At 42.7% G+C, this 72,089-nt stretch overlaps 4 protein-coding genes across 4 annotated transcripts in view; 1 reads left to right on the forward strand and 3 right to left on the reverse strand.

Annotated features, from left to right (window-relative positions):
* Nucleotides 1–6,712, forward strand: part of LOC136837165 (probable protein phosphatase CG10417) — a 224,056-nt gene extending 217,344 nt beyond the window's left edge. Inside the window, exon 8 of the mRNA XM_067101836.1 lies at nt 5,652–6,712. Coding sequence (XP_066957937.1) covers nt 5,652–5,909 — 258 coding nt within the window. The 3' untranslated portion in view covers nt 5,910–6,712. The remainder of the gene's footprint in view (nt 1–5,651) is intronic.
* A 20,127-nt stretch (nt 6,713–26,839) lies between these two features.
* Nucleotides 26,840–27,757, reverse strand: LOC136837299 (uncharacterized). Its single transcript, XM_067102036.1, has one exon. It carries the CDS (start codon nt 27,755–27,757, stop codon nt 26,840–26,842), a length of 918 nt encoding a protein of 305 aa, XP_066958137.1.
* Nucleotides 27,758–27,825: 68 nt separating this feature from the next.
* LOC136837300 (uncharacterized) lies at nt 27,826–29,040 on the reverse strand. The gene has a single exon (XM_067102037.1). It carries the CDS (start codon nt 29,038–29,040, stop codon nt 27,826–27,828), a length of 1,215 nt encoding a protein of 404 aa, XP_066958138.1.
* A 28,741-nt stretch (nt 29,041–57,781) lies between these two features.
* Wwox (WW domain-containing oxidoreductase) overlaps nt 57,782–72,089 on the reverse strand; it is a 663,476-nt gene continuing 649,168 nt past the window's right edge. Inside the window, exon 8 of the mRNA XM_067102038.1 lies at nt 57,782–59,380. Coding sequence (XP_066958139.1) covers nt 59,168–59,380 — 213 coding nt within the window. The 3' untranslated portion in view covers nt 57,782–59,167. The remainder of the gene's footprint in view (nt 59,381–72,089) is intronic.

A 72,089-nucleotide genomic window follows, 5' to 3' on the forward strand; every position in this document is an offset into this window, starting at 1 on the left:
AGTACACTTATAAAGTGGTCTAAGCTCCAACATCATAAAGGTGTCATCACTCTGGGGAGATGCTTAGTGAGCAAGCCAAAACAACCTTGTTTAGGATCATTTACCCCTAATGTGCTATGCATAGCTAATATCAAAGCTTCATTTGTCCCCTAATTACCAGTGTCGGTATTAGCTGTTCTTTATTCTCAAAAGCCACAGGAAATTAAGTTTCTCCCATGAACTCTATTGCAGTTATGGATGTGAGTTACAGTAGCTGTTATAGAGAATTACCTGATTTTAAAAAAATAATTTCGGATTCCTAAAGGCAAGAATATAGATGATGGTGAGAGCACTTTTTTTCTTTTGCTTTGATGATTATTAATTATTTGTAGAAATATTAGATATGCCCTTATATTAGTGGATTAGAATTAGATTCATCTTATTTAGAGACTTTTACAATATTCCTCAAAAGGTCCAAACATTTGGTGACCTATATATAAAGTTAGCATCCATAAAAGATGCTGCCATAAACTGGAGCACCAATTTAAGAGAAAAGGGCTTCCCAAAGCAGGTCAATGATGAATAAACTTTAGTTGTTCCAACATGTATAAGAACTTAAGGTTCCATGTATGGAGTGACCTGCACTTACCTATCTTCAGCTGTTATTGAATCGTCTCTGAAAAACAACAATGCACTATGAGCTTCCCATTTTCTTCAATCACCACAGAGATAGAGAGAGAACACAGCTGTCCTAGCATTCACACGCTTTCTGATTTGTCTCATATTCATTCATACTGTTCTCCATTCTTTGTGATTGCGGTATGTACTCCCTGTGCCTAGTGATTGTCTGGCTGTATTTGCTGCACCTAGTTTTCACCTTTACGTCTATAGATTATATTGGTGTTTCTGTGCATTGTGCAATGGTTTTTGTCCCTTGGTGCAGGACAGAGTGATGTACTAGAACATGACCCATGTGCACCTTCCTCTCGGAGCAAAGAGAATAGTACGTAGAATACCTAGTGTTCATGTAGTCTCTCTATCTGTGTGGTGATTGAAGAAACTGGGAAGCCCATAGTGTGTCGTTGGGAAGGCAAAGGATAAGCCTTGCAGTAAATTCATGTCACCAATAGATGTAGATATCCATTCAGTTTTTATCTAGTGCAGGGGTTGGGAATGTTCCACGAGGTGCCGTAAGGAGAGTGCAGCATGGCTGTTGCCTTAGTGGGGGAAATATGAAAGAAAAGAGAACCTTCTCCATTCCTCCCCCCTTCCCCACCATCAGAGCCATCGCACACTACTTCTCTGTTCCCTGCAACTCCTGGTAAGGATTTTTTTCTTCCCGCTAAGCCCACAGGTAAGAAGCCTGAACAAGTATTGCAAGCTCTTTTGCAGTTTCAAAGGGAAGAGGTACAGGACATGGGCATGACAGAGCCGGGGGAGCTAAGCATGGGATAGGAAAAAGGGGCAGGTCGAAGTTGCCCTACAGCCCCTCCTAGCTGATCAAGTACTAGAGGGTGAAAGAGTGGACTTGCCGTTCATATAGCCAAGTGAGAGAGAGAGATCCCCCTCAGCAGAGTCAAACCTCTCCTCCAGACCCTCCATGTGCCGGGAGAGACATCGCCCAGGACTGGCATCCAGTGAACAAAGCTTTCTGCTGTGAAGGAGGACCAGGTCCTGCTACTCTGGAGGATCGGAATAGGAACACCGTCGCCATCTCAAGACCGATTCATTCCAGTATTCCTTCAGGGGGAGTTCCCAATCTCTCTTGAATCAGGAGCAGGATGGAGCAGAGTGACACCCCTCCCTGCACCGCTCCCAGCACTGCTCACTGAGATGGAATGCCCATGGTAAGTTGGGGAGATGTCACCTCTCTTGTTCGTGAGACAGGTCCCAGGAACAGCTCTACTCCAAGGAGGGCCACAACAGAGTGGGGTCCCATGCATCTCACTTTGTTCCAGACACCAGTCATCCAGTCATCATAACAAGACAGGCACGCCTCAGCCTCCCCACAATGGCCATTACTGGACAACCAACCAGTGGAATGGGACAGAGACCGGGACCTCACGGGACCCGCTACTCCGGAAGGTGCAGCAAGCCTGGAAGAAGGGATAGAGCCCTCCCTTTTGGGAACTTACAGACGAGGAGGGAAGTTTTACAGACTTTAACCTTAAGGTTCACAGGCAGTTGGAATCTGACGACGTGACACTTGAGAATTACCCCCGCGTCTCGTACCTGGAGCATATGTTAGACAGTCACCTAGAGGCCAAGCAGACAGTTCACCTTCCTTGGTCCCCATTGGTAGCACGTATCATGAAGGAGTTGGGCAGCCTGATAGTGGGAGAGGAGGGGTCCTTAGCCTCCTCCAGGTCCCAGAAGTTGCTTCCACTACTGTTTCCCCACCAGGCCAAGTATTATGTACCAGGAGAGCCCAGCACTCTTCTTAGAAATATGAATTCGTCAGTCTACCGGCTTTCGGGCAATGTCTCTCAGGATACCCTCCGACAACTTGGCACCAAGTTCACCAGTGGGGAAATAATGAACCAGGAGGTGATATTAGGAAGAGTGTTTAGAGATATCTCCTGGCTTGATAGGTGCCAAAGGGCGTGGATCAGGGACATGTAGGTTGTACCACCTGAAAAATGGCACTCCATGAAGGAGCACATGGACCCAGCAGGCAGGTGTGTGGCCCACACTTGGGCTAACGTAATCATGAAGAGGGATGCTTTTGTTGATAGCTCAGAGACACCTTTCGGTTAATAGTTGGCTCAGCCTGAGGATGAGCCAACTATTAACCGAAAGGTGTCTTTGAGCTATCAACAAAAGCATCCCTCTTCATGATTACGTTAGCCCAAGTGTGGGCCACACACCTGCCTGCCGGGTCCATGTGCTCCTTCATGGAGTGCCATTTCTCTCTCTCCTCGGTCTCACTTAGGTTGGTCCCGAGAGGGTGGTCGGTTGGTCCTGCAGCCTGGAGTTGCCTCCCACTCGCCGTAATACCATTGTTTCCTCCCCTATTTCGATAACAGAGCCACTCAGCCCCTCAAGGGAAAGCACTAGAAGAAGGAAGATGGGCCTTCTCTGCCACTCACCCCTCTGACTTGGAAATTAAAACAAGTCTGGGAAGAGAGGATTTTCTAGATGAGACTGTTCAAACCTAGGACCATAGACCTTTCAGTGTCATGGGAGCTGTCAGGCATGATCAGAAACTTTGAGAAGAGTTGCTCCCCTCAGGAATTAAGACCCCCAAAATGTAGTGTCACCCAAGGTCCTGGTTTCCCTAAGGAAATTGCCCTATGAACTGCTCAGAAGGGGTCAGACCAGGACGTGATCCTTAAAGCAGTTTTCCTGTTGGCTTTGGTGTTAAAGAAGAGGGTGGAGGAACTTCATGCCCTCTTACATGATGTTATACATACTCATGGGTGGACATTGATTGGCTTCACCTTCCTCCCAGAGTTCGTGGCGAAGACCCAGAACCCCTCCACACATGCACATGAACTAAAGTTCAAACCCCTCCAAACATGAACTAAAGTTCGATGGCTTTTCTGTCTCCTCATTAAAGGACTTCATAGGGAGTGAAAAGGGTGAAATGTTGCTATGCCCTGTCAGAGCACTGAGAGCCTCTTAAACGTACAGCCCCCACACACCGGCCTGTTGGAGACTTTTCTTGAGTACAGGTTGGGAGAAGCCAGAGATTTCAAGGAACTTCCTGCTGGCAAAGATCTGGGTCCAACCAGAGTCAGGGTTCATGACATCAGAGGGATAGGATAGTCGATGGCATTTAGGAAAAACCACTTGGTTAGTGGGGTCCTCCAGGCCGAAGTCTAGAAGAGGCAGACGACATTCACCTCTTTCTACCTCAAGTCCTCTTTCAGCACACAAGTCCTTAGATATCTTCACCTTGGGCCTGTTAGTGGCGGCACAGCAGGTCATGTAATGACGTGTAGCCCTAGGGGAGTTCTGTCTGGAGGGGAAGACATGACCAGCAAGATCATGAGGAACGGGGGTGAGTACAATACACACAGTACACCTCATGCATGCCCTTGGGGTATTGAGTAGACGCACACTGACATGTTTACCTGAGAGATCGTCCTCCCGCCTTTAGGTGAGGCTCCATATATGAAAGTGTAGGTTCAGATGCGTGTGGGAACAAATACCAAATTATAAGGAAATTTGTATTTTTCATAACACACGAACCTATGCTTTCATATAGGTAAAGTTACCCTCCTCATAGTGCCCCATGTAGTTTCAATTTCTCACTCCTCCTAAGAGGATGAGAGTAGCTGTGTTCAGGCTGACTCACACTAGAAGATGGTAGGTCGGTCCAGGTCACACCATGTGACCCAGGTGTAGTGTTAGGATTTTGTTTTTGAGACGATTCAATAACAGCCGAAGATATGTAAGCGCAGATTATTCCATATTTGAAAGCATAGGTTCGTATGTTAGGAAAAATACAAATTTCTTTTTAATTTGGCATTTCAAAAGAAATGGAAATAGTGTAAGTAGGAAAGTATTTACTTCCTTTGCAGTACTTGATCTTTGGTCTGCCTATTGATCACATTGTTTTTTTATTGTTGGTAAAATGCAGATGTGAGTATATCAGTAAAATGCTCATTGAGTTATACCTATCATTATTGCTGTGTAGTTAATTATTGAAAATTTAATATCCAAATTAACTTCATTTATGAAACAAAACTACTTTGAAATCTCAAAGATAAGTGATAATGTTTTGTAATAAAATTGGTAACTAAATCAGCATCGCTGTAGCATATTCGGGAGTTTTAAGCATGGTTCTATCTGCCTTTGAGAAGCCAGGTGTATACATGTAGAATTAGCATGTGATTACACAGGACTCAATTAGGGATCTTAAGGTTAATTCGTGTAGTCCAACAATGACCAGATCCCAAGGTTGCTGAATTAAAGAGCCCTTACCCGTATACCCTCTCTTACAGGAGAGAGTACAGTTAAGGCAAAGTGTGGATAGATGAGATATTACTGTATTGGTAAATCTTCTGTCCTGTAGTACTGCATCTGATATGGAAGCCAAATAAAAATTAATAGGGTTATTTAATTGGTCAAGACTTTGATTTATTAAATTTTTTATTATTGTATAGTTTATAGAATTATTTAGGCATTTGATATTACTACCCAGCATTGCAGTATTAATGTAACAAGTGTTAATGCAATACTTGATCTGTTTGAAATAAAACTGGTATATTTGAATGAATGTAGGCTAACTCCATTTTAAGTTAAGGAGCACCTGTAATTTTTATGGAGAAGTATTGCACCCTTGCATTAAACTACCATAGTAGAAGTAAGTGACCAAGCATCTACCTCTAGTAATAGTTAACTGAAGTTCTGTGAAAGTGAGCAACAGCTTAAGCCATTCTGACTTGAAAGCATCATTTGTACAAATTTATTATTAACATTAAATGGAAGAGTTACGCTATTGTTCTCTTTTTGTGCTGTTTTATATGAACATAAAATGGTTTCTATAAAAAACTGTAATAACTGCGAGGACTCTTATTTCCCAGGTATAATGATAGGAAAATAAAGTAGCTGGTTTTTGTGAAAAATTTTGTAGTCTGCAGGTAGTCATGGGTAAGGAAATTTATATACAATAATGACTTATTTTTTATATGCACAAAAATTACTTATTTCTTTCTTATTTTCAGCTATTTGATCATTGTCTAGCGCCAGATACCCTTGGTGATGGTACAGGCTGTGATAACATGACCTGTATCATTGTTAAATTCAAGGATATTGAGTCTTACGGAAGTGCAAAAAGAAAATCAGAAGTGGCCAAAAATGAAGACATCAGACAAGATGATATAAAAGGGGAGGCTGCTGGAGGTACAAAAAGAAAATCCGAAGAAGCAGACAATGAAGACTTCAGACAAAGTGATAAAAAATTGAAGCGTGAGGATAAATAATGAATATTTGAGTGTAGGCACTTTTTATTTATGAAATAGTTTTGAAAATCAAGGAATTTATTCATTCTTGGTTTAAAGAACCCTCGTTTATTCCCAGGAAATATCAGGAAGAGCATATGATGGAACACTCAGGAATAGTGATGGTGCAATGCCTGTCTGTACTGTATTCTAGAAAAGTCTGGTATTAGAAATTGAAACAAATCAGCTTTTACCTTGTCTGGTCAATACAGAATGCTAGTGTGGAACTAAAACTAAGTTTGGTACAGTATAGTGATTGCTCATGTGTGCTACCAGAGCAGTACTTTGCGATTTTGTTACTTTGCCAATGTTTAAGGCATTTGGTATGACTAGACTTAATACATGCCCAGCGGTCAGTGCCAGCTGTGGAATTTTCTGTTATATGTACACACAATCACAGGCAAAAATAAAATCTTTAAAATAAGTGAGTGATTAATAATAATTTTTTGAAGATATTCGTTCAGAACTGCTTAACTGTACTGTAGTTATCATTTAAACTTTAGCTTGAAAAGTTTGTTAGAGAATTTTGAAATATTTTTTTAAATGAAACATCTGTCAAATATTTAGTTATGTTGAAAGAAATTTTTTTCATTCATCTATCTTGACATTAGTTATTAAAAATGTTAATATTTTTAGTAATTTTAATTTTTTCAAGTGTTTCAGGAGGTCATATGCTTGTGATATTTGGACTGAATGCTTACACAGTATTTATATTTTGTACCTGCATCTGAAATAAACCATTGGTATTAATGATGATTTCAGTACCAGTGAAGATTTGAGCACAATAGGCCTTTTATTTTGTTTTTGTTCTTTTTCCAGTTAAGAGCAATGTTTTTGCTTTTAAGAGAATTGACAAGTATTCTGCAGTTTTTGCCCACACTTGAAAGTTCTGCATGCCATATTGGATAGACTATTTTGCTAATGATTTATTTAAAGGTAAGGTAGAGAATATAATTAAAATTTTACTTATTGCATTGTTGTACAGGTATTTGTCATGTGCTGAATGATTATTCTAATAAAAATGCTGCCTTTGGGCAATGTCAGATTACACTGTATGAGGATATGTGTCTTGTCTAGAATTCTGCGCAAGTAGGAGGTAACTGGTGGCATGTCCTATAAGTAGGTATTGCCTTTTTATTACCACAGATTGATAAAAAAGAAGATTACTAGTCTGCTGTGTATGGTCACAAACTGGAAACAGATGTGCTTTTCAGTCAGTCCTTCAGGATTAATAACTTTTGATTATAAATAAATGGCAGTTTTAGTGTCAGGTACTTGGAAACCATTCACTCAAAGAATTTCCTTTTAAGAAAAGCAGACTGCTACAGTTTGTGTTGATATGTGGCTCTTGTAGTTAGTTCACACAAGTACAAACAACCTCATAGATTTTGCGGAAGTTTTAACTTTTCACATAGCAATTTTTATAGATCCAATAACCTCAATGAGTTTCTTGGAAAAGGCAGCAGAACATCATATATACTCTTGTTCCTAAGATTTTGAAAGCTTCATAAATGCTGAAAGTTTTCCAGGCTCATTAATTTTACATATGAAAAATGGATTTAATGTTTAAGTAATAAATATATGCTATTTGTATAATGTTCTTTCACTAAAAATATCAACTTGCAGTAGTTAATTAGATACCTTGGGTTGTAGACACCTACTGTAGGACTTTCCATAGGATGTGGGCTGGTACCATTTTACATGCTGTTTATTACAGGAAAAACTCATGGTAAGTGGTATATTGTATATAATTAATAGGTATTCAGAATCTGATCTATGGCTTAGTCATATGAAAGATTTGTTAGCACTACAAATTGATATAAAGATCAGTGTTCATGGTTTTGTATATCTTCTCTAAATGTTTGACTAAGAGTAAAGAATTGCCACTGTGAGTGCAGGAATGTTAAAATGTTTGTGTATTTTAGTTACTTCAATTTGGTAAGTTCATCACAACCCCATTAACTATAAAAGGCCTTATTTCCTTGTAGAAATATCCCATTTGAACCAACTTGTTCTGACAGGCAAAAAGAGTGATTCTTTTGGGCATGCTTTTCCCCTCACTTGATCTGCACCTCATCTTCCCTTATACCCTCATGTGACTAAAGCATTCACAGCTGATCTCATCACTCTCTGAGATTACTTTCATGATGGTTATGGTCACTGTACCTGCCAACCTTTTTTCCTCAAGTTTTCTTCTCGTTAAATTTATCTTTCTATCGTATCTCATTTTTGTAATACAAATAATTTTTATATTTTTAGTAAGTAATATTTTTTAGTTTTGCATATGTGTGTGTGTGTGTTAATGGAGGGAACCAGTGCTCATTTTTATGTTTTATGGAGTTTTGAGTGATTACAGAAAATGCCAAAACGTGTGTGTATATAGAGGGAACCAACTTTGTCTGGCTACCCTTATGGCTTTACCATGAATTCAGAGATCCATAGGGCTTCAGTATATATAAAAAAGGTAATTTCCCCAGATTTCAACTTGGAAAAATGGAAATTCAGGTGAGCCATTACATAGGTAAGGCATTACATCTGACAATAACTCCTCTGCTTGCTGCCTGAGGGTTTAGCACTGACTACAGTGGCAGATGACTTTGTATACTGTATGTGAGTGAGAGCTTTGTTTAAATTATGTTATCGTAATGTCTTGCAAACAGAAGTTTCTAAGTCAGTATGTTGGGTCTAAGCATTTATGAATGTGCAAATAATGCTAGGGGAGATGCTAAAAATCATTAGAAATTATGAAGATGACATATCTTTGTCTATATAAACACCATTGTGAAAGAATGTGATTGTATCCAGGGAGCAATGTAAGAATCAATGGATCTTAATGCTATTATATAAATGTAATAATAACACTAAGAAAAGACAAGGCCCAGCTGCTGAAATGGATTAATTTCTCATATACTGGATGGAGTATTTCTTTCAAAAGAACACTTTTGTTGAGCCAGTTGTTTATTCATCAGCTGATTGTTCGACGTAAACTTGTATGCTAGCTGTGTGTATTCGTCTGTCATTGTGTGCACATATCCGCTTAATATTTGCTGTATTTTTTCCATTACAGTATGCATAAACACAAGTTTATAATTTAAGAAAATGCATAGTTTATGAGAAATGGTAAGAAATAAAATGATCACTCACATGCTTTTGCTGGTTTCAGACAACTTTCATGAAAATGTGTAAATAATATTGTTGCCATAATGTGTATTTGCTTTTGATAAGTTTTTAGTTTATATATTGCAGCACGGTAGGTTAAGAAAAGACCTTTATCAACACCAATCATTTTATTGGTACTGAAATTTAATACATGCATCAGAGAACTGAAGTTTTGTGCCATAAGCTTGAATGATGCAGTTGTTAGACCAGGATGATGATTAACTATTGCTTACTCTTTAGTACTGTCTAGGCTTAGCTGAAAAACTTTTGATGACCATTATTAGCATTTTATTTATACAGTATATACATAAATAAAACTGTGAAAGTTAACCATGTTTGTTCTAGATGTGTATTTTTTTCAAAATGGTACGAGTGGGTTCTAAAAGGCATTTTCTTACCAAAGTAAATTTTGAGTTTATGTCAAGGGTCGAGGAATGTAACCCCTACGTATGTAGAGGAGTCACTGTAGTCACATTTCAAGTGTGAATTTTGTGAAGTTTTCCCATTTTATTTCCTCATTTAATTTTAAAAATAAAGTGAAGGAAATTCATTTTAATTCTAAGTCTGTTGTAACTGATTTACCAAACTAGTTAGGCTTTATTTGAAATGAAATAGTTTCTTTGGCATTAGCAATGACTGTAGGTTTAAGGTGGAAGTTTTTGAGTCTTGTGGTTTACTTTTTAGTATCTTCATTTATGCAGTTTACGTTATGCTCATTTAGAATTGAGGTTGTGGGTATACTTAAGCATACAGCATTAAGGATTTAGCCATAAAATTGGTGTTCATGTGTTGTGACCTGTTTTTGACCAAGTCTCAGCCTACTGGTCAAGAGTTGCCAGGTAAAGCATGCAATTCTTTTGTCTTTCTTTGATAAAACCTACTGCACAGCACAGAAAATGCAGAAAGCATGTGAAAATTGGGATGTGGATGAATGGTTACTGTGTACACTGAAGTCTTAAGTAATGCCCCTAATATAGCAATGTACCCTCCACTGGATTTTGTCACCCAGTGTATGGTGTAAATATCATATTACAAATGAGGAACAGGTGGAGAGGTGTGGTGTCCTGAGGCAGGAAAATAGACATGTCTCAAGACTTTAGATGTCTGAACATGTGATGAGAAGGGATAAGGAACACTGATCTGGTCAGAAAAACAATAGCTATGGAAATAGCAGATCAAAGACCTTTAGGGAGTCTGAGAAAATTGTACAAAAGTGGATTGGGAAAGATCTAAACCAGAGACATTCAGGCAGAGGGAGTACAAGACAAGAAGTGCAGAGAACTCATTTCATGTCCAACCCTATGGAAGGACAAGCTGACACAAAAACCTTTATGATATGCTGACTTTGCAGGCCCATCAGTAAAAAGAAATCATATGACATGGTTGTGTGGGCAGTCATGCTCTCATTTCCTGAAGCAACCCCCAAGATGGAAATCAGATTATCCTTAGTCCTTTTCTGCTCATACTGTGTTGTTTGATGTCCCTTGTGTCACTTCTTCAGTTGCGACAATATTTGAGTCTGTTCTGTCTTCCCTGCTGTTTTCTGTAACACCTCTAAATATCACTCACATCACCAAGCATCACTTATGCATATTTTCCAGAAACTTCATCAATGTAGTCCCAGGCCTTGAACAGGTGACTGGTGTAGCTTCTTTAGCAACATATAGGATCAGCAGTAGAGTTATGGTCTGCTTTTACACTTTCTAGTTTCATTACTGACGTTGTAGACCAGTGTGTTACAATATGTGATATGCCAGCTCATGGTAGGAGTGACCTTTCATTTTTATATTACAGTTTGATAGAAACACTGTTAAAAAGATCAAATTTTGTACACTGTCTGCACAGGACAATTTCACTTTATACCAAACATATGATAACTCATGGAAGTGGTCTGGCAGAGGTTATGCTTACATTTTTATTCATTCTTTGTCTTGGAAACAAGTCCTCACTCTCAGCTGCTGCTAAAATAAATTCCTTAAATGGAGCTCTGTGTTCTTTTCTTCTTGAGATGATGGGAGGAATGTGAGGTAGGCTGATCTGCTGTCTGCCTGCTCACTCACTCTCTTAGCCACTATATTTATGGTTGCCCTCAATTCTCACTGGAACATTTGAGCCTAATCTCTGTGATATCACTAGGTAGAAGTTACATAATTCTGACCAGCGCAGGTAATTCAGAAACCTTTATTAAAAAAAAAAAAGATAAAATCTCTTATAGAATTGGACTAATGTGCTTTTAAGTGGAAATGAAAGCAATGGCATTTTACTAATGTCTATATAATTTAATATTTTTTCGAACTAAACTTGTGTACAAAATTAACTCGTACTTTGTTAATGAATCTACAGTGCATTAGAAAATTGCAGTTTCATATCTTTTTCAACTCTACACCGCAACAGCAAGCAGTGCCAGAGGAACTATGCAAGAGAACATTATTTTGTTGACAAAATGTGTTACAAAATCTTTACCCAATAATATCAAAATGAGGTCCCATGATTGTCTGAAGAATTTATAGAACTCCATGAGAAACAGCAACTACAAATTGGAAGGTAGCTGTGGAAGTAATGAAGGATCCTTCCATGGGTTTCTACATTCGAGTTTTCATGGTTAGGGAAGGCATTGGGTGCCTGGAGACCAGTTATAGATTTATCAAATCTGAATATTTTCATCAGGAAGACTCGTTTTAAAATGGAAACTCCCCTTACGGTTCTAGCTGCCATCAGACAATGACTTTATGTTGACAATAGATCGGAATGATGCCTACTCCAGATCCCAGTTCACCAGTCATCTTGCAAGTTCCTTCGATTCGTTCTGGGAGAGACGGTTTACCAGTTCAAAGTTCTCTGCTTCGGCTTCTCGACCGCCCCTCAGGTGTTCATGAGGGTGTTCACCCTGGTTTCGACTTGGGCTCATTCTCAAGGGATTTGCATTCTCACGTACCTTGACGATTGGCTGGTTCTAGCAAGTTCTCGAGTGAAGTTGATCCAAGACAGGGATCCTCCAATTCTAAACCTCTAGAACTCCTAGCAGCTCTATCCAGGGAATTCCCAACTTTTACTCTATCTCGTACTGTACAACTGGAGCATATTCACATTTAGGGCCTAAAACCCTAGGGGGCGTTGCATAATGTTGAGAATCTGAATTATCAATCTCATTCTTAGGGTGGAAGGAAGAGCTTTCTCTATACCCTTTGAATCCCCAAGAAGTAGAGGGAATTGGAGATGGAGGCCTAGATGTAAAAGAATCTAGAGGAGACGCAGGTTATGAACTTTACATGGCGAGTAATGTCGTGGAGAACGGCGTCGTGGCCGTATATGAGAGAAATTCTGTGGAGAGGAGCCATGTCCTCGAGGCTGGTGTGGCAAGTTCCCTGTTGCAGGTGAAGCACATCGTGGATGAACGGCCATATGTGCAGGAATGTCATGGCTGAGAGAACAAGGTTGAGAAGGAGCCCGCAGCTGTACAAGGCTTGATGTCTTGACAGGAGCCTTGTTGTCTTTTCTTCTTATGGTCAGTAGTATAGCAGCAACTTCTGTACGACTGGGAGAAGGAATAACAATTACCTCAGGCAAGGACTGATCTGCTGCTTTACAAAAATCCATAACTTAGCAGGGATCAGGAGAAGATACGGCCATGATCAAGTGGCCATGTTATTTCCTCATAGAAATGGCCATGGGGGTGCCTGTAACAACCGTGGATGGAATACTGAAACGGGAGAAGCAGAGTGGGAATCCAAATGGAGACTGTGAATCTTCTTACTTGGAGAAAGCCCGAAGTCCCTCTTCTTCCAATGTCTTCTCGGAACCACACAAATTGAGGAAGACGACGACTTTTGAGAGTCAGAAGATGGAGATATAAGGCGTCTCCTTCTAGGTACCTTAGAAACGGAGCGGCTGATCCCTTCGAGGACTACAGCCCTCTCCAATAAGGCCTGAAGAATAGACGCAGTAGACAATGAAGGACCAGTTGCATGAAGCTGGGACAGCGTGGCCATAAGGGGAACATCATATTGTGAGGGATACATGGCCAGAAGCAACGGCTGATGCACAGGCAGTTGTCACAGAGATATCTGCAGAAGTCATTCGCGAAGACGTCATCTATACAGCAGACGAAACATTCCCGGTAGCAGAAGTGGCGAGATGGGATGCCATCAAATGAGAAAGTAGTCCCCCCAGCCGAGGTTCTCTGGGAATGCCTAAGGTCGACCAATACTGACAGAGAGTAGAGCCATCTATGCCTGAATCTGGAATTACATCACAAACAGAATCTTGTCCCACATCTAAGGGGAGAGGGGTGTCCCTAACTCCCCACCCCCGAAGCAGGAAGAGAATCAACAATACAATCTCCCAAACCCTCCTCAGCAACATCTATTGATGAGACACCAGACGAATGTGAAGGGATAAATTCTTCCAAGGAATAAGCAACAGGAAGACGATTTGGGGAAGGAGAAAAGAAACAAGGAATGGCGTCATCAGTTGCCATCGAAGAGTTGAAACCCTCCCATGGCTGAGCAGTGCCCTTCCTCTTGTACTTCTTTTTGGACTCGAAATGCCTCCATTGCTCAGGAGAACAAGCATGACATTCAGAACAGGGGCTACTTACATTGCAAACGTGAAATCTACACTTGCTACAAGTTACTTGATCAGTTTCAAAAGAAGCTAGGTAACAGAAGCAAGGGTTATTGGCTACACCAGGGCATTTCCTTTGCTTCTTGGCACAAGGCTTTGGTAAATCAGGGTTTGCATGATGATGAAGCACACACATACACAAAAAGGCAAAAATATACACCACTCAAAACACAGAAAAAAAGAACCAATTGTAAATGAAATGGCAGGAAGAGGAAAACTGGCTATTGATAGGAGATGAGCAGTGCATATCTGCTTTAAAAGCCAGTTAAGAGAACACTGAGGCAGCACAGGATTCTCTGGGCCAAACAAGAGGAGACTTCTCCCACTAGCTGGCCCCATTGGATGATGCTATGTGTTACTCCGGCATACCGTGATCATATTACGTCGAATTTTTTATAACCAGTTTTCCAGCTGTGCAGGAGAATTTTCCCAATGTAAAGGCCGAAGGTTTTTTGATGAGGAAAAATACAAATTGATTAAAAATTTGTGATTTTAAAAGAGAAACTTTATAATTTTTTAAATTGTGCCCACTCAAAGATGGTAAAACAGAAAAATGATAAATTTTACTTATTTCAAAAGACCAAAGCTAACATATAACTGACAGTTAGCAAAATTTAGGAAGGTCATGTAGAAGGCTGTAGGTCTTAATAAATTTTTAACTATTTTTGAAGTGACGGTGGTAGTGAGGAGATGTGCTCGATTAGTGGTCCCAAATATGAAGCAGAATGGTTCAATCATTTCTTCTCGCGCTGAAATTGGTTATGTCATGTGAATGAACCAATTATAAGAAAATATGATTGCCAGTGTTAAGGCAGTATGGCTTCTAGAAAGGAAATGTTATCAGTTGCCAGTTTGATAAAGGAAAGGAAAAGGACTGGATAAGAGTGAGACCTGGTTTGGTGGCTCCTTCCCACTCCTACCCTGCTCCAAGTATCAAATGGTCGCCGTCAGTAGCACCAGTCACCTCATTGATAGGGTCATCAGGCCCCAGACTTCATGTCGGTGTAGAGACGGGTCTACCCCCAGGCCCAACTGGAGGAACAGATTGTCCCCCAGCACTGGAAGAGAGAAGAGAAGCTCAGCAGGGAGAAGCATGTCCTGCAACAGCATCAGGTCGATGGAGAGGAATCAACGTCAACAATAGCGTTTCTTCCAGGCGTTTTGCCGGGTTTTGTCACTGCTCCCACTCAAGAAGTGGGTCAGACAGAGATCAGAGTTCCTTTCAAGACCAATGAGACAGAGCAATGTCACACACTGCTTCCCATTGTTCCATGCGGTGCTCACCAGGACAGGACAGCAATGCCAGGAGATGTCTTCTTTCTCCACAAAAGGTTCTGCCAAAGAACCACCCAGCAGACTGGAGCAGGGACAAGGAATACTCTGGTTCAGCCTCCAGCAGGATACACTCCCCTTTGGTAAGACAAAACCTCCCATGTCTCGGACTCTGATCCCGCTCCCCTTCTACAGGAACAATTCACCAAAGGGAAGAGCCCTGGAATAAGAGATAACTGCCCCATGCTTCAGGAGGCGGCTATAGAAATAGTGCAGGATAACACCCTGGGTTTCTACGGCTGTCTCTTCCTTGTAGAGAAAACTCTCAAAAGGTTGGAGACGACCAGTGATAGATCTATCAACTTTCAACTTCTTACACCAGCAGGTGTTTACAATGGAGATGTCTTGGTCCTGGCATTGATTAGGAAAGGGGACTACATGGTATATATAGATCTACAAGATGTGTACCTGCACATCCCAATAAATCCTTCCCACAGGAAGTAAGTTGTCTCCCATGACACAACTTATCAGTTCAGAGCCCTCTGCTTTGACCTGGCAACATCCCCCTGAAGCCTTCACCCAAGCCTTCCAGCTGGTGTCGGAATGGGTGCATAGGAGGTAAACAACTAGGAGGTACCTCAGCAATTAGCTAATCATGGCACCATCAGCTGAGAAAGTGGTGAGAAACAAAGATGAGATCCTGGCACTTTGCAGAGAACTGGGGATCCAAGTAATCCTCAGGAAATTGGACCCACTCCCCCAAGCAGCAACATCAGGTACTTGCAGATGCAAATAGACATGGAGCTTTTGCCCTAAATATCATACATCCATCCATCCTTCCAGTTGACTCCACATTAACCGGCAAAGCAGTGGCAGATCCTGATAGGCCACATGGTCTTTCTGGAGAAGCTAGTGCCCAGGGGCAGGGCATAACCCCTGAGTGGGATATGACCAAAATCCTCACCAGCTTGAGCTGTCCTTCCTATGAACCCCTTATGAAGACATCTGACCAAGACCTGACCCTCAAGGTGGTGTTCCCTCTGGCCCTTGCCTGTGCCAAGAGAGTTGGGGAACTGTATGCTCTCTTGTTCATCATATTCCACACTGTGGGTGGCCTTGGAGGTCATCCCAGAATTTGTGATGAAAACCCAGAACCCTGAAGTTTGAAGGCACACGAATAGTTAACATAATTTTTGATAGCATAGCCGCTATTCATCCTCAGAGGAGTTACTCTTTTGGTCCTAGAGGGGCTCCATAAGATAAACCAACCAGTTTCAAAGAATTCTCTTCTAGTTGGTCTGGCAAGTATGCATAGTGCATGTTGACACTGAAAGAGTATAGGACTCTAGGCAAGAGGGCTCTTTCTCTTGTCTATAGTGGCTGCCAAGGTTCCATTCCAATTATCAACCTGCAAATGTGGCAGTGGTGCGCTGCGCGTTGTCAATTTTTGGGTCAACAGCGTACCTTGTGTCAGATCAACTCATCATTCTTTTGGTCTCTGTTATATGAGGACGCACCTAGAATGGATGTGGCATAAGTGCTCCAAGATCGTAGTGGTTGTCATAGAAGAACCAAACTATGAAGCAAGCTAAGTACTTACATAGGAGTAAGTCCCAGTGAAAATTTTTATTTTTAAAAGTTTTCTAACTGACAACATGTTTTGCTGAATTTGGGAGCCAGTGTCTCCCACAGGGCACGAATGAAATTTTTTGTTTACACTACCATCTTTGCCAGCCGACAAACGATGTTTAATTATATTAAAGTAACATTTTTGAACAGTGTTGTTCTTAAAGATTTTTGGTATATGACCCTCTGCCTTAATAGTGAGGGATCCTAATAGGGTTTATATGGGCTACTTAGTAGATATGCTAGGCTACTTCCGTAATTATTATTAATAGCCTAAGCGTTCATGTAGCTATGTAAAGTCATAACCGATTTCCAATCGTGTTCAACTTCCAAACCTTATTGCTCAGTAAAACCAACTGGTTAATTATAGTACTTAATTAACAAACTGAACAGTTTTTGTGATAATGTTCCTTGTTTAGCATTCATATCAGGAAACTTGTATCAGACTAAAAGATGTTTTCTTTCAAGGAACTACTTTAGCTGCTGGCAGCTTCACTTGGTAAAACTTATGTTTGTTTTCCTACATGATTATTAAACTTTTACATTGTCATGTAACAGGCATTGAAATTGTACTTAATTTATATGCACCTAGCTTATTTAAACAAATTTTTTTCCCTGGGTAAAATACTTTCATATGTAGCCTAAGCTTTTGCCTTTGGCCAGTAGCCTAGGGCCAGTAAACAAATCTTAATTTGCAAGTGTTTTAGCCTAATGGAATGGTGTAACATTGAAGAATTTACTTTTTAGGCAAAATTATTTACCAGACTAGGCCCGGTAAACAAGTCATAAAATTGAAAATTAGATTTCCACTATACAGTTAGCTTTGGCCTAATGGAATGGTGTAACATTCAAGAATTTATGTTCAAGGCAAAAATTTATGTAGTAATTATATACTGTATTTAATAAATAACTGCTGTCTTAGATGACAAAAAACCATAAGTTATGATGGCTAACAGTATGCAGCAATATGACTACATACTTGTGCCCAAGTTAACTTATTCATGTTAGTTGTGCTGCCTAAGTTTTTACAAATAATTAGCACATCTAACATTTGTGAGAAAAACAGTTTATGGCAGTATCCATGAATGTAGGGATAACCATTATCATAACATTATACTATAACTACACACTTGTGACTAAGCTAGCCTGTAGTTTCTTGAGTATATTGTTCAAAAAGTAATTGTAGATGGTTAGTACCAAGTAGTTTATAATAAATACTTGTTCCTTATATCACTATAGGGCCAATATTATACAAGACCCACTGATTACATGTTCTGCAGCTAATTGCTTGGTCAGCTTTTTGCCAGTGAGTACAGCCCATACCACTTACCATGAACATAGCCCTTGTAGGAATAAAGGGGTATATGGTTGGTTGCCGGATGTGTGAAAATTGTAACATGCTCCTGGCAACAACTGTTAAGAATGAAACAGCTGGCTTTAAGTTGTCTCGTTGGGTCCTAGGTTTCAGTAAGGGTATGGAAGGAGGAAACTACTTTCCGAAAAAACTCCAGCAGAGTATATTTCCCTCTATTTCTGAGAAGGACCCATGCTTGGGCCAAAACTCGAAAGCATTGGTTCCTAGTGCCCCCCAGGTCAACTCCTCTGATAGAGAAGAGGAGCCTTAACTTTGGGGAGATGTCCCCTTTTACCAGACATGGAGTGGATATTGCCACTGGAACTGCCCTGCTGAACCTGGAAGGACCAGGGACACAGCCTTCAGCTGTACATGAGAGAGATACAGTGCATCACTGACTTACGGTGGATTCAATCATAACGGTGCTTTTTCAGCGCCATTAATGGCGTTTTACAGTGCTGTAACTTGATACTGCATCAAGTTATGGCACCATTGGTGGCACTAACTGCAAGAATGGGTATCAATTTAACAGCTTTTATGGTGCTGTAACTTGATGCAATATCTAGTTACGGCGCCAGACACCAAGTTGTGGCACTGTAAAAGCACCGATAACGGCGAAACACCGACTTATGGCGGAAATCAACTTATGGCGCTGCTCTGGAACGGATCCCCTGCCAAGAGTCAAGGACCTACTGCCTCAAAAGGAAATCTATCTCCCATGCAGATATCATTTACTGAAGGTATCCTAATAGGATCCCTAACCCCGTCTAAAGTGTCCATATCTTCTGAGGGGTATAGCGAGTCATCCAGGACTTCTATCTTCGGTCGCCGGGCAGTCGCAGTATGGCTACCTGGGCACAATCAGTTTGTGCAAGCTCCCCTTAAAGGGAAATAATGCTTGTTGCATTTGCTGACTTCTGCGAGGAAATTATGAACAGTATCAAGGATGGCCTTCTTGTTACTGAGCATCAATGAATCAGACATGTTATCCATGATTCCAAACAGGAATTCAGGTCAGTCCTGGACACTGAATTAAGTATAAGATGTAGAAATTCTCAGTCTAAACAAAAGAATAAAATGGCTGCATAGCCTGCCTGGGCAGAGTCTGGGTTTAGAGCTCCAACTGGTAGCAACAATAAGGCCAGTTCAGGCTATGAAACTGGATATCTACAGATATTCCTATCATTGATTGCACAAATCCATTTCTAATCAGCCATTTGGTCCTCTGTCACCTGATGTCTATGTGTACTTCTGCACTTGTACAGCCTGTATCTCATTGGACTGACTGGTAAATTAAGGTGCCTGGTAGTAGCTCCATCTGCCACTTTCGGCCTACCATCTTTGACGTCTTCCAAATGCAATCACCTCCCTCAGTTCTTACACTACTGTAGTACTGGCTGCCATTTGCTTGAACTTCTGCCAGACTGTACTCTTAACAGCACACAGGTTTTGACTTAAGTGTCCTGGTTTCTGACACATGTAGCACCTACCTTTGCTTTTCTGAGGTGATTCTGCTTGGCTGTCTTGTACTCACTCAGAGAATACCCAAACTAGACTTCATTTGCTTCTGGCATTCCATTAGCTTATCCCATGAGCTTTTAAGCAGTGCTGTTCAGTTTAACATGTGCTAACAAACTGTTCCATGATGAACAAATCAGCCAAATCATCAAACTCTCTTCTGCATTCAGCCACTTCAATCCCACCAGCTGAAATATCTCTCTTGCCTAGCCACGGTGACATGCAGTCTCACTAGTTGTGGCCTAATCTCATGGAATTTTTTTATATAATTTCATTTGCTTGGTAATATTTTAATATTTAGTTCTTTGTATACATTATCTAGATCGCCATTATCTGGAAAGCCTACACACCCGTGCCAGGGATCAAGACCCCAAAGATATGATATATATAAGTTTTAAAAAATTTGAAAAAACCGCCCTCCAATAGTTGGCAATGCTGTGCAGCCTCAATAAAATGTTGGTAACACTGCTTATACTCAGACTGACTGAAAAAGAGTGGGGGGGGGTCGAGAAGTTTCCATGGTTGGGGGGAGGGTGGTAGGATGGTGTGGTGCCATCGGTGAGAAGGGGGATTAAAGCTGTGTTTTGGAAGGTGGGTGGGGCTGGGGAGCAGTTTCTATGGCTGGAAGGGGGTGAAGATACAGTGTTGGATGGATGAAAAAGGCTAGGTAGACCTGATTTGATAGAGCTTGTTTGGTTATGTGTTTTTATGTTTATGATACAGTAATTCATATTTTATTAAAGGATGGGTAGTACTGAGATACAGTAGAAAGAGAGAGAGGGGGCGCCCATGTAAACCTACATTGGTGAACAACCGAATCGGGAAACAGTTATTTTGCAATTTTGAGGGATTTTACTTTAACATAAAGTATGTTAGTTTACCTTTGCGAAACTGTGGGGGATTTTACTTTACAATAAAGTATGTTAGTTTACCTTTGTACTGTATACCGGTTTTACATTCATGTACAAAAATAATTCCATTGATACATTCATTTCTTTTAACAACTGAAAAATTATTTTCCTAATTCTTTCACAAATAGGCTCAATCAACTGATTCCGAGAAAGTAAACATTACAAATGGCAGGACGATCGTTTTTTTTGTGCACCATATGATGATAGTATATCGATATAACAATACAGTATAAACAGATTCCGTAAATAAAATAACAGCTTCCTTGCCAGTACCGTTATCCTAAATACAGCTGTAATAGCCTTTTTGACTTTAGCAAATGGATACTATGTAACACCAAGGTCTATAGTTCACACATACACTTTTTACCTTATGTATGTGGTAATACAATATGGTAACAACTGATAAGGAAGTTGCTGTATAAAAATATATTAATGGTCACAAAACCATGGTAGGCTGAGTGAACACAGACAGACTACCTGCTTACTGAACTATGCCATTTACAAGAGAGAAAAAGAAGGGGTTGCATTTTTTTTCGAAGTGCATTTATGCAGTATGTTGTGTTACAAATATGGGGAAGAAAGTAGATAATTGCCTTTTGCATAAGGTTTTCAGTTTAAAGTTTGGGGGTTGTTGTTTATAAGCATACTGAGTGTTTACAGTTATGTGGTATTGACTAAGTTAGGTGAGGAAGGATACGGAGTTGCCCTTCAACATGTCTAGATTTTTTAACTCCATTATCCAACGGACCCTGTCTTGAAAAAATTGGATCTATTTTTTCCTGACAGTCCTTAACAACATTCAGGATGTGCGAACAGATGGGAGAAGTGGGCAGCCGAGTTTGTAGTTCTCATTTGTCTCTAAATATGCTTGAGAAGTGTTAGTGTCAGGCAGAGTGCCTGTATAAGCAATATCTTGAGTACAGTGTTAGAAGGGCTCTCTTTTAAGTGATTCAAATGTAATTTTTGATAAATTAACCGATGTAGAAGTTCTGAATGGGAACCGAAGTGACGACAAGGCATGCAGAGAGGCGATATGTCTTTTATTGGGGCCACCACAATAGGCAACAGGTAGGAGTCTTGGACACCTTACAATTCCCCAGCCAAGTCGTATCTTTGCAGTAAAGAGCTGGTGCATACACACACCATGCTTATGTAATTTCATTGTATTTTTGTCATCTGCATCATGGTGTGGTTAAAGTTAATTCAAGGTATTGCTTAATGATCTAGAAGTAACGTAAATATATAATTGTAGCCTTTTTGGGTCAATGTCGCAAAATTTGCTTGTATTTGAATCGTGTACTTTGTCGTGGACCTCGTGGTCCATTGGTTCTGTGCTTGTTAAATTTAAATAGACTAATTTGTAATAAAACTGTAAAAACCCAACTGAATCTTGCTGGACCTTCTGTTTAATAACTGCAGATTTTGCCCTTCAGGCCAGATTATCGTGAGTCAATTAAAATCTTGACTCAGAACTAGTGCATTGGAGGTAAAATTTCAAACATTTGGTCCTTCAGAACTGGAAAATCTGAATGGGCGAGCGTCAGGAAAGCCCAGCAAGTGATGGTTTTTTGTGTTGGGTGAGGAATTGGCGAAAGGGTCAAGGGCATAATAGAGAGGTTGCATTTTACAGTAAATTTGATGCAACTTAAAGCAACATGGCTGTAGCAAGTAACTTGCAGGGCAGTTCATTGGTTGCTCTACTGACCGATGTAGTGGCTGAGGCCCATCGTGAACTATTGGAAACGTGCTGCAGCAGTGTGCCAAAACCTTGTTGGTTGCATTAGAGCCGATGCACAACGGTTGAGAAACTTCTATTTGACTAATACAGTAAAGTTTGAATCAAGCTTTGAATTGTCAATTTGTCAAGTGCTCGATGGAGCGAATAAAGTAATTGCCCTTCTCCTTACCAGTATTAAATTCCTTGCTAGCATATTGCAGCGACAGACTAGATTGCCAAAGTTGAAAGAACTTCCTTTACCCATGTTTAGTGGTGAAATCAGTGAATACGCTACCTTTAAAGAATTGTTTTAATATTCACGTCAAGAGGGGTAGTGATCTAGATAATGTAACTAAACTTATGTCTCTGCTAGGTACCCTTGAGAAAGAACCACTTTAGAGTAGTCAAGGCTTTAAGTGTAATGGCTGCTAACTGATGTTGTGGTAGGGTTGTTAGACCATTACTAAGGCAACCAGCAGCAAACTTTAGTTGTTTTGCGTCTGTGACTCGCCAAAGTCTTTGTTCCAAAGTTCAACCATGTGGATTTGAAAAATTTCCTCATCGAATTGGCCGTGTTGTTAGAACAAATTAAACATTTGAGTGCAGTAGATTTAGGCCACGAATGATCATGAGTTTGATTAATCAGAAACTCTCTCTCAAGGTGATGTATATCGTAAAGTAGTAGATTACTTAAGAAAGTGTGATTATACTCTAGATGAGTTTTTTGAGACACTTGATTTCCTCATTAGAAGTTTGGAAGACAAGGCGTTGAAGAAAGGAGAGGATGAGTCTGTAAGACCAAAAACAGGTGCATTTCAAACCCATCTTGCCAGAATGTGTCCATTTTGTCAAGGTGAGCATTCGGCCAATTACTGTACAAAGCACACCACTGTTGAAGAATGAAAGCAACAATTAATGTACTCCCAGAGGTGCTTTTAAGTGTTTAGGCAAAGGCCATAGTAGCATTCAGTGTAATATACAGAGCTGTAAATTGTGTAATAGTAGACATCATAAAGGCCATAGTAGCATTCAGTGTAATATACAGAGCTGTAAATTGTGTAATAGTAGACATCATAATTTGATTTGTAGTAATAATATTACTTTCAAGACTCAGTCAAATCTGCCTAACAGGCATTTCAGTAACATAAATGCTCAGAGTCAGTCATCAAGTCATGTCACATCTAAACCAATAAAAAGTGAGTTTAGTTACTCATAAGAGCCAAATAAATAACTAAAACATTTCAATAAGCGTGAAATAATTGATGTTAAACTATATTAAATTTCTATTTCACGCCCCCAGGCTCGTTATTAAGAGACAAATGGACTCTTTCTCTATGCTACTTCATTAAAATATTCAAAAACAATCGACAGTAATCATAGGCTTACCGTAACTTTACTAACAGCCAACTGTTCACAGTTTGCCAGTGCAAACTATCCAAGTTATCAACCAATTAATACAAATTATGTCACCTCGACAGTATGCATACCACAAAATAACACAAGATATAACAACCAACTGATACTTAGCTGAATTGTAATAAAACACTTTTAAAAGGAATACTTCTTGAGATATATGTATGATATATCACAATTTGACGGCCAGGACTAAGAACGGTGCTCCTCCTTTGCTGAATCCCTCTCTTCTGCCCCGGCTATTTTTTCAACCAAGGAAAATGACGCATGCGCCCCCGAGTGGGTGCGTTCTTTCATCCCAAAACGTCTTTTGTCACTAAATCAACAAACAAAGACGACAACATCCTAAACCAACAACAAAAACACTATCAACAAAAAAAATACGAAACTACAGAATAATACAAACCAACTGTATTATAATAATATTCGCAACAAAAACACAACCGCTCACTGAGACTTTCATAGATCTCCTATCGAGTCCCGATACACTCCCAACAAGCAAAAAGATATTTACAGTAGTCCTGCATCAATGAGGGCCTTTCTGACCTCAGCAGCCTTTTGAGCAGTTTTCCTAGTTGGACGGGTGCCTTTTAGTTCCATTTCAGCAGAAGCAGTGTCTTCCAACTCCTGCCACAGTTCAAGGGGGTACAACTTGACGACAGGTCGCATGATTTGACCATGTGGGGTCCGGAGTGTAACCACTGTAATATATTGTCCGGTCCCACATGCAGCTGAATAACCTGACCCATTTTCCACCTATTCCTTGGCCCTTCGTCATGGATAAGTACCACATCACCCACTTTAGGCCAGGAACTATGTTTGTTTCTGTACGATGAGATTCACGGAGAGAAGTCAGATACTCCCTCTCCCATCTTTTCCACAGATCATCACATAACTTGGTGATGTATAAAAATCTTTTCCTGTACCCCTGTTGTCATTATACAGAGGGTCTTTAGAGACTTCCTCCCAATTCACTACTTCTCTAGGGAAGGATCTCAGTTTCCTTCCTAGGATCAAATGGTTGGGGGTCAAGATTTCCAATTGATCCAAGTCCCCTGGAGTATAACTCAATGGTCTATCAATGATAATGGATTCGAGCTCTATCATTAAGCAAGATAATTCATCATACCTGAGCAGAGCTCGACCCACCACCTTTTTCAGGCATGCCTTTAAAAGCCCAATCAATCTCTCCCAGATGGCTCCGAACCATGGTGCTCTTGCCGGGATGAACTTCCATTGACACTCCACTTTATTCAGATGTTCTTGTACTAGGATGTTTTCTGGCCGCAACAAACGTGGTGGCATTATCACTCAACATTAATGAAGGGAATCCTCTTCGGCTGCAAAAGTTCCTAAAGGCCATGAGGAACGAGTCGCAGGACTGATTTTTCACTAGCTCCACATGGATGCCTCTAGTCACTGGGCATGTAAATAAGATAACATATGCCTTTTCTGGATTTTGATTTTTCCCTTTTGTCCACAATGCTCCAGTGTAATCCACGCCTGTGATGGTAAACGGTTGTTTTCGTTGCACCCTAAATTCTGGTAAGGGTGGAACAACATTTGCTCTATAGGGTTTGCCCTGTGTCCTTTTGCAAGCGACACAATGATGGATTACGCTCTTGGTCAACTGTCTAAGCTGTGGGATCCAAAATTCTTGTCTCACGCTAGCCACAGTTGCGTTCACTCCCATATGAGCTTGCATATCATGATGTTCCCTTATTATTAGTTTTGTAAAAAAACAACCTTTTGGCAGTAAAACTGGAAACTTCGCTTCCTCTGTTAGCTGTGCATGTTCCAGCCTACCTCTGCATTTTATTATATCTGTCCAAATAGAGATTTAACTGCTTTATGAGAGTTGACTTTGGGTTTTTATCCCCCCTTCTTAAACTTTCATATTCTTCAGAGAAATATTCCTTTTGTAAGAGGACAATAGTCTTGGATTTAGCTTTCTGTAGCTCCTCCAAGGATAAATTCCCTAATTTCCTATTACTAATTAATTTACAATTTGTTAAAAAATGCATTATCCATGCGACAGTTCTATAAAATTTACCTACCCTGCTGAACCTTTCCCAATTCAGCAGGTGAGTTTCTTCATTGCCCCCTATAGTATGGACCAGAACACTTTCAACCTGCGTTTGTGCATCTGCCACCCATGTCCTATCAATTGGCCAGGTGTGATTTTTTAACCAGGAGGGTCCCTCCCACCAAAAAGAGTTGTTGGTGATCTCTTCCGCCCTCTTTCCCCGTGTTATCCAATCACTGGGGTTTTCACTAGAGGGTACATAGGATAAGATTGCCCCCGGAATTAGAGAGTTTATTTCACTCACTCTATTTTTTACGAACACAGGCAAAGTATTCTTTGACACTAGCCAACCTAGGGCGACTTTGCTGTCTGACCAGACAATTATCCTTTTAAATTCATTTTCATTAAAGGATTCGATTATAAACTTACACAGCCTCGAACCCAACAATAATGCCATCAATTCCAATTTTGGAATGGTTAATTCCTTCATGGGCGCTACTCTACCTTTTGCTATTATTATATGAGAGGATCTGCCATTTGTCCTGTATGCCACGCAACCGTACGATGTTTTGCTAGCATCACAGAATATGTGAAGGGAGTCTGCTTTCCCCAGACTAGTGTTTCTAGGAAAAGAAAATGTTAGACTGTCATCCAGATCTTTGGACAAAACTTTCCATTGTTCTTCCAAAGGAACAGTAAGTTGTTCATCCCAATTTAGTTGTTGTTTCCACATACTCTGTAGGAATATCCTTGCTCTTATCGTGACAGGGATAAGCATTCCTAATGGGTCATAGATTTGCGCAACTGCACTTAATATTTCGCGTTTAGTCCGACCGGACTTAAGATGTTCAGGAGTATGTTCCATTTCAAACCCAACACTTTGTGTGTTATTTTTTTTTCAGACGCAATACGGTAGGCTTGAGCCACAGTGGTTAGTGAGTCACTATTGCTAATCCACTCTTTCAGGTATAGATGTGCCTGAGCAAAGATCTTGTTTGCGTTGAAGAATAGGTCGACTAGTTCATCTTCACTGTCAGAGGTGAATTGCAGGTTATCCACATATAAGCCTCTCCTTATGGTATCTATCAAATCAAAGTGACCAGTGCCACACTTTATATTTGCCATTTCAGGCTGACCAGTGCCACTCCTTGTATAAGCTAAATGTGATTTGATGGTGGCGTTTAAGAGAAAAGACGAACAAGTGGCACCAAACAATACAACTCTGAATCTGAATGTTATTAATTTACTATTTGGGTCTGTTGGATTCTCTAACCATAGAAACCTTATGTAATTTCAGTCTTCTTCTCGCAGTTGTACCATGAGAAACGCCTTCTCGATATCACTGATACAAGCAAAGGTGTCCGTTCTGAATTGCAGTAGGACTTTGAGTAAATCTGTGGTTATGTGTGGTCCAGTCCACAAATAGTCGTTAAGGCTCAATCCTGTCTTGCCTTGTCTTAAAGAACAGTCAAATACTATTCTTATTGGGGTTGTGACACTGTCCTTGCGTACGCCATGATGTGTCAAGTAATGACAATTCACAACCGTGTTATTTTCTTCCACCCTTTCTATAAACCCCCTATCTTCCTGATCCTTCAAGATTTTTTGATAGTGGTCCAGGTATTCATTATTTTTCTGAAACTTAACACATTGTTGTTTTACCCGGCTCAGTGCTATACCATAATTGGATGGAAGCCTTAATTTATTAGTCTTCCATGGCAAGGCCACAACATATTGTTTATCAGTCTCAGAAAAGGTTATTGTGCTTTCAAAATCCTTCAGAACTTTCTGATCTTGTTCCTTCAATTCGCTGCAATCAATACCCATTTTATCCAAATTCCATAAGGTATCCAAATCATTTTTCACATTAGGTTCATATTCATTAGTAGCCCCAAAAACTTCTTCATTCACTGCTAGCTTTAAAATTGTTACATGAGTTTCCTTCACAGGGGGAGCACTACATGATCCTGTTACCACATAGCCAAATATAGTTGGTAACAACACTAGTCTGAACTTTCTGAATCCTGGATGTAGTATATTATACACATTGTCTACACCTATCAGTAACTCAATAGGTGCCTGACTTTCAACTGGTAAATCGAAATCCTTATCGGCCAAATTGATCTTAATTTTACACAAAGTTCTCAAATTCCCTTTGACATTAAACCTTTTTGTATATTCTGGCAGCTCATCCACCACAATACAATCCATTATGATCAATCTACCTTTATGAGGTACAGACACACTTACTGTTTCGTATTCATCTACAGGTTTGCTTGTTAAATAACCCTTAAGGCTATCTTTTCAATGCCTTTAGATTTGTATTGTAGTTCTGTAAGTGCTGACCTTTTGATAAAAGATCTTTCAGCACAGGTATCCAATAGGCCTCGAAGACGCACTATTTGTCTTCTTTTACCCTTCAACGCGATTGTGGCTGTTGGGAGTATAGATCTTTTACTGGTTTTTTGGCCTTGTTCCTTAACAGAAAGTGTTCCTACCTGTACTCCACTTTTAGTGTTGGTTTTATTTGGTCCACTGGTTTGAATTTTATCACAAAGAACACGATGATGTTTCAGTTTACAACCGTTACCACAACTTCGCCTCTCACAATCCACACTGAAATGTTTGCTTGACGCGCACACGTAACACAATCGCAAAGACCCAAGACGATTCAACTTCTTTTCTCTGTTAGCATAGGTCTTGCACTGCGTCCACCAATGCTCGCCTTCACATAAAGCACATTCCTTGGGTTGGTTTGAACCTGACTTATTCACATTTATCTTCAAGTTCTTTGTCTTTGGCCTCACCGACTGAGCTTGATTGATGGTAAAAGTAGATACAGAAGACAATGTTCCAGGTTCACGTGTTTCCATTGGATTAAAAACTTTCAAATTATGAATTTCTTCTTCTAAGTACTTCTTAAAAGTGTCGAACTTCAACCAGTCGTCTCCACTTCTGCGTTTTACCACCTCACTGATATTTCTAGGCAGCTTGGTGTAGAGAAGAATTGTGTAAAGCTCGTTTAGATCTAAATTTTCACTTTCAAGCGATCTAATAGAGCACTCAAAGTTAGCTCTGAAGTTTTGGAGCGATTCAGCATCGGCATTAGGAGACTCTGTTTCCAAAAGTCTCTTCACTAGACAGAGTTTAATCTCGTCCTTTTTGCCATACGTAGACTGAAGTAGTTTTACAGCCTGATGATACTTATCACTCTCGAGCTTGAAACCTGATATCAATGTCAGAGCTTCACCTTCAAGTATACTCCTTAAGTACGAAAACTTTTGAATTGGTTCTAGATCAGAACGCTGATGTACTGACACATTGAACAATTCCCAGAATGTACTCCATTCCAACACATCCCCTTTATAATGTGGAAGATCTAATTTTGGCAGTCTTATACCGGTTGTAACAGGCAACGTTGGTTGAGATGGATTTCTACCTTGTATGTTAGTAACAGCAGTACTCATTCTATGTATGTGAACACCAATATTCATTTCATAGTCGGATTGCTTTATCATTTCATCCACTTGACCATCTTCATTAGTCAAAGCTAATATTTTTTCATCCAACTCTTGTACAATTTTCCATTGTTTACTTATAAGGTCTCCCAGGAGTAAATTGTATTGGCGTCACCATCAGCAATGATAGCTTCCATCTTTTTAACCAATTAGAGATCACAGATTTGTGACCTCCACGCTTCTTCACTAAAGTTTCCAACTCAGACATCTTGCTCAAGAATTATCAAACAATCAAGACCAATAAAATTCACAAAATTCACAAAATTTCAAATTTACCCAAACACCAAATTCAGAAGTTCAAAATTTATTCCCTTCAACAATTATCGCCAATCATAAATATATCAAGAAGAAATTTCAAATAATTGAATTTTATTATGAGTAGTTTCAAATCCCCACCCCACTTGACCCCATAAACGTATATTACATTGGATAGGTCGACCAGTGCCGATCCTTTCTTTGTTTTATGCTACCACCATCCTTGTGGTACAGCATCATCTCTAATTCTCCTGTAGATTTTCTTTGCTAACTCTTTACTGGCTTCATAATTCAAATGGACTCCGTCGTTGGCCAAATCAGCTTCTGTGAGGCCATTGCCTATTATGTCATAGTTAGTTTGCCTTAACTTTTGTTCAATTTATTCCTACCCTTGCGGTATTCATCAGGGTCCAAATATCTTGTCGATGTTCGTGGTTCTATTGTGACTATGTATGACATTTGAACTGTGTCAAGTTCATTAAAATCATCTATGAGACCCGTAATATTATTCCTGATGTCATTTATCGAACAAGGATCTTCATTATCTATATCATTACTTCCGATAAATAACACTACTACTTCAGGGTCATAATCTGCAATATCATCCAATGATATATCGTCACAAGCGCACCGATTCGAGTGTACTATAAACTCCAATGGAACATTAGATTTAGTTTGCTCCAAGTCATTTATTCTTCGGAAGTAATCTTTCATATATCCCACCTGTGAGTGTCCTATCACTACCACTTTATGTGTTCTTGACGTTGCCATAGTTGCTAAGAAATCCAGTAAATAACGAAAGCAAAGGAGACTATGAAGCCAAGCGTGGGCGAAGGAAATGAACTACCGCTTTATTATTCAATGCATTGAATTCGTTATCAAACAATACAAAAAATCGATCAATTTCCTATAGGTCCTCCGATCCAACAAACAAGGTGATCGTCCGAATGTTAACGATAATTGTTACCAGTGCAACTCATCAAATTTCAATCAACATAAGAATATTCCTTAACGTCAGCACGAAATCAAATAAACTTCACAATACAATAAACGAAGACACACCATAAAATATCATAAACACAATTCAGTTTACCAAGCAAATGGATGAATACCGTACAGATGACGTAGGTAATTTTTTCTGCCGACTCAACTACCGTTGTTGACTAATTCCAAAAACAAAACAAAAAAACGCTAACGATCAGTCTGCGTTGGCTCGCTAGTGCAACGACAATTCCGTTTTAATTCGGAACCATATCAAATCCTGGTCACGGCACCAAATTTAGTTACTCATAAGAGCCAAATAAATAACTAAACAAACATTTCAATAAGCGTGAAATAATTGATGTTAAACTATATTAAATTTCTATTTCACGCCCCCAGGCTCATTATTAAGAGACAAATGGACTCTTTCTCTATGCTACTTCATTAAAATATTCAAAAACAATCGACAGTAATCATAGGCTTACCGTAACTTTACTAACAGCCAACTGTTCACAGTTTGCCAGTGCAAACTATCCAAGTTATCAACCAATTAATACAAATTATGTCACCTCGACAGTATGCATACCACAAAATAACACAAGATATAACAACCAATTGATACTTAGCTGAATTGTAATAAAACACTTTTAAAGGAATACTTCTTGAGATATATGTATGATATATCACAATTTGACGGCCAGGACTAAGAACGGCGCTCCTCCTTTGCTGAATCCCTCTCTTCTGCCCCGGCTATTTTTTCAACCAAGGAAAATGACGCATGCGCCCCCGAGTGAGTGCGTTCTTTCATCCCAAAACGTCTTTTGTCACTAAATCAACAAACAAAGACGACAACATCCTAAACCAACAACAAAAACACTATCAACAAAAAAAATACGAAACTACAGAATAATACAAACCAACTGTATTATAATAATATTCACAACAAAAACACAACCGCTCACTGAGACTTTCCTAGATCTCCTATCGAGTCCCGATAGTGAGAGTAAAAGTAGAAATCCTGTGAGTCCTAATGTAGATGGAGTAAGTGAAAAAAAAAAAAGAAGGATGAAAGAACCTGTGAGACTGCGAAGTAAGTATGTGTGTCTGACTCAGGCTTACCACCAACACTGTTACCAACTGCTTTGGCCATCTTGTGTACTCAGGGTTTCCAGGTTCCAACTAGTGCTTTTGGACACTGGGAGTCAGTGTAGCTTTGCTGCCAGTCAATAGCAAAGAAATTAAAGAGTAAAGAAAGTCTCTCTTAATACTGCACCATTTGGGTCTAAAGTCGTTAGTGGGGAATATGATTTGGTTTCATGTAAAATTCAGATGGGAAATAGTAATAAGGACAAAATTAATAGTGCATGACCATGTGAATATGCCCATCTACAACATGTGTTTATTTAATGTAAGATGACAGTTGCAGAACCAAGGGTACAAGATGGTGGACAAGGAAGTTAGTACAGTCATACCCTGAACTTACGCAAGGTTAGGTTCCAGACCCCCTCGCGCAAGGCGAATTTCCACATAAGTTTGGCAGTCTCAAAAAATGCTAACAAATGCTTATTTCTAGAATTTAAACACTAAATATGACCCTAATCATGCTCCCAAAGTATTAAACTAACTTTTAAATGAAATTAAAGTTACAGTAACAGTAATTTCATGTAAAAGTTAGCTTAGTACATTACCCTTAAAAAAAAGAAATAAATGGTTCACGTAAAAGTATAGGAGGGTGTGAAGATTAGTGTACTATTTCTTCTCCCCATTCTACCAACCTATTTTTAGAAGTCTTCTCAACCTCATTTTTAAAAACTTCTTTATTCAGTGTCTTTCTCTTGTTCTGATATGCTCTATGTCTGTGCTTTAGAACAGCGCATTTACAGTGTGTATAGGGTACAAGTAAAATTAGATCAATTTAAAATTATCTACTGTACAGGTAAAGACATACAGAGAAACAGTAATACGTAGGTTGCGCTAACCATGAAAGAGAGAGAGAGAGAGAGAGAGATAACAGTTGTCCTTACTTAAGAGTCAATTTTTTTATGAATTATGGACAGAGAGAGAGAGAGAGAGAGAATTGCATAAGAAACCTTTGACCCGCTAATCAGCAAAACTCCCCCTTCTTGTCATGTTAAAGTGACATGTCAGACAGCCTTGCCTTCGAGCTTCTTCACAAAAGATGAGGGAAAGATATTTGCTTGTTTAAAATATGTATCACATACGAATTTTGAATTTACAGTTACTGTATTATTACTATTATTATTATTATTATTATTGTTATTATTATTATTATATTATTTAATCTTACAAAACAAATAAACATATACATGTAACATAAAAATTCTCTCATCTCAGTAAAAGAGAGAGAAAAATTACTTTTATTATTTAATGTTATTTAATTTACACATAAAAGCTTGAAAACTTATAAATTACATAAAAAATTAAACGGACACTTGCAGGGTTTCTCAGTATTTGCAAATGTTTGCATGTCTGTGAAAAACTTGTGTATGACAATTAGCCAGGTTCCAATGAAAAGTTGGTGTGTCTGTGAATTCACACAACTCGAATTGGGGTTATTACTGTAATGACATATTGAAAGATGTAAATTTGCTAATTGTTGCGAATTATTTTAATCACTTTGTTGTTAGTGTGGACAAGTGTGATGGGGTCAGTCTTTTCGTAACTCATCAAGGGGTATCCCGTATGGGAGGGTCCTTCAGTGGGCACTTGAGGGAGTTGATACAACTGTTGTAAAAGCCTTGCATGTCTGTTGATGATGGAAATGACCCATGATGTATGTTGATGAATGGTGGCGACTTGATACGATTGGGATCAGTCCCAAAGAACAGTTTTCCATATCAGAGATCGTAGCCATGTGGAAAGTAGAAGACAGTGTAGTACAAACTGATCAGGGTTATCAAGTAAGTCTTCCCTTCCGTGCCAAACCCCGTCCAAGTGTTAATTACCGCAATGCTATTGCACAGTTAAATGCCTTAGAATTGAAATTTGAGAGAGATCCTAGTTACCGAACTTCTTATGAGCAGGTCCTTCAGACTTATCTTGAAGCTGGGTTCATAGAGGAAGTCCCTAACTCAGGAATAGAAGGCTACTACATGCCTCATTTTGGCATTAAGAAAGAGAGTGCTACTACTCTCCTTCGGAGTGTGTTTAATGCCTCCTCCAAGTCAAATGGAGAAATCGTAAAAGATTGCTTATATCCAGGTCTCAGTTTAGTTGGGTTGTTATATGATGTATTGTTAGAGTTTAGAGTAAATCCCTGCACATTGATCATTGACATATCCAAAGCCTTCCATCAGGCCCTCCTTGATCCACAGGACACCAAGTATGCTCGATTCCTGTGGTACAAGGCACTGTCACGAGCGGCTGCTTTACCTTTAGAGTCGTGGTATTTGGAATCACAATGAATCCTTATCTCCTTCAACAAGTCCTTCAGACTCACTTTCAGACAGCCGGGGGGAAGAGTTAGTAAAATTGTTTTATGCTGACAATTACATCGCTACCTTTGCTACTGAGGAAGAAATGTGGAACAATTATGTCACAGTTAAACAACTATTGGATGAAGCTAACATGCCATTGAGAGGGTGGGCGAGTAATAGCCTAGCCTTTGATTAATGGGTGGTAGTTGAGGAGCCTACTGAGCTTTCTGTGTTAGGAATTTCATGGAATAGAAGTGGTGATCAGATGAGCTTGAAACCTTTCAAGGGGATAAAGGGGTTGTCAGACAACTGGGTTCCCATGAAACATAGGATCCTTTCTTTGTTGGTATCAAACTTTGATCCGTTAGCGTTGGTAAGTCCAATATGTGTTTGAGGAAAGTTGTTTTTACAGAAACTATGGGAAGAAGGTATAGGATGGGATGATGTTCTGGACACAGAAAAACAGAAAGAGGCTAAGAAAGTCTTAGAAGAATTTGTCAATGTGCATAAGTTAAATTTTAAGAGGGGAATTTTGCTAGGGGAATCAGAAGTTCATGTCTTTACTGATCCCTCAAGTAAGGCGTATGGGGCAGTAGCCTATGTCAGGGGAAGTAAGGGAGAAACCAACTTGTTGACTAGTAAAATGAGAGTAACACCTAGAAAACAACTACAACTGACCATACATAGATTAGAGTTATTAGCCTTGTTGCTAGGAATTAGGTCAGCTAGAAATTTAAAGAATTTATTGAAAGTCAGTAGCTATAATTTGGACAGATAGTAAGGTCGCTTTTGCCTGGGTAAATAGCAAGGAGAATAGGAATAGATGGAGTCCCCCGGTAAACGGTGGTATCGGTTAACGGCATTTGGTTTTACGGCGCTTGGCTAATGACTATGTTAACCAGATTTTTGGCACCGGTAGACAGTTTATGTGCTGATGAACCACTTAACAGAGCTGTTAATTGGTTAACAGCATCGTTAAGTGGATCATAAGCACTTTCGGCATCGTAAATGCCATTGATTTAGTTAACAGCAATTTTCGGTTACAGGCACTCAGCTGATAACTGAACCCCGCCATTAACCGGGGACTACCTGTATGTTTATAGCCAAGAGGGTAGGAGAGGCTAACTCTTCTTCTACAGAAATGTGGGATGATGCTGAAGTTTGTGCCAACCAAACACAGTCCAGCTGACATCTTGTCTTGAGGGGCTAGTTTGACAGAGCTGACAGTCAGCCAGTTCTGGCCTGGGGACCCCAGTTTCTTCATCGCGAAGTTCCCGCTGATCTGCCATAAAATCTTGAAGTGTTGAGAAGCCAGGCTAACACACAAGTCGTTGCCGCTCTCCGCGAACTACTGGAAGAAGTAGCTATGATACAACCAGCAGACATCTGGCCTATAACAGAGAGTGTTGTTGAATTTAGTGTTTTGATGGGTATAATGAAAAATGTATTGAAGTTCTTAAAAAGTAATGATAAATCATTTTTGAAACTTGTTCATTTGGAACAAAGGAATTATTTGCCTTCAATTTATACTTATTTTGAAAAGTGATCTAAAGTGCCCAGTAATACCATTAATTTTGTTAACCAATTAGGGTTAATTTTGATTGATGGCAAAATATACTCAAGAAATAGAATAAAGAATGCTGTAGGGAATAGAAATAATTTAATCTTGTTGCCTGCAAAAGGGAAATTAGTACAGTCATACCTGAGACAATTGCATGCGCTAAACATGCATTGTGGCGTTAATTCGCTAATAGCTATTTTTTGCCAAGAATGTTGGTGTCCGGGGCCGAGATGTTTAGCGAAAAGGTGGTAGGCAGATGTGTAGCTTGTATTAAAACCTTCAAGCCCCTCTACACCGTCCACCTCCCCCGCCGCTTCCCATTACACGAACACTGATGTCACGTCCATTCGCCAAAAATAGGCTTTGACCACATCGGTCCCCTCCAGGTGGAAGGGGGAGTAGGCTACATGTTGCTAGTCACCTATATGAGCAGCCGCGCCATCTACTTGTATTATTGTTCGACACTCGATGCTGCCACACTTACAGTATTTTGATGTTGAGGAAGTTTGCAGCTACACATGGGACACCCTGTAGCATCTACAGTGATAACCACCAGACCTTCTGTGCCGCCAGCACCTTCCTACAGGACATCTACAACGAAGATGAAACTCAACAGTTCCTGCGTGAGCGTAGGATACAGTGGAATTTCCAGGCTCCATGATCACCATGGAAGGGAGGATTCTTTGAGCGTCTAATCGGGGTTGTGAAACATGCCTTTGAAATATCATTCATGTGCAAAATCCTCAATGAGGAGCAGGTCCGTACTTTAGTCAAAGAGGCAGAAGCAGTAGTAAATAATAGGCCTCTTATGCATACTGGCGATAGCCACTAAGATGAAGCTCTTACTCCTTCCCACCTGATTCGAGGATCCGTGATCCAATTGATGTCACCTGTTGTACTACATGAAGGTATGTATCACACATTAACAACGAAGCAGATGCATCATCAGTATTTCCGCCACATCAACACCCTGCGAATGCTTCTATGTCAGTGACAGACGGAATACTTGAGTTCGTTGCAGGAGAGGCATGACTTCTGAGTGGGAGCTAAGACGTTGCTGAGTGTTGGAGATGTTGTGTTGGTGAAACTCAACCAAAGAAAATGGAGTTACTGGCCACTGGGTAGAATTGTTGCAGTCTATCCAGATCCTGATGACGTCATACGATCAGTTAGTGTACTCTACAAAGGGGAAGAAACTCTGCGACCAGTTGAACATGTCGTTCCCCTTGAAATGAGTACATATGAAGATAGTGAGGATGAGGAAAATGATGGAGGAGGAGCTGAGGAACACATCGACAAAGTGAATGGGAAAGTGGACACTGCACAGAGTGTGGGAGGTGAGCAAGAAGAAAGTGTGGATTCTCACGAGAATGATGAACTCAGACAGAGAGAGATGGATCAGTATAGTGTATGTGCTGAACGATTAGACACTGATAGAAGTGAGTGAGCAAGACTGAAAAGAAGGGCAGCAATAGCCCAAAGACTTAGAATGCAGGAATGGGTTAGGAATGATGAAATGTAGATAAAACTTTGTGGAGGGTGTAATGATGTTAGAGAGAACTTGAAGATACAGGAAATGAATGTTATCGGTGTTGTTGCTTCGTGCTGCTGACACTAGCGGCGCACAGGTATATTTGTATATGTACGACACAAATTAGGCATCAGCAAGTTTTTTGAGAGGGATTACTCTTGTGTTTGGAAAGTGTATCTCTATCGTGAGCTGTTTTCAATTGTAGCGCTGAGGTTGAGTGCAGGCCAAAATGAACCTCAGATCTTCGAGCCTCACCTGACCAACCTTCCTATTGCTGTCCTGTTCGGCCAGAATTTCTGGGGTGGAGAATGTTGTAAAAAAACTGGATTAATTTTTTCCTGATAATCCTTCACAACGTTCAGGATACATAAACAGAAGGGAGAAGTGGGCGGCCGAGTTCGTGGTTCTCATTTGTCTCTAAATATGTTTGAGAAGTATTAGTGTCAGGCATATTGCTTGTACAGTACTGTGTAAGCTATATCTTGATTATTAGAAGGGCTCTCTTTTAAGTGATTCAAATGTAATTTTTGATAAATAAACCAATGTAGAAGTTCTGAATAGGAACCGAAGTGAAGACGAGGCATGCAGAGAGGCTATATGCGTCTTTTATCAGGCGCACCACGATAAGCAACAGGTAGGAGTCTCGTACACCTTGCAATTCCCCAGCCAAGTCGTATCTTTGCAGTAAAGAGCGGGTTCATATACTGTAGTGTGCTTATGTAATCTCTTTGTATATTTGTCATCCGCATCTTGACGTGGTTAAAGTTTATCCCGGGTATTGCTTAATGATCTAGAAGTAACATAAATATATAATTGTAGCCTTTTTGGGTCTGTGCCGTGTCGGAAAATTTTTTTTGTATTTGAATTGTGTACTTTGTTGTGTTCTGTTGGTTCTGTGTTTGTTAAATTTAAATAGCCTAATTTTGTAATAAAACTGTAAAAACCATGATTCAACTAACATCTTGACTCAGAACTAGTGCGTTGGAGGTCAAATTTCCTACAGACCCTTGGCTCTATTAATCTGGATAATTGAAGGATTACTAAAGGGATTTTGACAGAGGAAAAATCTATTTCTGGGGAGAGACCTGTGTCACCCGGTGAAATACCCATTCAGCACATATTTATAGGTAAATTCATTGCTAAATATACCAGAGAAAAGCTAAATGCAAAGCTGGGGTTACTACCCCCAGTGTGAGCTCCATAAAATGGAGTCGTGTATATGAAAGGGTGAGTGTCACTATCACAGGCCTCTGCCCTGTAGACATTCCCAATGTCAAAAGTCCCCCAGAGCGAGGTGCCGTTACAACGCCCGCACTGCTCTCGGACTGTCAACAAACCAGCGCCATCTTCATTCCATGTTAGCACCCACCACCCAAGCATGGTATTTTAACTAGGGGGGGAAAGGAAAGAATAGAGGTGGGTCACCGGGTGACACAGGTCTCTCCCCAGAAATAGATTTTTCCTCTGTCAAAATCCCTTTTCTGGGTTTTACGACCTGTGTCAGCCGGTGAAATAATAACAGAGAATCAAAAATACCATCTTGAAAAGATCAAAAGAAACCTTGTAATGGAAAGAAATAAAACTATTAGTCCAAGTGGGTTTTAATTATCCAAAATGAAAACATATAAGGACATAATAACATTAATGTAAGGGAACCATGTTCCACAGAAATCATGAAAAATATTAAAACATAATTAAATATACTTCACTGCTAACAAAAGGAGACAAAGACAATATGCAACATGGTCAGGAAACAGGCTGTGAAGTATGCCTGACCCGGAGGGGACGGTAAAGGGAATAAATGAGGCAGGTAGGTGGGAGAAAGAGTGATAGAAAAGAATGAGATATTATTTAGAGGGAGGAACAATGCTTCCTGCCGCCACTGTGGTGAATTTTAGAGCCTCTAAGGATTTCATGTAGTGGCGTTTGAAAACCAAAGGAGACTTCCACCCCGTATATTTCTTAAGATCCTCAAAATTCATGTGATGGAAATAATTAGTGGAGGTGGCCACCGCCCTAATATCATGAACCTTTGGAACTGAGTCTGGGTTAGCTTGTTTAATGAAGTACAAAATCTGTTGTCTGATGGCCTTCATAGAAATAGTTCCTCCACCTTCTCTCACAAAGAGAGGGCCCGAAGTTATGTGAGAGGTTCTGTCTAGATATGCTTTTAAAGTAAAGACTGGACATAATGATAGGTCTTGTGGAAGGGGGATAACCTTCCAGGGGGACCATCTATCTCGAGGATCTTCGTTCTTAGCTAGAAATTTAAGGTGAGGGGCTAGCAGAACTTCTCCTGATGGAAGGAAATCAATATGGTTCGGCTCTCTAGACAGAGCAGACAGCTCAGAAATTCTAGCACCTGAAGCTAAACTAATTAAGAATAAGGTCTTCCTTAGCAGACTTAAGAATGAACAATTCTGATTATCAATTTCTGATGCTAATTTAAGGACATCATTTAAGAACCAGGAAACCGTGTGTGGACGGGTTACTGGTCTCAAACGAGCACATGCTCTAGGGATTGAAGAAAAATAAGAATCCGTTAAATTAATATTAAACCCATGTAAAAATATCTTTTTCAAAGCTGATTTGGCTGTAGTAATGGTGCTAGAGGCAAGACCTTTTTCGAATAATGACCTAAAGAATGAGATTGCTAGGTTCGTGGTCATTATAGTTGCTTCAGATTCTTTCAAGAAGAGTGCTAATTTCTTGACTGCTGAGTCATATTGTCTGAGAGTAGATTCCCTTTTGTCTGATTCTAGAAATAAAGTATTAACTGGATCAATATTAGCATTCTTCTGAGCTGCAAATTTCATGAAATCCATAAAGCTAAGGCATTCTGGATTCTTGAGGAAGCTGACACAGTCCGAGTTTGTACTATTTGCGTCAATTTTGGATTGGGTATCTGTATGCATCGAAGCTTCAGCTCTAGAAGAAGAGGGAACCAGTTGCTCTTCGGCCAGTTGGGAGCTAACAGAGCCACCTGGCCTTTGAATGTCCTGAGCTTGTGCAGGACCTTCATTAACAGGTTTACTGGAGGGAACAGATAGATCCTCCGCCACTTGTTCCAATCTATCGACATTGCATCTGTGGAGTGAGCCAGAGGGTCCAGGTTGGGAGCCACATAACAGGGAAGTTTGTGGTTGCATTCTGTTGCGAAGAGATCTACTTCGAGACCTGGAACCTGACTGCAAATCCATTCGAATGATGTTTTGTCCAGAGACCATTCCGACTCCAGCGGAGTTGTCCTGGATAGGGAATCTGCAATGACATTCCGAACACCTGCCAGATGAGTAGCTGACAGATGCCACCGGTGCTTGTTTGCCAAGGAGAATATTGCTATCATTACCTGGTTGATCCGGCTCGACTTGGAACCTCCCCTGTTTATACAATGCACCACTACTGCACTGTCCAAGACCAGTCTGATATGGATTAGTCTGTTTGGACGCAGCTTCTTTAAGGTTAGAAAAACTGCCATTGCTTCCAGAACATTGATATGGAACTGGCAGAACATAGTGGACCATGTTCCATGAACTTTTTTGTTGGGAGTATCCTCCCCACCCGCTTAGAGAAGCATTGGTGTGAATCACTAATGCCGGAGGGGAAAATTGGAGTGGTACTGATTTTGATAAGCTCTTGACTGTTGTCCAGGGCCGGAGTCTCTTTTTCAAAATTGGCGGAATTAGAGACACCTTGTCTCTGAACCTGATGTTGGCCCGTCTCCACCATACCCTGTTTATATCCTTCAGTTTGGTTTTCAGAAGCAGATCCGTTATTGAAGCAAACTGAAGAGAGCCTAAGACTCTTTCTTGGATACGGCGGGAAGCTTTCTTGTTCTTGAGGAACTGCCTGGTTGCTTTGGCTATTTCCCTCCGATTGGTCGGCGGAATAGATAGTTTGTGTGAACTTAGGTCCCACTGAATCCCCAACCACTGAAAGCTGCTCTCCGGAACTAGGCGGGATTTCTCCCTGTTTATTTGGAAGCCTAGAGATTCCAGAAAACCGATTACTATGGTTGTTGCTTTCCGGCATTTGCTGGCGTTGGGTGTCCAAATGATCCAATCGTCCAGGTATGCGGCCAGCATGATCCCTTGAGACCGTAGTTGCTGAACTACCGTATCTGCCAGTTTGGTGAAAATTCTGGGGGCTATGTTAAGACCGAATGGCATGACTCTGAACGAGTATGCTTGCTTCCCCAGTCTGAACCCCAGATAAGGAGAGAACCTTCTCGCAACTGGGACGTGATAATAAGCGTCTGAAAGATCTATAGAGGTGGTTACGGCTCCACGGGGCAGTAGGGTCCGAACCTGCGAGATTGTAAGCATGCGAAATTTGTCGCATTGAATGTAAGAATTTAGACGAGACAAGTCTAAGATTATTCTTTGTTGATTGGAACCTTTCTTTGGAACACTGAACAACTTGCCCTGAAACTTCAAATGTCTCGCTTTCTTTATTGCCCTCTTTTGTAATAGATCCTTCACAAAGTCCTTCAGGACTTTGGATGGTGACTGATGGAACCTGAAAAGGGGAGGAGGACCTCTGCTCCAACTCCACCCCAGGCCTTTGGAGACTATGCTGTGGGCCCATGGACTGAAGGTCCATTGGTCCCGAAAATGGTATAACCTCCCACCTACCTGAGAGATCTCACTGGGCGGGAGATGGTCTGCCTCCTCTAGAACCTCTGCTTCCCCTCCCTCGGGAGGAGGAGCGAGACGCCGACCTACCTCTAAAATAGCCTCTGGCTCTGCTTCCCCTGGCATTCTGATTAATTGCCTGAAATGCTCCTTGGCTTTCATATGAAGCATTGAAAGCCGGGGATGAGACATAAGAGGGGGCAGCGAGGGAGTGATGGGCTGGTTGAACCAGCATGTACTGAGGTTGAGGCTGCGCTCGGGAGGTTGAAGGTTGACCGGCTGAGGGGACCGGAACAGCCTGCAGAACAGTCTGGGCAGGGAGCCTCTTAAACTTCTTAAACCTCTTCCCAGATTTGGGATGAGGTCCGGCGGACTCCATCAGCTTCCGTTTAAAGGGGAGACCCCAACGGGAGCGGAGACTCTGATTGGCCCTGGTCGCTACGGTTAGGACCGCGTCCACCTCTTCCTGGGGGAAGAGATTAGCTCCCCAGATGGAGCTCTTCATAAGCCTATTGGGCTCGTGCCGGATAGAAGCTGCCGAAAAGATGTGCTTCCGGCAGTTCATACGAGCCCTGATGAAGTCATGAAGGTCCTGTTGGAAACCTGCTAAAAGAGATTTCGTCAGGACCTGGAACAGAGCGTCCTCACTATAGACAACCGAAGTTGCCTCGGCCAGAATCAGAGAGTTTAAGGACCTGCTCAGCCTGTCCTTAGTGTCGGCTTCAGCCTTCAGGAGCGAATCCGGGATCTTCGGAAGTTGCTCACTGAAAAGGATAGAAGCACAATCAGGGTCGAGTCTAGTTACTGTGAAGGTGGCCGGAGCTCCCTTCCAAAACTCAGAATCTCCGGGGAGGACTAGAGAGGTGGGATCTGTCTCCCGGAGATGAGGAAGGGGTTTGCCCTCCATGCTCGTCTGACTGGTGAGCATGGCCACCTTCGTTGTGCATGGGGTAGGGATAGTCTCCCCCAAAGAGAACATCGTGAACGTACCCTTGGCAGGGGTAAGTTTTGTGTTCTCTGCTTGCCACTCCATCAGAGTACGCAACAGAGCGGACTGAGCCTGATCCCTCGGGAAGATCACAGTCTCCTTCGGGACCTTGTTGGACCTAATCCAGGCCTCCTCAGTAAGCCTGGTGAAACCTGGGTAAGGGGGCTGCAGACCAGGGGGGAAGAACTCCAGTTCTTCCAACCTGCAGGTGCCTAGACCCTCTATGGTAAGGGTATCTTCATGCTGAGGAGCATGAAGAGCCAGTCGCCAGGGGTTTCCCTTATCAAAGGGAGGAAGACTGGAAGCGTCCGGAACAGCCAAGGATCCAGCGGCCGCTCCGCCGCGCATAAACCCAGAGATCAAGTTCCCCTGAGTTTGAACCTGCTGTGATAGGGACAGCACAGAAGCATTAGAAGAAGACAGTTGGGAAGAGAGTTCTGACAGCTTGTCATCAACCATCTTGTCAAACTTCTGCATTAGAAGCTCGGCGAAAGCTTCTGCATCAAAGGAAGGAGGAGGGGGAACCTCCTTACTTTGCTTTGACCGTGCTCCCTTCCCAGAGGTGGAGGCCTTGCTCGTAGATGGCACGGGGCTAGGGGCCCGTGACGCCTTCGAGGGAGCCCCGGAGCGGACCTTCTGGGTTTTGAGGGTCTTCGTCAAGGTCTTTTTCTTCACCGATTTCACCTTAGGGATGGTAGACCTTGCACCGTCCATAAGGTAAGAGGATTTCATGAACCCTCTGAAAGAGGAAGCAGAAGAAGAAGGAGAGGTATACAGAAAATCATCTGCCTCACTTACCCCCTTACCTGCTTGTAGATCCAGGTCCACGTTCATGGGTTCTAGATTGATATTCATTGCCGCAACCTCTCCGCAAGCAGCCACTTCCTCCTGGGAGGGTTGGGTCATCTCCCGGATCCCAGCGATCAAGGGGGCGGCTACTTCTTCCGGGACCGACGCTGAGACCCAGGCGCCGGGGAAGAGAACGCTACAAATCTCCTGGGAGAGTACATAGGGCTTCCCCGACCCGACGTTCCTCCCAAAGCCGCTGACCCAGGACTTGAGGGTTAGAAGCGAAGAGTCGCGGGAGCTGCGGTCAATCTGAAAGGAGAATGTCAACTAACGAGATCTCCTACTACTAAGGAATTATCCACAAAAGACGTAAACTCAGTAAAGAACTATGAACCGGAACCCATATCTTACGATTCATCCAAAACTCGCTCGTACAGAGCGTAACACACTTCACAACCATCGGGGTGCCAGACGATCAAATCTTCTACTCGAACAGCGCATCTGGAGTGGGACCTGCACACCTCGTGCCCACTCGCCTGTTGCAGGACCGCCGTACACCCCTGCTCCTGACAACGCACCACCTGTAAGTGGACGGGTACATGAGTATGCTAATAAGGCACGCCGGAGTAGCGTCTTAGGATAATAAAGATTGACGGAGCATGCAAAAGTCCGGTCAGACCCCGCCGGAAATTCCCGGTGGAAGGATGGGGTATAACTATCTTATACATGCTACATAAAAGGGACCGCCGGAGTTAGTCCGGAGATACTGGAGGTCCCTCTGAGAACATGCGTCAACTAAAAAACCAAAAGGAATTAACGTGAATGGTTAACCTTAACTTAAATAATAAAGGATTTCCGCTCGGCGCCGGGGGAGTCACGTTACACCTTACATATAGTGACGGCGGGGGAGGTGTGGTGAGCACCGACCGACCATACACCATACCCACCGGAGTGGAGTCAAGAAAGGAGGGTAACGAGAAAACCCGACAACCTAGCGGAAGACACATAAAAGGATCTAGCCAAAGTCAAGATAGATACCCAGGTAAAGGAACAATGTTCTAAATGAATAGAACTGAGAATTAGCAAGGAGCATAATAACTAGCAGACTTGCGGACACGAAAACAGAAGACAGTCAGGTGGAAAACTCTAACTGGCTACCGTAAATAATCTCCCCGGAGTGACGGTCCAAGAGAACGACACCCTGGCTGGGGGAACTCGTCTCACACTGACGCTAGGGAAAGGAGGGGGATAGGCCAATGGAGGGGGCCCACCAAAGGCGGCCAGAGTGTGAGAGAGCAACCCCCGGACGCCAGAAGGCCCACTCCCCTCCCCCCTCCCGAGGAGCCGATCATAACGAACGACTATCACGGAAGGAGAGAAGACAGGGAAATCCTCTAAAGGCCAAAGGACGCAAAGAAATGGTAAACAAAGAATGGTGGCCAGGAGTGGGGAGGCACCCCCAGACACCAGACAAGTTCTCAACAGGGTGCCGATCAATCAAGATTGGTAACCCTGGGTAGAGAGAACTAGGGAGAACCACTCAATGCAGGGAAAGGGGGAAGGAATGTAGGCTACTAAGGGAAAGGGAAGGGCTCAGAGCTCTCAAGCCTTGGTAAGTTAACGAAGTATGCGAAAACAAACCAAGGGTGGAATGGAGCAGGGAGGGGAGGGAGAGGGTGGTAGGAGAGGGGGAATACTCATGAAGCTGGGATGCTGACCCGAATCGGCAGCTCGGACAGGGGTAGGCTACGAGTAAGAATACCCTCGCTATTCTAGCTTAACCTTATTAGGACTTGAGAGTCCAAACAGAAAGGCCGAAATAGGGGGAGGGGAAAACGTAGTCCTAACACACCCATCCGAACCAAATGAAATATCAGGAAAGCACAGAACATGATACCCTCCTACACACCTAACCTCCCCCCGCAGTGGAAGGGAGCAGAGCCGCAAGTAGCCTACTTCCTAGGCTAACCTATTGGAGCTGACGAGCGGTCAGGGAGGATAGCCTAGGAGGGAACACGGGATCTAACTGACTAGGGTAGTAAAAGTTAACCACACAATAATAACACGTATAATAAATAAATAATTCAAATAATAAATGACACATGTAGAAGGGTGAACCAAACCCAACGCAATATAAGGCGCGGAAGGTAAAATGGCCGACCTTCACGAAAGATAAACAACCAAAATAATCCGTAAATATCTATATCATCCGTGCGCTAATCGTATAATGAAACTATAAGGCATGACCGTACCATCTCAAATAATATACCCAAGAGCTGAAGGAGGTGAGGGTCCAAAATTAATTTAAATAAGACTGAATAAAGATCGTATAGGCCAGAGAGGGAAACTCGTAGCCTAAGAGACCAAAGAACCCGCGCCTCCCCAGGGAAAGGGTAATAGCACAAATAAAAATACACCAAATATGAAATTATGTAGGATATACATAAAAACATAATTAAAAAGAAGGGGAAACGATGCCCCACCAAAAACCCGCACCGAGACTGAAGGTCACATGAGGCCGGGAGAAAGGCGGTCGAGGCGGGCGTTATATTGTCCCCCAAATTATTGAATTAGGAAGAAATAAGGAGCCCCAACCGCCTAAAATAAAAAGAGGAGATGGCACTCAACTTAGAAGATGACATATCCTGTGAAGAAGCCATCACGAGGAAAAAGAAAAGCCACAAATAGCGCACGGGACAAAACACAACCAGAGAAGACGCGTGCTAAAAATGGAATGAAGATGGCGCTGGTTTGTTGACAGTCCGAGAGCGGTGCAGGCGTTGTAACAGCACCTCGCTCTGGGGGACTTTTGACATTGGGAACATCTACAGGGCAGAGGCCTGTGATAGTGACACTCACCCTTTCATATACACGACTCCATTTTATGGAGCTCGCACTGGGGGTAGTAACCCCAGCTTTGCATCTAGCTTTTCTCTGGTATATTTAGCAATGAATTTACCTAGAAATATGTACTGAATGGATATTTCACCGGCTGACACAGGTCGTAAAACCCAGAAATGGTAAATATGCTCCTCAAAAATTATATTTACAATTACCGATAAATATGGTTTTCATATAAATAAACCCAGTACTCGGAGATATTGATTGTAGATTTTTTATATTGTATGAATTCATGGGGAAAATTTCTATTTCATATAAGTAACTTACCAGATAATTATATAGCTATAGTTTCTAACTCAGTGGCAGCCTTAATTTAAAAATTGTGGTAGCACTTCAATAGATTAGCATAGGTGATAAACTCGCTCCCTATGGGAGCACTGGGAACAACTTAGCCAGTAGGTCATTCTGTTTCTGCTGTGCTCTTGAGTAACACTGGGGGTTTGCTGCAACTTTTGTTTACTGGTTTTCAGTTGTATGGTCAGATTTCAGTGAAGTATTATCGCTTATTTGAGTAGCCTTCAAGCTTTAATAACTTTCAGGATTAATTTTTTTTTTCTAGTTCTTTGGTTATTATTACGTCTTTTCAAGTTCACCCATTTTTGCTATTATAGCAAAAGTTGCATACCAGATTGGTCAATCTTCATATAATTCTCATACATGCAGTTAATGTAGTGGGCAGAATATAGTAGGGAGAAAACTTGTGCTAAATGTTATTGTTGGAAAGAGTAGAGAGGGATAGAAAGGAAAGTGGCCTGTAGAGTAGAGAAACGAGCTTCCCATAGTCTAGAATTCTACCCTAGCCTAGGTTAGAAGATAGCTCTGCTATTCTTTCTGACCCCCTTCCCACCTTTTTCTCCTGCTACTAGCCCTCCCACTTTTAATACACCTATTCCTGTGTCTATCTCCCTAGCTTCCGAACCTGATGCCATTGCCAGCCTAGAGTCTAAGTTCACAAGAAAATTATCCTTCTAGTGTACTGAGTGGCCAAGTTAGGTGTGTCACTGAAGGCGTTTATGGGAAAATGTTTTCAGACAGTACCACTTCTTGCAAAGTGACAAGTGAAAGTGTTACGCAAGTGGAGGAGGTGGCTTCTCGTCCCACTGGTTCTCCTAGATGAAGATCTCTGTCCTGCTCCTCTAAACCTGGGAGAAGACATGCTGGAAACCCAAGGGAGGCTGGTGGGGTTTGCCCACAGGTTGCTGCCTCCTCAGTCGAGCCTGTTGCATGCTCCCAGGTATCGCCAGACAGCCAGTGGAAAGACATCTTGACAGGAGAAAGTGTCATGCAAGAGGAGGAGGTGGCCTCTCATCCCGCCAGTTCTCCTAGACGAAGGCCTCTGTCCTGCTCCCCTAAACCTGGGAGAAGACATGCCAGATCCAAGGGAGGCTGGTGGGGTTTGCAGGGGTTGTGCCCCCTCATTCGAACCGGTTGCACGAATATCCCTGGTTTCCACAGACAGCCACTGGAAAGGTGTCTTATTTTTTATTAGAATGGTCTTAAAAGCTCAATCCCAGAATTATCATTTAAAACATACGATAGTTGGAGAAGGTATCGTACATCATACCAGAGGCAGTTTGATCATACATGTAAGATAATTACCATACGAATGCCAGTCCAGTGACTTCACTTCCGACTATTCTGACATGGATAGGAGGCGCAGGAAATGATTCCTGGATTCTTCTATGCTGCCTAAGACTCTTCAGTTGATGTGGGTCAGCGTTCAGATCCAATTCCAGTTAAGCAACATGAGAAGGGTAGTATTTCTCAGCCTTCTTGTAGTTTCACTGTAGCTATATGGGACACGGTGCCATCTCTCGAGCACCCAGCACAGTGTTACCAGATCTCATTTGGCTTTTGATGCTAAATCTATCATGGAGCACCTGCTTCTGAGCACCAAGCGTCCACTCCTAGGCATGTTTTTCCACTTTTGTCATTACCTTTAGAGTAAGATGAACTGTCATTGGCTCCTTTTAAGTGACAATTAGCTGGAATAATGCTCTAACTTTGTCCACCAGAATTTTCTCAAGGAGATGGGAGGTTGACTTTCAGCTAGGAAGGAGCAAGAGAAAGCTTATTTCGCCTTTCCTCCCCCTTGCTTAGTTCAAAGAAGATATTTATCTGTCGTCACCAGGAAAGCTCCTTTGGGAGTTGCTGCCTCCTCCCAAGGGGATTTCTCTGTTCTCATTCGTGTGTATTTTATGTGAGAAACTTAATACCCACTGTAAATTGAAATGTGAAATAAAGGATTATTATTATTATTACAGTATTGTTATTACACTCTCAAGCGCCTGACACCAGCTTCCAAGTGCCCGGCACCAATCCTTCAGTACCTGTCCCTGCCTTCTGGACGTTGGATCTCCTCCTTTACTCCATGATGAGCCAATTCTTGGCACCCATTAAACAGCAGTTAGCTGAAATTATGGTCTTTCTCCAAGAAACTCCCTCCAAGATAATCCTCTCTTCCTCATCCAAGAAAGCTCTTGAGGAAGTTGATGATTAACTTTCACCTAAGAGGGAGCAAGGCAAGCATCCTTCGCCATTCCTCCTTCTTGTTTGGTCCGTAGGAGATATCTGTCCTGACGCCCTGAGTTTTTGTTGATGAAGGTTATTTGTCTGCTGGCCGTACCGGACCAACTTTTTAAGGACCTCTTCAAGGTGTTTGAGATCTTCAGTCTCTTGGACTGGATAGGCCTAGTCAGAGCTCTGGCCAAGGAAAACAAGAATTTCAAGGAGTTAAAGAACAACATTGCCTTGGTCTAGTTAGGAGTACTATCTGGAGCAGACAGGATATCAGAGGTGGATCTATTGAGCATGTGGCTTTTTCCTCCTTGGGAATATTGAAGAAGTGGGATTCTAGTCACTCGATTTGTTCAGGCCAGACTAAAGGTTCCAGCGGACGAACTGAGTCATTGGAAGCAGGTCTGTCAGGACTGGTGGAATCTATAGGGCAAGCCAACTTTGGACCTGTTTGCCACCTCAAGGAACCATCACCTTCCTCTCTTTTATTTTCTGGCCACCGTCACTCTAGCATGGGTAACACAAAACTGTGTCTACTCAGACAACCTCACTTCAAGAGATTTCACCAAAAAGGTGGTTCCCTCTTCCTCTGACGGGCTTCAGAAAGTCAGGAAGCTTGACAGAGCAAAGAGGTTCTCTAGACGTGCCACAGGGGCCATTGCAAAATGCAGGTGTCAACTTCTATCAGCATCTACCAGGCTAAGTGGGCACTTTTCCGAAACAGGTGTCTCAGACACACATCTATTCTTCTGAGATATCTGTGACCCAATTGCAGATTTCCTCCTGTATCTCAGGAGATCTAGAATCTCTTGTCCTCCTCCATTAAGAGTTAACAAGCTATGCCTAACTCAGTGTTTAAGCTCAAGGACCTAGATCTTTCGTCAACCCAATCTTGATGACCTCATCAAGTCTTTGGATACGTCCGTGCAAAGGAAGGAAGATCCGGTCTCCTGGAACTGGGATGTAGCATTGAAGTGGCTGACAAGTCCCTCTTTTGAACTCCTATGTTCCTCTTCTCTGAGAAACCTTTCCCAAAAGACTCTCTTCCTTGTGGCCTTGACCACTGCTAAACGTATTAGTAAGATCCAAGCTACCGATAAGGGAAGGTTTTTACTAGAAGAAACATGGTTTATTCCTTTCCCTAGGATTTTAGCCAGAATGAGGACCCAACCAAGCACTGGACCCATTCTTGCTCTATTAAGAACTTAGTGGACATCCTCGGCTGTGAGGAATTAGAGAGAATTATTTGTCCTGTTCGAGGTTTCAGGTACAGTAATTGCCTGAACAGAACCCAGAAGGCCCAAGGGTCAACCATTAACCTCTGGTGTTCTGTTAAGAACCCGTCTCGCCCTTCGACTAGAAAGCATTGTCCTTCTTTTGGAGGGACTTAATTTCTGAGGCACGCACTCAGAACTAGGAGGACATTCTGCCCATTTTTAAGTGAAAGCTCTTGATGTCACGACAGTCTCTACCTCATTAGCTTTCTGGCACAATGTGTTTCTTACTTCCATTCTGCAATCGACCTACTGGAAGTGCAAATTGGTCTTTGTGCGCTTCCAGTTAAAAAAAAAAGTGTTTGTAATTGCAGTAACTTGGGACCATTATCAGAGGCTGGCATGGAGTTGGTGAGGAAGCACAGGAATTTCTCCTATTTCTCTTCGCCTTGAAGTGAGGTGTCAAGTTTTTGGGAGCCTTTGCACCTGGAGTACCCACCATTCTTAGTGGATGGGTAATGGTTTTTTGCCAGTGTAAGTGAGTGTCTGGTTATTCGTTATGCTGGTATTACGCCCAGGGCAAGGGCACTTATGTATGTCTTGTCAGTGATCAGGCCTATCCTTCACTGCAAGACTCCCACTTATGTAGAGGCAACCCTCGACTCAGCCGCCATGCCACAACAGGTTAAGATGAGCACCAACCAGAAGCAGTTTTCAGCTGCAGCAGCTTTCTTACCATGTAAGGAAACGACAAGCATTGTTTCAATGCCAGCCATCCTTTCTGTTTCAAAGTCATTATCACACCTTAATGTTTTGGAGTAGAATATGTCCATTCATCCCGCCCTCTATTAATGTGGGATTCAGCTATGTAATCAGAGCCCTCCCTCCTCCCTTGTAATGGACATAAGGGCACAAACAGAATGATGCTACCTGCTAAGTCGTTCCCAGTACTCCTGTAGTGGGCGGGGTTTATCACTTGCACTAATCTATTGAAGTGCTACAGTGATTTTTAAATTAAAGGCTGCCACACGAGTTAGAAACTATAGCTACATAGTTACCTGGTAAGTATACAGGCAGTCCCTGGTTTACAACAGGGGTTCCGTTCCTACGCCACATCATAAGCTGAAAATCGTTGTAAGCTGAAAAATCGTCAAAAATCCTAAGAAAACCTTACTTTCAATGCTTTGGTGTGTTGAAAACGATGTAAACTGCGTTTATATCGAGTTTTTCCTAAAAAAACCTCCAAATTTTGATTATTCTGCCATTTTGTAGCCATATTTCTTCTGTTGGATCGGAACCATGAGCGTTGTAACCCCAGAACATGCGTCGTAAACCAGGAAATAATTTCTAATGAATATATTTGAAAAGCGTTGTAACCTCGTAACGTCATAAGCTGGACCCGTTGTAACCCAGGGACTGCCTGTATATGAAACGTAATTTTATTATAAAAATATAATTTTATACATAATTCTTTTATCTCATTTGTGATATTTACAATTAGTACAAGTAAATGTAGGAAATGCAGGTTTCATATTTAATAAACTTCATGTTGTGAGAGAGAGAGGCGGGTGGGGACTGGGGCAGGGAAATGAATGAATTTGAGAAAACTGCACGAAATTTTGTACGCATATATTTGTTTGTAGCTATTTTCGGTTCTTACATTTTACAATATAATGTTAGAGATAATTGTAATTTTGCAATATCAATCACAAAAAAATACTAGAAAGAACATTTAAAACTCATTAAATCAGCTGGATATTTTTGCAAGCAGTTTGGTGAAGAGGCCAATTGCCGAGCAAAAACTAATCAGGCAGCTCGGTCCCCAGCTCTCTCTCCTAGCAGAAATATTTACTTTCAACTTGCTGTGGTGAGTGCAAAACTTTTTGTAAACTTTTTTATACCGTGTACATATCTTCCTGTTTACACTGATTTATCTTTTTTTAAATTGACCAACCTTAAGGCTTTTCTGGTCAGGGGGTTTCCTAATGTATATTTAGCCAGGCTGGTGAGGGTTAGTGATTTTGTTGAATCTAACACAGTGGATAGGCTGTCTGAGTACCTTCTTAACAGAAGAAAAGTGGGGATGGCACTTCTTCCTTTACTTAGTCAGGACAGCATAACATCCTGAGTGAAATTATGACTAGATTAGTGAAATAACTCTTACATGTTAACAGTCAGTGTTGGAGGTCTTGAGGATGGATTCATCCGGGCCTTGGCCTTGGAATCTGGTGACTCGGTCTCATGCCTTCTGGCCTTGATTACAACAGTCAAGGCCAAGGTTGAGACTACATTTGCTGTGATTAGACCCTCTATGCATGAAACCTTGAACATATGAACATGGCAACTAAATATAAATAAAAGTATTAAGTCTGATAGTTCCTTCTTGCTTTATAACTATTAAAATTAATTCTTCTTAGTGGAAAAAGCCCAGCTTTAAAAATCTGACTGGTTATTTTGAAAAGTTACTAGAACTAATCTGTACTTTTTGGAAATCTCCCAAAAATGATTTTAATGTAATTTTATGCTGAATTCTGTTACATAGGTTGGATTCTTGCAGGACATAATTGCTACTGAATGCATTCGACTATTCAGGAATCACATGTTGACTATCATTTAGAGGCTTTGTAATAATGTTCCTTTAGCTCAGTTTCTCGTGCTATAGGAAAATATGAGTTCAAATTTGATTTGTGTAAAATGTTTGAATATGAAATGCATTTTTTTCATGAACCTACAATCACCAGTTTACAAAAATTACACCCTGTAGCACCAGAAAGACTAAAACAAATCACATTGGAATATTCAGTGTGAAGTTTTATGGTACAGTAACCTCCAAAAGTGAAGCTACAAATTTCAGAGGATTTCGTTCGAAATTCACTAACTGGCAACTATAACACGTAGCTGAAAAATTAATTTTTTTTCTGCATTGAAAGCTCTATCAAGCAAAGTAAAGCTAATACTTGATGCACAAATATCAAATCTATGATATTTATAAGAATCATAAGAAAAAATTATGGTAATACAGGTAGTAATTATTTCAAAGTATAGTAATTACTTCAAACTATAGAAACGAAAGAATTTGAAATTTTCGTTCAACACAGGATTACCAACATTACCGTTGTATATTTCGAGCAATGTGGAAACAGATGTTTAATATCATAGTGTATTATCAATTATTTTAGTGAAGATGCACTAAACCATGCAAGTATCAATAGAATATAAAGGGAAAATCTCTAACATTAAACATAATCAACCATGAATGCACCTAAATTCGATAGAGAAGTTGGGTGTGGTTGGCAGTTCTGATTTTAACTTCTAGGACCCAACCATTCGGACTCTACTTCAGCTTTGGCTTCGGTTTCGACCCACGGCACAAACGTAACATTATCTACCCAACCTGTGAATCACCAGCCGTGTCCTACTAGTGGGGGGGGGGGACTTTGCCCCAATACCCTCATCGCCAGCCAGTAATATTGAATAAACAGGTAAATCAGTTCCCTCCTTCATTATGTTTGCAATAACTGACAGAAATTAACCACTATTGAAAGGGTAAACTTGATTGCAAACAGGTTTTCCGTTACAAATACAGAACCGTTACAAATACAGAGGGCTTCTCCAAACAATAAAAGTGTTCCCAAATCATTCAAGTCTAAGGCCCTGTCCACACTTCCGGGCATGCCCGTCGGGCACTTCCAGCTGTTTATATTTTCTCTCGCTTCTGAAGCAGTGTTACCAGACAATCGCAACGTTGTGGCTCATACTCGGTCGGTCAGTATAGTGGAACGGTTATGGGAACAGTGTTTGCCCGTCAGTGAGTGCCCGCTAGTGTGGACAGGGCCTAAGATCCACCAAGGTTGACCGAAAACAACTGAAAATTCATCTATCTGACTTCCTCACTTCCTCTGCCTTGGCTTAGGCCTAGACTTCCTCATTTCCCCGGACTTGACTTTGGCGTAGACTTCCTCACTTCCCCTGGCTTGACTTAAGCCTAGAATTCCTCACTTCCCCTGGCTTGCCTTACGTCTAGACTTCCTCACTTTCCCTGCCTTGGCTTAGGCCTAGACTTTGTCATTTCCCCTGACTTGGCTTAAGCTTAGACTTCCTCACTTCCCTGACTTGACTTAGGCCTAGACTTCCTCACTTTCCTGACTTGGCTTAGGCTTAGACTTCCTCACTTCCCTTGACTTAACTTAGGCCTAGACTTCATTTCCCCTGACTTGATAATGAAACCTAAATAATGGAAAATCATGTTTACAACCATCTAGATATCCAAACAACTAATAACAAGCTGGGAAATATATTTCCTTGATTATTGAAATAGGCCTAACTGTGTAGGCAATGCTAAACGCGCATATAACTTGGATTTCATTTTTTTTCCCACACCAACTTGTGTCTTATTTATATTTCATTCAATCAGATGCTAAACTTCTTTGAGCTTTATCAAAAGAAATCATAATAACTTTTGATATGGCGCTATAAAAGTAGAGAGATAATTTCCAAATCACATTAGGCAAATGCTTATGCACTCGGTTCCTGTTGCCACTCAATGATGAACACTCGATATCACACATTGAGAGCCACAGATGTTTCTATGGGGAAATTCTTTTTTTGGGGGGAAATTTATTTTTTTTCTTTCTTTTAATAAACAATTATTGAACTAACATCGGCCATTCACTGGGGAAATACCTTCTGTACAGTTAATCACTGATAATTAATTATTATCAGATAAAGAGGATGACAATAATTGGAATAAAATATACTAACTGGCAACTCCACGAGTTTCTTAAGAAGTACAATCAATTTTGAAATTTGTAGCTTCACTTTTGGAACTTACTGTACATTTATATGGAAACTTCAGTTCCTTGTTCTCAGCTTTGTGTTTTATGTATTATGTGAAAACAACAAGCTGAAATTGCTTTAGAATTAAACAGTTAAATTCAATGCTAAGCATTGGCTCTTGGACAGTCATAAAAGTTGAAATGATAGCTTACATATCCAGTGTATTTTTAAACTTTAGAGTATTTGGGTGATGATCCAATGGGACCAGGCGTGAGCAGACATATGCACCAGTGATTTGGCCATGGACAGGCTCATGAACCTACCCATCTATACCAACTACAATTACCTGTCCCCACAAGCAAGTACCAGACTTGCCATCATTCTCTGTAAAGGAGTGACAGCTATATGGAAAGTTTTTTTTTGCCAAAGTCGGAATAAGGAAGAGAAGGAGGTAGGTGTGGAAGTGATGAAGAAGAGGAATCACTCTAACCTCTCCAATGCACACCAATGATGGAATCACAGAGCCATACCAATGGGGGCAGGAGCAGGAGCTGCCAGAGAAGCTAAAGGAGCTACAACAGAAGAAGCAGGAACAGCAGCAGTGTCAGTGTATATGGTTCCCTGACAGGGAAAAATTAAACCTCTTGCCCAAAAATAGTGATAAAATGAAAGACGTTTACATGCAAGTAAGGATAAAATTTGACAAAATCTCATCCACAACGGGAGAGAAATAAATGATGCTTGACCCAGTAACCAGGGAGTTTGTTGTGAAAGTTACGCCTTTCATCACCTTGCTGGGCCCCTGGGCGCCAAAAAACACGTTGTCTTTCCCGATTGCATATAAAGCCGGACGAATATACCTCAATCTTGTCTGGACGGGAGCTAATGCACGACGGGACGTGCCCAGCGCGGGAAAGTAGCAATTACACATCACTGAATGCTAATTAACGAAGCACCTGTGAGGGTGAATCTCATTTTTTCTAAGCAATGTCATTACTAATAAGTAAGTATGTGAAAATTGAGCCTTGTTGGACAAGGCATTCTAATACACAAATTGGCACAGCTGGAGAACTTTCCCACCCTCCTCGAACAACTATAAAGAGTGGGAGCATGCTCAGATAGCTTTACGGGCTGCCCTAGAAGCAAGAGCCCGTGCTGGCACAAGGCCAGCTAAATCTAAAACAACAACAACAACATCAGATAGCTGGCTCTTCCGATCCAGAATAGCATAGACAAGTTGTTGGTAATAAGCACTGAAAGGTTCTTTGTTAACATCACCCGACCTATGATACAGCAAGCGAGGTAGGACAGGCGATTGAGATTTGTAAATGTGTCCACTGAGGTTCAGTTCCTAAATTATCTTAAACTTGTAGTAAATATTTTGCTAATTAATATTTGATTAACGTAATGAAGCCTGCGTCAGCTTCAAGTGTAATGTGGGATTCGTTTATTGGAGATTTAGCTAGGAAAAATTCCTTTATTCATGCACTGAGTGATGAGTACTTGTATGTAAATAATAGTTGTAAATAAATTAGTTTTTAAGTCAACATTTTAAAACTGTGGTCTCATTGAGCCTTCACTAGTTTGTAGACGTCCTCATCATCCTTTGCAACCCTTTAGCTAAAAACATCAGCAAAGAAACAGTGCATTGTGGATGAAAATTCACAACAGAGTTCAATCTATGATGAATCATTTAAAGCATAAATCTTGGACTAATGCAATACCCACTACTGCTACAAATTACACAACCTCTATATCACTTGCTGAACAAAAGCAAATGTATCATTGTCCTGGTTATAGGTCAGGTCAAACCTGACCAAACAATAGTCTGTGGTGAAATCTCTTACCCCAACTATAGTTCAAAATGATACAGAGATTTGACACAGAATCAACCCAGTTCTCAAGTTTCAAGTTTGAATTTTGAGCTTTAGTACAACTTACCTACACCAAATAACTTTAACAATTTCCATTTATAATCTTCTGGTCGAGTTGGTAAGCATAAAAGTGGCATACCAATGGCTGCAAACCTCCAAGCCAGATCAGATCATTATTTCCATCAGGATCAGCACTGATAGATAAGCAGTCTGTAGTAGTCATGTTTTTCCTTATCTGCTTCTAAAGTCCCTCGTTGGAAGAATTTACTCTTCATTAGGAATTCACTTTTTCTTAATACATTGGGAGTATGATTTCACTTTATTGTCGTACTTAATGTTGAAAAATGTCAAAATTACACAGAAAAGTAAGATTACTTAGGCAGTTGATCATTCAATTTAGGTTTTTCCTATAAATCATATTCCATAAGTTAAGAAGTGAAGGTCCTAAGTTCCAATATGCAATTGGAGCAGTATCAAGAGCAGCTTTGGATGGAAGTTATTTTTTTTTTTTTCAACCTTTTCAAAGGCCCTACATGTGGGGCAAGCAGGTCACCAGTGTGGGTGCGAATGGTTTTATGGTCTTTCACAACCACTGGTTATCACACTCAGGCTGTTGTTCTGGATGGCTCAGCAAGACATGGGGACTGTTAGTTACTAGGGTAGCTGGAGCAGAAAAGATTTTAAATCCTCTATGCCCATATAACACATCCACAGCTGTTCTGGGTGACTATCATAGTCTACATGAGTGCACAGTTAGTGTTTGTACTGAACAGGAAAACTGTTGTTCAGGAAATTTCTAAAAACTGACAGAAAATAAGGGAAGATGTCAATTTTGTACAATAGTGTCTCCCACTTATGCATAATTACATGATGCACAATTCCAGGTGTAAGATACATGTATGGAAACTATTGGATATACCTGGTACAGGTAGTCCCTGGTTATCGGCAATCCGGTTTTACGGCGCTTGTCTAGCTACGAAAATCAGAAATTTTCGGCACCGAAAATCACCGCTTTCCACCTATCGGCGCCGATAATTGGGTATTGGCACCAATACATACCTAAGATAACCGAAAATCGCCGATTTTTGGTTACCATCACACCGTCAGAACGGAACCCCTGCAATAACCGGTGACTGCCTGTACTTACTTTTGCAAGGAGTGACTACTGTACTTACTGTGTATTGCATTCCTAAATGACTTTTTGTGCTTAGAAAAGTGTGCATGCAAAGTAGTAAAAACAAGGATAAATGAAAGATTACTTTTGACATTCTTTATTGTTTCTTTCTACAGTGATCACGTTGAAAAAAAAATAGGTTACACTTCTTGAGATGCCAGCTACAGGATATTTGTCACTTTACTTACATTGTATAGGTGTAGTTGATTAAAAGCACTATCTGATTTGTTTTTCACTCAAGATTCGTTCTTTATTTAGACAAATTGTTTACAAAAAACCAAATTATTATTTTAAAGACAGTACTACTTGAACCTGGAAGGCTTACATGTCAGCCTCTGTAACTTGAAATCTAGAGTACTCATGGGTACAAAATTTAGCAGAAATATGTCTTTTTCCTTAGTACTGGGTTTGATCTTCATTCCCTTATTTGCAGCCCATTTCTGGGCAAATTTTTTTTTTTTTTTGCATTTAAGGGCTATACCATTTTCATTGAAAAAAAAAAAGTTGATTTGAACCAATAAGACAAGAGAGATTACTTTTGACATAGTGTATCATTCTGTTTCTTGCTGTAGTTATCTCTTTACTTACACAGGAAACTGTATATTAAAGGCTATGATAAGATTGGACCTAACATTATGGAAGAAAAAAATAAACTTTGCTAAATCTGTTATCCATGGATGGGTACTCAAGTGTTCCAGGTGTGGAGGCTCGCACCCAACTATGGTAAACCCCCCAGGTTCACGTAGTCTACTGTCTTTCATAATTAGAACAAAAAAAAAAAAAAAGGGTCTCGAGTAAAACATCAGTTGAATGGTTGCTTTTATCCAGCCACATCAAGAAGCCAAGACTTAAAGAATGGACGACAACTAGGCTATATGAGGGCCATACAGGATTTTTGCATATACTTGTAATAAGAGTGAAGTATTATGACAGTAACATTATTATAACATAAGGATTTTGGTGTGAGAAATTGGGACATATCGCTGATGTCTTTACGAGAAATATTAAAAATATTTTGTAATCCAAAGACAATTTTGTTTATTAATGACAAAAAAGGTTATTTGGAAAAATAAATTTATAAACAAACAAAGTCCATCAGGCACCCAGTTTTTTTACCTATTTGACCTGTGTCCATCTGCAATTACATATGAAAACTATTACTGTATAAGAAATAAAGAATTAAGTTAATTAAACAGTTTTTCAAAAGAGAAGAAAATGTAATTGATATGTGATATATATTCAGTGTTCATAAATACTCAGAAAATTAATTTTGGACTTTGAATAAAAAAGTCATAGCGAAGACCTGATACAGTTTATATCAAGGTCTAGAGAATATTTGATATATTTGGAGTTCATACACAAACCTAACCCTGTAGCAAGTCACAGGATATTTTGATAAGATCGATAAACTAAAAATAACACAACTGGCACAGCATTTTACATTTAACACAAGATTAGTTATGCTTAGCCATCAAAACTGATCACCTGTCTCTGCTGAGAAAGCTCTCTGGCCTAAGACTTTTTCAATCATTGTAAGTGAAGTTACCCATAAACGGTTTGACATGATACTATTAAGAGCCTCCTGCGAAGGTAAGCAAGGCACACAGTTATTGACGTATATACCTCCATATCTTGAAACATCATTGCTTGCTGCACAGTAGACCACTGATGCACATGCCTGTTGCTGTGAATGAAATGAAAGAAAAAGATGGTGTTTCACCTATTTTTCTGTTTTAACACTTCATGGAAGAATCCAGTTGTTCTTACCAACTCTTCCTAGAATTGAGAAAACTACTCTTTTTTGACTATGTACAAAATTACACACAAAACTTAAATGTTGCAAAAATTGTTTCATATATATATACACCACAGATTTCCAAAGCCTTTTGCTGGTATCACTTACCTGGACTAATTCTCCATTTTAAACTAATTAATCAGTGCTGGTTAGTAAGCGATCTAACCCCATTAGGGCACCACCCATTTCAACATCACCAGAACTTTTTCAACTTGGGCAAGTAAAACAATATGATTCCCATAGTCCCCAACATGCACACACACACATGATTTGTAAAGTAATAGTTTTTATCCATGAAACATAAAAAAGTACGAATTTTGTTCGTAGGAATTATACATAAAGGCCATAATTTTACAAATCCTCTGTAGTTATCTCGGTTGAGATGCATTATAATATTATTATTCAGAATATGAACAAGTAAGAGGAGGTAAAGGGAAATAACAAAAGGAAGAGATCCTTGTAATCTATCAACTAGGGGTTGCTAAGGTGATCAATTGGTGCGTGATGTGCTAAGGGGGTGTTAATATTCCATGAGAGAGATTACAGTTTCAACAACACAAAAGCCTTGAACTGACAAGGAGAGGTGTTGAGGTGTGTAGCTTTTCAAGCGGCAGCAGAGAGACATCATATTCCTGGCTGGAAGAAGCTAGCATGTCAATAAAGACTGCTGAAGTACTTGCTTCTGGTTCCAAGCTGAAAGACCCACTATTTGAAGACATGGATGGCAATGGGCTTTGATGCAAGGGGGTTGATGGTCTGAAAAAGCTGTTTAGGGTATTCTGATGAAAACAACAAAGATTCTTCTTTATAATCATCAGCTACTGGATTTCTCGAGCTCCTTCAGCAAATTCCATGGCCTTGGCAAAACAGCTGCAGTCAATGTGGGGTTTATCCATCCAGTTAATGAAGTTGTCCAAGATCCTCATCATCTGCCTGTATCTTGGTGATTACTGTGCATCATAATCATTACCATCGTTGTCTTCTGGGGCTTCCACCTTGTTGGACATCAGCTGGAAGCCAGGATTGCCACCATCATCATCCAGTCACTTTCACGTCATCCTTGGGAACACTGTCACCTCCCCTCGTGAGCTGGGCATGAAAGTCATCACCATCAAAGCCTTGGAAGTTGATCAGGCCTTCTTCCCCCTTCAGGATACAGTTCCATGCATGCTCCAAGGTCTGCATGGTTATGTCCTTCCAAGCATCTGCAAAGCTGCAGCGAGTACCTTTGAAGATTTTCCAGGGTACATACCTCCTGTGCATCCAATCCTTGCTCTGTTTCCTCATCCATAAACACCACCATCACCTCACCCAGGAACTCCCTTACGGTATAGCTATTTTGTTCAAACAATAACACCTTGGTCCATCAGTTATATGAGTGCAGTTGTATTAGGAGGCGACAACATGGCCCCAATATGACCCTCATCACCAACCAAAGGGGTTATGGTAGAGTGTGCAGGTGCACTGTCAATCAGAAGCAAAGCTTTCACCCTATCAGAGATGATCTTGGCAGTAAACCAAGCTTTTGCTGAATGATACCAAATCACTGGGAGACTATCCATCAACCCATGCACAGCACAGGGTCACTAAGCATGGCCAACTATGACTGGTTTGCAACAATGGCTACAAATATTTGTACATAACAAAGCAGACACATATTGCTTTGAAAGCTTTCAACTGGGTAAATTCTTTTCCTTCTTATCAGTTAAGGTGTTATTAGGCAAGGAGTAACAGAATATATTAGTTTTGTTGGCATTGTTGATTTTATTCAAAATCAGGTCTTCCTTCAACAAACCTTTCAACATCTGTCAAAATTCCTCTATTCTCTCCTCAGAAGAATCCAAAACTTGACCATGTGTCTCCTTGTTGGGAAGCCCATGTTGAAGTTTGAACCAAATCAGCCAACCCTTAGATGCCTCAAGTCCACAACCCCATGCAGACTTGTGACTTTGTAGCAGCAGCCTGGCTGACCTCTGCTGATGAAGCCAGATCAAAGTCAACCAGTCAATCTCCTCATGGCAGGGCTAGGCCATGACCCTGAGGACCCCACCCCTGGAAGTCTTATTCCTAAAGTCTGCAGAGAACTTCTTCAGCTTGTCTTTAGCATTCTCGACATCCTACAAGGTAGACTGTCCTATGCCATACTTGCCCATGATATGGATAATGTATCAGCTGGCCTTAGTCCTCTTGAAGATTTTCAGCTTCTTCTGAAGGGTCAGTGCCTTTCTGGCCTTCTTAGGACGTGGTGGGGCTATAAGCAAAATACACAGCACCAAACACATCAAAAACTACATCTGTAATGCTTCAGGGGCACCCACAAAAGCTACAAAATCTGGTGGGGCTATAAGCAAAATACACAGCACCATACATATCAAAAACATCTGTAATGCTTCAGGGGCACCCACAAAAGCTACAAAATCTGTTGAATTCATCACAACACTGGGTACCATATAACAACCATTTAACATGAGATTCATGAGCAATAACGTGCAATTGGCTAAGCAGAGTATGCCTCAGAGCTGGTGAGTTGGTGTCTTCACAAGCAGCCCATGAGAGAACAAAGCTTCTATGATGTAGTCTAAATGCATCTTTATTAGCCACTCAAAGGTGACAAACATAATGACGTTGTATATGACATCATTGCTTAAGCCAATAACACTTTTGAAACCTTCCATGCAGAATAGTGCTCTTCCAGCCTTAAAACTTCTGGGATATAGTCATGACAGACCTCTATCAGCTGCTTACTGGCAATAAGCAAAACAACACAGTGTATAATGTTGCTCCTCTTGGGCCAACAAGAGTTGTGAAGCTCCCAAACAGGGGTCCCCTCCCAGCCCTCCCCATTCTGCTTTTCTGGCCCTCCTCCTGTCTACCCTGGTCTATCCCACCACAATGCCCCTTTATCAGTGTGCTGTATAACTGTTAACAGCATTATCATCACATTCTTCCACCTGCACAGCATTGCAAACCAAAGGCTTTTTATTCATTATATTGTGGTAGGGTGTGGTTGCATGCGGATAGTGATAAGTTGCCGATAGTGCATATGTAGATAATTGAGGTGATACTTTTCTTCCTTTCTTTTGAGGTGATACTTTTCTTCCTTTCTTTATGTCTTCAGCTGAAAGCCTTATGGATAGAGTCAATAGACTATAGCCCCAAGAGGGAAATCAGCCTGCAAAGAGAGACAAGTTATCAGAAAAGGTGACAGATAATTAAATATGAGCAAACAGAAAATAAAACCAATGCACTTCAGTTCAGGAGATGTCAGCAGAAAGCACGAATGAATTTGCTCCTTGCTTAAACATTTGGAGACCAGAAGACTTTACAGCTGCACTAGGCAAACTGTTCCACATTTTAGTTGTGGCAAACTAATTTTAGTATTAAACCTAATAATAGAAAATTACATTTTCTGAGCTCAGCCCCGTGTCACCCGGTGAAATTCCATTCTTACACGAATTTCTAGGTGTAAATATGCTAAATATACCAGAGAAAAAAGCTTTCAGGAATGCTGGAGTTACTACCCCCAGATCGAGCATCTTCAATGAAGACGTCGGTATAACCAAGGGTGAGTGAAGGAATCACAACCACAGAGCCACACTCAATAGACATCCCCATGTCAAGATCCCCGGGAAGAGCGAGGGGCCGTACCAGCGCCCACGCTCACCAGCCCGCCACGCGGCGACTCCAGCGCCATCTGAACTCATTCCATTTCTAGCACTTGATTTTGACGCTGCTGTTTTTTGTTTGGCTTGTGTTTTCGGCTTATTTTCTTCTGCATCATGTCGTCGAGCAGCTTTACCGTATCCAAGTTAAGTACCATCTTATTGTGGGGTTGTCTTATGATTTGTTGGCTGTCTTAGCCCGTATTTATTAATTATACGTGGCTTTGTTATGACGCTACGGCGTCCCCCAGCCAGCCATGTTGTCCGCGAGGTTTACCCACTCAGCTTGTTCTGTTTGGGTTTTTCCTGGTCGGCTCATGCCTTATCCTTCCCCATAGGTCTCATCGTGGTGGTTTTCTAAGCTGGGTTGTTCGGTTTTTTCTCTAACGATAATGTTTTTGATCCGTACTTTTGGGTTCCCGCATCGGGTTCCCGTTATATTCCCGCTTAGGCGTCTCCCCAGGATGTTTCCTCTTGGACAGTTTAGCTTTATAATTATAATTTTATTATTTTATTATTATTATTATTTTGCTGGTGCTCGACATCATGCTGTCAATCTGCCTTGTCTAGTTCCGTGGGGACGTCAGGCTCATCCTGTCGCCTCCCTCGGTTAGGCTATGCGCCGAACACAAGTATATTTTTATTTTATTTTATTTTATTTATTTTTGCACACATATGGTGATTTATTTGGTTAAACATGCTGTAGCCTAGTGAATGTTAGGCTTTTATTGCCCCTTTGACCTCCTGCTCTCCCTTCCCCTGAGTTAGGTTAGGCAAGAGGAGAGGGTCAGCAGGTTGAGGGAGTTTCTGTTGTCGTGCCTTCCTCTGTCCGTTGTTTGGGTGTTGGAGTGAGACCCTACTCTCTTCCCTCTTCCTTACGAAGGGGTTGAAGTTTTTTCCGTAGGTGTGTCTCCTCCACGCGTGTTAGCACTCCCTTAAGTTCATCTCTGGCTGGTCTTCGACTCGGAAATTTCTCTCCCTGTTGTTCCCTTTTCCCCCCTTTTCCTTCTCCCCCCCCTTTTTATTTTGGGCCATAGGCTACGTCTATGTGTATAGGTGAGAGTACAGAGGTCTTAGTCATTTTTCCCTCCTTTCCCTTAGGTGTACGCCATGATTTTGGGTATCATGTAGTTGAGCGGGTGAGCTTCTCTCCAGTCTCCTGTTTTCCTCTGCTCTGGCCTACTCCCTTCCCAGTCCCACCCCTCCCCCTACCCTGTTTTGGGTCCAGCTTCTCGTCATCTTCTCGTGCGGGTGATGTCGGTGTCCGACTTTCACTCCGAGTTGTGGATCTTTCCTGGTCGAGGGATTCGCTCCCTCCCAGAGCTGATTCCAGGTGACTCGTTGCTGGCTCGATGCTTCGTTTACCCGCTCTCCTAGTGTAAGGTGTCAAAGAAATGAGCAGGTGAAAGTTACTGCTACTTTATTACAGATCCAGGCAGTTTATATAGCGGCCGACTGACGCCGGCCCGCGAGAGACAATGGAATTGACTGTGACCTGAGGTCGAAACAATAAACAATAATATGCAGTGAACGAGTACAAATTACAATACAAAACATACAGAACTACAATATGGATACAGTCTTGATGCCTGTGAATGAAGAAACATGTGATACACAATGTCTGACATTTGTATAAATACGCATAAAGTAAAAATGATTAAAAATGCGTGACCTGGCACGTTTTAGGCGTGACTAATTGAGTTTGAAGAAAATGGGAAGTCACCAAAGAAAACATGCTCAGCGGAGACTTAATTAATGGCGCCACGAAAACACTACGCTGGCGCCCGATGTGGTGACTTTACAAATACTCCCCCCAAGACGAGGGACGCGCCTGACTAATCCCTGTATCTGCTGGGATGCTGAAGGGTGCCGCGGCTCCTTGAAGATAACGGAGGGTCTCCCGCCTGTGAGGCTGCTGGTTGGCGGCCCCTTCCTGGGCGGCGCGCCTGCGGGGTGAGGGTGTGCTGGAGTGCGGTTGGGCGGAAGGGGTGCTGCGTCGCTGTCGGGACTCTCCGACAGAAAGGTGGGCTTTAACCGGTCTATTGAAACCCAGTCGTCCTTGCCAGGGAGTGCCAGCTGGAACGCCTTGCTGTTTTGTTCCAGCACGCGGAAGGGTCCCCTGTAGGGCTTGGTTAGTGGTGGACGGACAGCGTCGACTCTGACGAAGACGTGGGTGGCGGATGACAGCTGTGGCGGCATGAAGGTGGTTGCTTTGTCGATGTATGAGCGCCTACAAGGGGCGAACTTGCCGGCCACGTCGCGGAGCCTCTGCAGTGATGGGGAGTGGCGTTCATCCGTCACGAGCTCTCCCGGCACCACGAGGGGTTCCCCATAGGTTTGTTCAGCTGCAGATGGGGTGCCGTCGGCTCTGGGGGCGGTTCTCAACCCGAGGAGGACCCACGGCAGCTGATGTTTCCAGTCCTCGGCGGTGCAGCGGGCCATGAGGGATGACTTTAGGGACCTGTGGAACCGTTCGACCAGGCCGTTGGCAGCTGGTTTGTACGCTGTGGTGGTGTGGTGCGTGGTTCCCAGCAGTTGAGCCAGGGCAGACCACAACTAGGGAGAGGAAGGCGGGGCCCTGTCGGTTGTGATGTGGTCCGGGACGCCGGCGGCTAACCCAACTGGAGAGCAGGGCCTCGGCGCACGCGCTGGCGGTGGCTTCTTGCATGGGTGTGGCCGGGCCACCTCGTCGAACGGTCTACCACCGTCAGGAGGTATCTGATCCGCCTGATGGGGAAGGGGCCCGACGATGTCGATGTGGATGTGGCCAAGCGGCACCCTGGCTGTGGGAACTCGCCTACCCCCGACTGCGTGTGACGACCCACCTTACTGGTCTGGCACTGCAGGCACTGTTTTGCCCAGGCTGTGGCGTCCTTTTGCACCCGTGCCAGACGAACTTTTTGAAAGCAGTTTGGCCGTGGTCCTGCCGGGAGGTGTGAGAGGCCGTGAATTATGTCGAATACCTGGCAGCGGCGTGAGGCTGGAACCAAAGGGCGGGGCTGACCTGTGCTGATGTCGCAGAGCAGGCTGGGGCCTTCGGGGCGAGGGTCACGTCCCCGCCACTTGAGGGATGTGATGGCGGTGCGGTATGCTGGGGTTTCTGGGTCAGCGGCCTGTTCTCTGGCAAGGTCCTGGTAATCTACACCAAGCTGCACTGCGTTCAACTTGACTCTGGAGAGGGCGTCTGCTACGGGATTTTTCTTGCCGGGGAGGTACCTGACGGAACAGGTAAATTCGGCTATGGCTGAGAGGTGGCGCTGCTGTCTGGAAGACCATGCGTCCCCCTGCTTCGTGAAGGCGTGAACCAGTGAAGATTGTGAAGGGCGTCCCCTCCAGGAGGAACTTGAAGTGCCGAACTGCGCCGTGGGTACATCGCGCAGAGTTCCCTGTCGAAGGTGCTGTAGCGGTCTCTGCGGGATTGAACTTCTTGCTGAAGAAGGCGATGGGCTGGGGCGCCGTTGATGATTTGCTCCAGAACAGCACCGCAGGCGACGTTACTGGCGTCTGTCGTCAGCTGGAGGGGGCCTTGGGATCCTGGTGTGCCAAGGCGGTTGCCTTGGCGAGGGCGGCCTTCGTCAGGAAAAGGCCTGCTGCTGGCTGGGTCCCCAAGACAGGGACTTCGGTTGGCCTTTAGGACTTCCGTCAGGGGCCGTGGTGTGCGCGATCCCGGGATGAACCGCCTGTAGAAGTTTAACATCCCAAGGAACTCCTGGACGGCCTTGATGGAGGTGGGTGTCGGGAACCTGGCTACGGCTGCTACTTTCGATGTAAGAGGGCGGACGCCTGTCGGAGACACCTCGTGACCCAGGAATTCTGCTTTCTGGACGCCGAAGGTACACTTGTCAAAACGGACGACGAGGCCGTTCTCTTGAGGCGCTGGAGGACTGCCCTGATGTGTCTCTGGTGTTCGTGAGACCTGGAAAATATGAGAATGTCGTCGACGTAGCAGATGCAGAACTTTAGGTCCCCAGGATGCTGTCCATGAGCCGCTGGAAGGTGGCCCCGGCGTTCCTCAGCCCGAAGGTGGAGAAGGCGAACACATAGGACCAAGGGCGTGATGATGGCTGTCTTTGGTATGTCCTCTGGCGCAACAGGTACCTGGAAATAAGATTTAAGAAGGTCCAATTTAGTGAATATTTTGGCCCCGTGAAAGGAGGCCGTGAGGTCCTGCATGTTGGGTAGAGGGTAGTGGTCGGGCTCTGTTGCAATGTTGAGCCGCCTGTAGTCGCCGCAGGGTCTCCAGGAGCCGTCCGGTTTCTGCACCATGTGGGGGGGAGGCCCATGGACTGGAGGCTTTCCTGCAGATGCCCATCCGCTCCATCTCCGCGAATGCTTTTTTCGCCTCCTGAAGGCGCTGAGGGGGAAGCCTGCGGAACTTCGCATGTGTCGGGGGCCCTTTAGTCGTTATATGGTGGTATATGCCGTGCTTGGCTGGGGCCCGGGGACTTGGGCGGCTCGGGCTTAAATACCTCAGGGAACTCCGACAGTAGGTGTGCATACTGGTGGGGGGCGACGGCGCTGATGGTGGGTCTGGGTCCCGCTGTTAACGGGAGAGACCGGCAGGAGTCGGTATCGAGGAGGCGCTTGCGCCTCACGTCGACTAGCAGGCCGAAGTGCGCCAGAAAATCGGCCCCCAGGAGTGGGGATCCTACGTCCGCGACGATGAAGTCCCAGGAGTAACTCTGGCCAAGGATGGAGATCGACAGGAGCCTGGTGCCGTGGGAGAGGATGGGGTTCCGTTGGCGGCCGTCAGGAAAGCGGCCGGGTCTGGTGTCTGGTTGCGGTCCTCTCTCTGGATGCTGGGAAGACCGATTTAAAGGCCCCTGTGTCGACCAGCATCATCCTGCCGGAGACGGTGTCGTCGGACGTGAAACCCTACTGTTTTTGAGGCCCTGGGTTCTTCGGCTGCCATGGCGCTGCCTGTCCTGCTGGCCGCCGCCACCCCGTTTTTTGAACGGGCGAACGAGCAGGGCGGCAGGCAGTTTCGGGCGTCCTTTCCGAACCACTTGTGGTAGCGACAGAAGCCCGGGACCTCCATCTGCTGTGGTTCGGTGGACGTCTGTTGGCGATGGCGTTGACGGGCTGCTCTCACGTCCTCTTCAGGCTGGACGGAGCTGACCGGCTGTGTGGCCGGTTTTAGCCGCTGTGAAGCCTTGACGGAGTCTGTGAGATGTTGCGCCGTCTCTATGAGGTCCTCGATAGGCATGGTGTAGGGGTGAGCGATCTGGTTGCGTACCTCCGGAGGAGTTGGCGAAGGTAGATTTCCCATGCGGCTTATCTCCTGCCGCTTCTTTGTGCCACCCAAGTCTGGTAGTGACAGGAGATCTCGACCATGCTCCAAGCGTCTCTTGAATTGAGGTCGTGGCGTGGGTTTATGGCAAGGTCGATAGCACGGGCGGCCCGCTCGGCGATGGGCAGGGAGCAAGCTTCGAGGAGGAACTTTTTGTGGTGCTGTATGTGAGGGTGTGTGTTTCGGTACTCGCGAGATGAGTTTTCTGTACACGTCCTCCGAAGGGCGTTGAGCACTGTGTCGGCCTGTAGGATTTCGTCCGTCAGGTCCGCGATTCTGAAGTGGCTCTCCACCCTGCGCAGCCACATCGATGGGTTCCCCTGCGTAAACGGCGGCAGTTTTACGGTGAGGGCGGCCTGCGATTGTGTTGCCCGGCTGTCGTGTGTTCGGGGCGCTGGTGTGGAGTTGCGGGAGGGCCTGGATGCAGGGGCGGGCGCGGGTGTGATGGGAGGTAGGTAAACCTCCAAGTCCGCGGGGTCCGCATTTAACTGCATGAAGGAGGGGATATCCGCGTCCATGCTCGCTCCTTTGACCCCTTACTGGAGTGGGGTACTCGCGTCAGTACGCACTTTCGTGCGCCGTGTGGTTCCGCTAGTGACGCTGGTGGGGTACGCCGACGAGAGTCAGCACTCTCAAACGCTGGTTACAGCGCCGTGTTTAGGCCGCTAAAAGCGTTTTGGAGAAATCCTGAAGCCAAGACTAAGTCACCGTGTCAGTCCGCTAATGGCTCCAGGATACTCCGGGGGTCACCACTGTAAGGTGTCAAAGAAACGAGCAGGTGAAAGTTACTGCTACTTTATTACAGATCCAGGCAGTTTATATAGCAGCCGACTGACGCCGGCCCGCGAGAGACAATGGAATTGACTGTGACCTGAGGTCGAAACAATAAACAATAATATGCAGTGAACGAGTACAAATTACAATACAAAACATACAGAACTACAATATGGATACAGTCTTGATGCCTGTGAATGAAGAAACATGTGATACACAATGTCTGACATTTGTATAAATACGCATAAAGTAAAAATGATTAAAAATGCGTGACCTGGCACGTTTTAGGCGTGACTAATTGAGTTTGAAGAAAATGGGAAGTCACCAAAGTAAACATGCTCAGCGGAGACTTAATTAATGGCGCCGCCGAAACACTACGCTGGCGCCGATGTGGTGACTTTACACTAGGATTGAGCAGGTTCTTGAACTTCTCAGGGTTTCCTTCTCGGCCTTGTTCTACGTTCGCGATACTCTAGTTGGGTTGACTGGCGCTTACATCTGCTCCGGTGGAGCGTGGTGTTTGACAGCCTCACCCTTCTTTGGTTCTCTATGATAAGGACCTGAGATTCCCGGTGAGAGTGGTACCGGACTCCGGGGAACGTAGATTTGTATATTTTTGTTAACCAATTATGTTACCATCTTATATATGTTTATATTTTCCCCGGCGGCTCACCCCGCCTGTGGATTTGTGTGTGTTTATTTACTGCCCCGGCGGCTGACACCGCCGTCAGATATACATTGATTTTTTTTTTCTGGCGGCTCACCCCGCCGTCGAATATGTATTTATTTATTATTTCATGATGGTCATAGAGTCCGGTGATTTCACCCTTGGGTTCCGCTGTCCTGTTCCCGGCATCCCTTGCGGTGAAGGTCCCGTTGATTCGGCTCCCTCGTTAATTGAAATATCCTTGCCTGCTTAGTTTAAGTTTCTTAGGAAGGTAAGCTCATTTACTGTTTTCACTTACAGACTGTTCGCTGTGAGGAGCCCGGGTGTATCGCCACTCTTCAACAACCCTATGGTCATGTGGTGTGTCGGACCCACGCTGGTTGTGCGGTCCGACTTGATGATTTGATCGTTTGGCACCCGGAGGGCTGCGAGGTGTGCTTCGCTCTTTGCGGGTGCACCCAGGACGAGTCGGTAAGCTGTTTGCTTTCCACCCGCATGTTAGTTTCTGCCTTCCATATTGCAATATATTGCGATATTTTGTGTTTTATTTTATTTAAGGTATTTTCTAGCCTCCCTTGATTCACCCCCTTTTTGTCAGGCCGACGAGTCCTCCAAGAAGGAGTCTCTTGAGTCCCTCCGCGCTTGGGTGGCTGGGTTTGGGAGAAACGTTCCGTCGGGGAAGCCATACGTCCTCGACGAGAAGTGGAGAGATCTTCTCTACCCCGGAGCCCGGATCGCTGCGGCCGTACCAGCTGAAGTGGCCGCACCTATCATCGAGCAGATCCGGGTTGTGACCCAGCCACTCATAGATGAGACCCTCTACGCGGAGGTTTCGGAGGACGTCGCCGCTCTGGACTTGGACCTGGAGCCCATGAATACTGAGCAGGACCAGGTAGGTGGTGAGGTAAGTGAGGCAGCGGGGGCGGGCGCCCTCTTTGATTCCCCTTCATCATCCACCTCTTCATTTCAGGGCTTTTCTAAGTCTTCCATCTTGAGGGACAGTGCTCCATCTACTGTCCCCAAGTTGAAGGCTTCGTGGAAGGCGAAGGGCTTTAAGTCCTCGTCTTCCCGGAAGGCATCCCCCTTCCCCCCGTCGAAGGCAAAGGTTTCCGCACCTCTGGCCTCCGGGAGCAAAGCTAGAACCTCGGGCAAAGGAGCGAGTAAGAGGGCGGCCAGACCCAGCCCTCCTCGCCAGGCTCCCTTTGACCCTGAGGCATTTGCTGGGATGCTTTTGGCTAGATTTTCTTCGGAGGTTGATTCCAAGCTTTCGAAGCTTGCTGACAGGTTGCAGAGTCAGGAGAATCTGATCGCCGATATGGCACGCTCTGGCGGTGCTGGACCTAGCTATCAGATCCCTGATACTGCCTCCCTCCCTCCTTTTGACGTTGGAAACCCGTGGCGTTTTGCTCTCCGTGCCATTCGCCATGAGGATACCCTGACTATCGAGGGTTTGGGCACGAGACGTCTGGAGGAGTTGGAGTTCTTCCCTCCTGACCTCTTGCCCCCCTACCAAGGCTTCGTTAGGCTGACGGAGGAAGCCTGGGTACGATCAGACAAGGTCCCAAAGGAGACGGTGATCTTCCCTAGGGACCAAGCCCAATCGGCTCTGCTTCGCACTCTCACGGAGTGGCAAGCAGAAAATACAAAACTCACTCCGTTCAAGGGCAACTATACGATGTTCTCCTTAGGAGACAAGTTGCCCACTCCCTGCCTGAATAAAGTTGCTTTGGCGACGGCCCAGGCCTGCTTGAAGGCAAACCCTTGCCTCAGCTCAGGAGACGGACTCCACATCCCTGGTATTCCCGGAGGTGAGGAGTTCTGGAGGGACGCCCCATCCACCTTTACGGTGGGTAAATTAGATGCCTTCTGTGCATCCTTGCAATTCAGCGAGCAGCTTCCCAAACTTCCAGAAGCTCTCCTGAAGACGGAGTTCGAGGCAAGGACAAGACTGAGCCGGTCTTTGAATTCCTTGTGTCTGTCAGAGGCGGTCACCGTCTCCTGCGCAGACGAACAGCTCTTCCAGGTTCTGGCTAAATCCCTGTTAGTAGGTTTTCAGTCAGACCTGTATGACTTCATGGTGGCAAAGTTGGAGTGCCGCAAATTCATTTTCACGGATGCCACCATTCGTCATGAGCCTAACAAGCTCATGAAGAGTTCCATCTGGGGGATTAATCTCTTCCCAGAGGACGAAGTCTCAAAGGTCCT

The sequence above is a fragment of the Macrobrachium rosenbergii genome, chromosome 58 (genome assembly GCF_040412425.1).
Source record: "Macrobrachium rosenbergii isolate ZJJX-2024 chromosome 58, ASM4041242v1, whole genome shotgun sequence".
In the NCBI taxonomy this organism is placed as follows: Eukaryota; Metazoa; Arthropoda; class Malacostraca; order Decapoda; family Palaemonidae; genus Macrobrachium; species Macrobrachium rosenbergii.

Coding starts and splice junctions, on each gene's coding strand:
- LOC136837299 (XM_067102036.1), bottom strand. CDS start 27,757: ATGGATTGTATTGTGGTGGATGAGCTGCCAGAATATACAAAAAGGTTT.
- LOC136837300 (XM_067102037.1), bottom strand. CDS start 29,040: ATGAATATTGGTGTTCACATACATAGAATGAGTACTGCTGTTACTAAC.